Below are 72,089 nucleotides of genomic sequence, written 5' to 3' on the forward strand. Positions count from 1 at the left end.
TTCATTAAAATGGATTTAAGAGGTGCTTACCATTTGGTCAGAATGTGTCAGTGTGATCAGTGAAAGACTCCTTTCAAAAAGAAAGTTGGGCTTTATAAATATCTAGTGAAGCCTGTTGGGCTCAGTAATGCATCTTCTGCGTTTTATTTTTGTTCTTAGAAATTAAGCTTTGTATGAAGTGCTGAGTAGATGTATCATTGTCTATTTATAACATCTTGATTTATTCAGAGATTCTGTCAAAACACATTCTCCAAGTTTGGATAGTCCCATCTCTTCTGAATAAACATAGTTTATTTGACAAAGCTGAAAAATATTCTATCATCAGGATTTATAGAATTTCTTTGATTTATCATTACTGCACGTGACAAACAAATGGATTAAAACATAGAAGTTATTTTGAAGTGGCATTCTCCTAAAATTGTAAAGGAAGCAAAAAAATATATTTGATTTACCAATTTCTAAATTCTGCTTAATTCAGGGGTTTTCTAGTTTTGTACATCCACTAACCTCACACTACTAGAATAAAATGCAATTCTTTTGGAAATCTGAAGCAAAGAATGCTTTTTAAATGTTAAAATGTGTATAACTGCTCAATATTAAGACATCCTGAACTGACTATAGTCTTTTTGTTGAAAGATGTACTTCAGATATAGCAGCAAAACTAATCTGGACATTGTTTTGACAATTCCTGCCAGCTATTCATATTGCACCACAGCCACACTTCGAAGAGGGGTGGGGTACTTGCAGTTATTTATTGCAACTCTTTCAACTGCTACATTATTGCCAAAACTGAGCCTAACAAGGCTATTGTTATTCTTTTCAAGTTGAGAGTCAAGCGTTTTTTTGCTTTTGGTATTTTCATTTATTAACCTGCCATCTTTAAAGGACTTATTACGAGTACAGTGGTTCACAGGACCACCGTACTGGCTGTGGCGGTCTGACCACTGCCAGCACTACAGGTCCACGTGCAGTATTCAGAGTGTGGTACTCTGACTGTCACAGGACCGCCGCGTCTGCAGGGGGTCCAGCATCATCTGGCGGTCGTGCAGCAGAAGGGGGCAGCAATATGCTGGCGGTACCGCTGCGGTGTTGACGTGCATATTAAGGGTTGCCTGTCCACTGCCCCCTACATGGAGGTGAGTATGCCATGATAAATGGTGGCGGGAAACAACAAAGGGGGCCCAACCAGGGCCACCTGCCACTCCTGTGCATGCGGGGGGCATATGTTGTGCCCCCCCTGGAATTGCACCCAAGTTTCTGCATTGTGTGCCATGCATCCTACATCCTGCACGAATGTGCCTCAGGTTCTTTCACGGAGTGTCAGCAGTTAAGGCTCACCTATGAGCCTTATATAGCCGCCACTGTGAGACCACTGCAGCACCGCCCACCCACCATAGATTACAGTTGTAACCAGGTGGGCGGGGGCTCGACGGTCCTCCTGTCGGTGCGCTGATGTCAGGCAGACAGGAGGACCACCAACTCATAATTAGACCCTTAATCTTCTTTTAGCACAGACCTAACCAACCTCATTGTCCCTTATGTACTAAAATCATCCACCTTTATGTTGCTGGGTGACCTTATTCACCTACTTGATGATGGGCTTGACCCCTTAACACATGCTGTAGTCCAAGGCATGGCTACATATGGCCTTCCTTTGCTCTCACTACATCTGACTCATAAAGCCAGACACGTATTAGACCTGAATTTCTCATATATTACCAGTTCTCTTCCTAACAAATAATTTACATTAACCTGGATGGATCACTAGGCGGTGCCTTTTACCTTTTTTTTAATGGGGCCTGCTACTGAACTCCACATGCACCCCATAACAATCAATCAATCAATCAGGGGGCTTGTAAAGCGCGCTACTCACCCGTGAGGGTCTTAAGGTGCTGGGGAGGAGGGGTGCGCCTCCAGGTCAGTCGAATAGCCAGGTCTTGAGGCACTTCCTGAAGGTGTGCAGAGTGGGGGAGCGTCTGATGTTGACTGGGAGCTCGTTCCAGGTCTTTGCTGCGACGTAGGAGAAGGCTCTTCCGCCTGCTCTCGTTCTGCGGATGCGTGGTGTCTCTGCCAGGGCGAGGTCGGCGGAGCAGAGGTTCCTTTTGGGTATGTGGAAGGAGTCTCTTTTTTTGAGGTATTTGGGTCCGATGTGGAGGGATTTGTTGGCGTGGGTGAGTAGATTGAAGGTCACTCTCTTCTCGATGGGGCACCAGTGGAGGTCTTGTAGATGCTGGGTCATGTGCTCATGTTGTGGGGTTCCGAGGACGAATCTGGCTGCAGTGTTCTGTATGGTTTGGAGCTTGTGAAGCAGGGTTTTTTTTTTTATTCTGGCTTAGAGGACATTGCCATAATCCAGTCTGCTGGTTATGAGTGCGTGGGTGGCGGTCTTTCTGTATTCGGGGGAGATCCACTTGAAAGTCTTTTAGAGGATGCAGAGGAAGTTGAAACAGGTGGAGGTGACGGCGTTGATCTGGTGGGTCAAAGTGAAGGCAGAGTCTAGGATGATGGCGAGGTTCTGCTCCTGGTCTGTCGGGTGGGTGGGTGTCCAAGGGCAGGGGGCCCACCAGGAGCTGTCCCACATGGTGGGGGAGGGTCCGAGGAGAAGGACCTCTGTCTTCTCAGAGTTCAGTTTTAAGCAGCGGTTGCTTATCCAGGCTGCAACATCTTTAATTCCTTCTTGGAAGCTGAGTCTGGTGTCTCCTGGGTTTTTCGTGCGAGAGAGGATGAGCTAGGTGTCGTCGGTGTAGGAAACTATGCTTAACCCATGCTGTCTGTCGATGGCGGCGAGGGGAGCCATGTAGATGTTGAAGAGCGTGGGGCTGAGTGAGGATCCTTGGGGTACTCCGCAGTTGATCTCAGTAGGTTCGGAGAGCAAGGGAGGGAGTCTGATCCTTGTGGTTCTGCCAGAGAGAATGGAGCTGATCCAGTCGAGGGCTGTTCTCCACAGAGGTAATTCTCCTTCCCTTCCTCAATAGTTTAACGCCAGGACGCCTTCTTCTGGGCAGTAGTGCACTCTGTCAACTCACATAATAGTAAAGGATATATTGCAATATCTCATTCATTGGAACGGTTGTCGCTGGAGAAACAGTCTTGGGAGCCTGTTTTCTAGATTCACTCCACCACAAGTGATGAAAATGTTTCATTGCAGTTTTTTCCCTCAAAACCAGCCCTGAGACAGGGCTTTGAGGAGGGGGCACTCTCAGGTATTGGAAACTTTATTTTGTGGTCAATACATGAGACCCACAATTAAAATCTTATCCTTAACTGAATCCTTCCAGGTTATATCACAGAGTGGTTCACAAATAAGTTTAAGTGTTGTGGACTTCTGGTAATTCTTAACTGAGGGAAGGACCTGGCACCTTTCGTGTTCTTCTTCTCAGGAACACACAGGACACGGTGGTGATAATCCAAGGTACCTTTATTAGTCATACAAGATCTGCTTACAGCATGCTGCTCCCGCGACCTCCCACCTCGAGGTCCTATCCCAGAATGTCCCCTGGTCCCCTCCCATGACCGGATGTGGTGTCCGGTGTCCCCTGTCCCCCACCCTGTGCCCCAGGTTCCTAGTGCCATTGTCCAAGGCACGACATCTCCCCCCTTGTTGTGAACAAACATTTTCTTTCCATTTTTTTTTTTTTTTGGTCTGTAGCTCGTGACGGTGAGAGAGAGAGAGAGAGAGAGAGAGATAGAGAGAGAGAGAGAGAGAGAGAGAGAGAGAGAGAGAGAGAGAGAGAGAGAAATGTCTACCCTTCTGACATGTAGCTGTCCACAACCTCTATCTCTTTACATCTCCTCAAACAGTCTTCTCGTCTTTTTGCATTCCCTTCTTGGTCGCTGTTCTCTGATGTCAGTTGGTGATTCTGCTTGTGGTGTGTCTTCCTTCAGTTCTTGCTTTGGTATCTCTTCTTCTTTTGTCTTCGATTCCCTGAAATGGGAGCAGTTCCGCGTGATGTGGTATTGGCAGGCTGATGCCGTGACCATTGCCCCTTTGACTTCTGCCACCTTAAATGGATCTTTTGAGAAGGCCCTGTCCAACTTTTTCACTTGTCTCTGTTTCACTAGCACAGTGTCTCCTTCTTTTATTTTTGTGTTTGTTGCATGTCTTCTCTGGTCAGCGTATGCTTTCATCTTCGCTTTCTGTTCCTTGTCTCTTGCCGCAATGTCCTTTTGTTCCGTTTTCTCCACTTCCTTTATTTGTGGCAGTCTCGTTCTGCTTGAGCGCCCTAGTACCAGTTCTGCAGGGCATCTCCTCGTGGAGCTGTGAGGGGTGTTGCGATAGTCTCTTAGTACTTGACATAGGGCCTGCCCAGTTGATATTTGCGTCAGTTTCGCCCTCTGTATCGCCTTCTTGATGGTTCCCATGAACCGTTCTGCCATGCTGTTTGCCTGTGGCCACAGCGGTGTTATTCTTCTGTGATTTACTCCCAGGTATGCCATGAACTTCTTGAATTCCTCGCCTGAGAATGGCGGGCCATTGTCTGTTTTTAGTGTCTAGGGTGAGCCCCATGCTGCGAATACATCATCCAGCACTGGCAGTGTTGCGTTGGCCGATGTTGATACTACTGGTGTCACTATTGGGAACCTTGAGTATTCATCTATGATTTCTAGCAGGCAACTTCCTGTTTCCAGGGGGCCAAAAAAATCTGCTGCCAGCTCTGTCCACACCGCCTTTGGTAGTTGGGACTTTTGCAGCGGTTCTGGCTTTGGTGAGGGCCCTGTTATTTGACAAATGAGAGAGCGCATCATCATTTCTTCCACCATGTTGTCTAGTCCCAGAAACCACACTTTTTTCCGCAACATTTTTTTTGTTGCTACAATTCCTCTGTGTGATTCATGGGCCAGTTCCACTGTTCTTCTTCTCAGTGTCCGAGGCATTACTATCCGAGTGCCTCTCATTATTATCCCATTTCCGCACTCCGATAGTTCCTCACTTATCCTTTTGAATGCTAGCAGTTCTTCTTTTTCTACCCCTCTTTCCATACACGTATGGTGAGGTAAAAGTGATGTGCAGGGTCCGGCACCGTCTTGAAGTTCTTTTTGAACATGCAGTCTAATTTATTATTAGCAGGAATGTATTTACACAGTTGTGAATTACAACAGCATCTTTTGTATATGCCCTCCGATAGTAAGCATTAGAATAATATTTGGTACATTTTCATATGTTCTGTTGATGCACATTCTTGGCTGTAGGTGTGGCCCATGTGATTTAGGGCCTTATTATAACTTCAGCCGTCTGACCGCCAAAGGACCACTTCTGCGACTGCTAGGAGACCGCTGTCCCTGTGGCCTTCCGACCACTGTATTATAAGTTTCCTGAGGGGCCGGCAGTATGGCTGTGGTGGTCTTGGGGCGGTGGGCAATGAATTTCTATAAATATCAATGCCTGTGTGTAGGTAAAATGCCCATTGCAGGAGTCTGACCCACATGTGGGCAGTCCCTGTAATGGCTACATGGTCCAAAGCACTTACCTGTATCTCGCCGAAGATGTGGTCGTATTCCTCAGGGTGAAGATGCTCCTGTCAAGGGGGCACCTGAAGAAAGAGAGCCACATCGAAATCTGCTGGAAAGAACTGAAAAGGGGTAAGTATGCACTCCAAATCCTTTGGTAGCTGTTTTCCTTTCTGCAAGGTTGTGTAGTTTGTTGCCTCTCTCCTTTTGTATCTGAAAGTAGAGCAATAGTATAAATACATACAATATTGTAAAGTTTGTAGTTTGTTACTTACATATAAAATAATGCAACTACTTATATTTTGTATAATTACATGTATGTTCTGTTTGAATGCTTCACACTGTTTTGCAGCTTTTCCGCTGTTGGGGGTGTGTCAATGTCAAACGGGCTTTCTTTTGAGTTGAATTTTAAAAAAAAATGTGTGTTTCATTTTAAATGTTAATTTGTTGATAGTTTGTAGAGTTTGCATCCTTCTGGTAAGAATGTTGTAGGACCATCCCCCTGGCACTCCCAGGTACCTGATGTATGGTGGCTCAGTTGGAAGGGTTTAAGAAATCCCAAGAGTGTGACCGTCAAAGCAAGGACCTTCTACAGACCGGCCGCAGTGCAGGTGACGAGCGTGGTAGTGTTCTTCTATCATTTTTCTTTGCCCAACTCTGGAGTCGCTCTGTTAGTGCCCTTTGCATAGCATTGTGTATTTTCTCCTGCTGATCAGTTAGGGAGGACTATTTGGATTATTATGCTTGTACACGAGGACAAGCAAGGGGCACGAGGGAAGAGAACTGCATCTGTTGGTGTTTGATCTGCTTTGGGCTATTGTACACTAGTTCCTTGGAGGAACGGCTTTGCATGTGTAGCTTGTGCTTAGGTGGGGTAGTGCTGCCTCTGCGGCTCACTCATGGGGATGAGGAAAGCTCACACCGCCAAGGTACCTTCGCCGCCCCCTCCACTGAGAGTCAAAACCATTGAAGAACCCGAACTTTTTCAGTGGTGTCTAAAAACTTGAGCTGCCGGAAAGACGGCTATCACTCTCTAGTGACAGTCTCCCCCATCCTTTATCTGGTTATCCCATGTCCTCAGAGGACCCAAGGAGAGATGAAGGGACTTGTCCCCGAGTGATTGGGGAGCAGAAGGGGAGAGGGTGTTGAAGGGAAGCCATGGGGGGTCCCTGGAAACTAGAACGTGGTCATCGGAGGGGGCTACAGTAGCCCCAGCTCCTGGCTCATTCTCCACATGTCCCATAAGTCCAAGTTATAAACAGAGGAGAAGGGGGTGCATGCAGTATCTGAGAGCTTCGGGACCTTCGAGTCTCCCCATCCAACTCTAATTTATTGTGATCTGCAGAAAAGGCCCCCTCCAGTAAGGAACTAATCTCAGAGCTCAGGCCGTTCTGAAAGCAAAACTTGAACCAATGTCTAGGTAAAGTGACATTGAGAATAGAATGTCTGTTTTGGTTCACATCAATGGTGGGAGGGACTTGCAGGTAAGGTAGCACACTCCCCCAGCCAGTGGTCTCCACAGCTCTTGCCAGGGGGGATAGTACCACCACTCCCAGGGTACGTCTGCAATTACAGTAGGTCTTACCAGGCCACAAAAGGATCATTTGGGCTCCTCCTACATGTCTGTGACTCCTTCTGTCACAACACTCCCACGTCTCAAGTTGCCTCTACAACAGAGAGTACCCATAGAACAACAGCCTCACCCCAGGGACACATTGAATTTACTCCCAAAAGCCACCCCATATGTTGTGGTTCTGCGGAAAATCCCACCTTGATCAAACTATGCACCTGAGCCCCTACAGGAGTTAAAAAATAAAGTGGCGCGTTGGCTGCATCTGCATGCCCACGTAAACGTGGGGATTGAAGACTCAATTCCTATGGTTCGTTGAGTTAGCTGGGTGGTTGCAGATTACAAAAACTAGGCTGCATTACCCCTCCACAGGTTTCCTGACTCACAGGGCATCATATCTCTCCCCCTGGGGTTCTTTTTGTAAACCAAAGAAGGATTATCGTACCAGTCTGCCCCTTGGTTGGTAACACAGAGCTATTATGGTAGCACCAGTCAGTTCATCTAGCATCCGCCATTGCAGAACCTTCCGAATCGATTTGCTCCCTTGAGTAGTCTTGAGATGTGTGACAGACTGGGAGCTACTGTTCTTCCCTTTACACCCTCTGTATGCTACCTCATCAGTAGTCCCCTCCGAGTCCATTAAGCCCCGCTCTCCAACTGCCAAGTCCATCACCTCCACAATAGTCAGCTTAGCCACATTTTCAAGGGGCATAAAAGTTATTGTCCTGGAATATTTCAGGGCTCTAAGACAAGTTTCCCGACCCAAATTGGGTGGAGTTTGATAAAAACTTTTCAGATCATCTGTTTGCAGGAAACTTAGGAAGCGAAGAATGTCTTTTTTATAGAAGGCTGCAAGACTTACTTTACCCCAGCAGTGCCCTCAGCGGCAGGGGGTACACAGACAAAATATCGAGTTTTAAATATCGATATACCAAAATATCGAAGTTTAAATATTGATATACAAAAATATCGAAGGTAAGTAATATCGACAGTCTAAATATCGATATTGGTATGATATCAGTAATATCGAAGTTGTAAATATCGATGTTAACAATATCGAAATTAATAACTTTGATGTTACTAATATCAATTTTTAAATAAATTTAGTGTATATTATATTGTATTTATTATGTTTTATTATTTATTTTTAATGTAATTTAATTAAATATTGTCTTTTACTACTGTAGCGGGTTGTGGGTTTATAGGGGAATAGGGTGGGAAGTAATTTAATTATGTTAAATTAATTATTAATTAGTAGGAATTATTAATTAATTAATTGAGAATTAATTTTTAATTATTTTTAATTAGTTGATTAATTGATAAATATGTTCTGTAGCGGGTTATGGGGGAATAGGGTGGGAAGTAATTTAATAATAATTAATTAATTGATATATGTTTGTACATATTTTAATTAATAATTAATTGGTAATTAATTTCTATTAAATAGTTATTAATTATTATAATTTTCTACATATTTATAATTATTAATTAGTTGGTAATTAATTATTATTAATTATTTTATTACATTAATTATAGTAATTTTTTTATATATTATTTATTGTTATTCTTAATTAATTAATTGGGCAAAATAATATTAATTATTAAATTAAATTAATTACAGCAAATGTGCTAATATATTTACTTTATTGTTATTGTTAATTAATAATTAATTGGTAATTAAATAATATTAATTAATTTTGGGTACAGGGGTATTTTTAGGGTTCAGGGTCAGTTTTCAGTTCATGGGTAGAGGGGTATTTTTAGGGTTCAGGGTCAGTTTTCAGTTCATGGGTAAAATGGTATTTTTAGGGTTCAGGGTCAGTTTTCAGTTTTTGGGTAAAGGGGTATTTTTAGGGTTCAGGGTCAGTTTTCAGTTCATGGGTAAAGGGGTATTTTTAGGGTTCAGGGTCAGTTTTCAGTTTTTGGGTAAAGGGGTATTTTTAGGGTTTAGGGTCAGTTTTCAGTTTTTGGGTAAAGGGGTATTTTTAGGGTTCAGGGTCAGTTTTCAGTTTTTGGGTAAAGGGGTATTTTTAGGGTTTAGGGTCAGTTTGGGGTTTTTGGGGTACAGGGATATTTTTAGGTTTCAGGGTCAGTTTTGGGTTTTTGGGTAAAGGGGTATTTTTAGGGTTCAGGGTCAGTTTTGGGTTTTTGGGGTACAGTCGTACAGGGTAAAAATAAAATAAATTTAAATTAAATCAATTAAATGAAATTAAAAAATATAAAATTACATTAAATTATTAAGTTTTTAATTTATTTTAAATGTATATGTATTAGTTTTAAATTTTTAATTATGTTTTAATATTTTTATTTAATATTTGTAACATTATATGTATTTTATAATTATTTTTACATTATTATTAATACATTTAAAAAAACGATATTTTTAATTTCGATATTTTTGTACTACGATATTATTTTTTCGATATTTTTGTACTTACCTTGTTAGGGATAGGATTCCTATATTTTTGACTTCGATATTTTTGTTCCGATATTTTTGTATTTCGATATTTTTGATTTCGATATTTTGACAGACATTCGCGGCAGGCAGAGCAAGCAGGGTTTGATTACTTTTGTGGCAGTGGAGTTGAGCTGGCATCTTGTGGATCTGATGTGGGATATGAGGACAATGCTTGCGGGGGGCAATGTTAGCTGTTCTGGGCTCCCCCTATCCTGTTGCTGAACTTTTACAATGCCAGAGGTGGGTCTGATGGGGAGTTTCTAGCATACAACACTGAAGCTCAACCCTAAAGTCGAAGGTGAGCCATGGGGTGGGGGTGGAACTGGTGCTGACAAACTTAGCAGGGGGTTTTAACTGCCCCATATGTGATTGCCCTTTAATGATAATAATCAGCCAGTTGATCTTAGCATCAAATAGCACTCCTAAATAGGAAAAGGTTGAGACTTTGTCTGGGATATTGTCGCGAACCATAAAGGTCATGGATCTAGTCCAACATGAACCAACTACCACGACATAGGATTTGGTGAAATTTACACCCAGGTTCAGGCTACACATGAAAGTGGAGCAGGAGAGAGCTGAGCTTGTGAAAACCACTGGGACCACTGTTAGCTTTGCCTGTAAGTTGGGTTTCTAGTCCCTTCAAGTCCTGATTAGACTAATGCAATTCTAGTGGCTAAAAACAAATTCGTACATCCAGGGCCGGCGCTAGGCATGGGCAGTGTGTGCAGCTGCCCCGGGCCTCGCGCTCGGCTGCAAGACAGGGGGCCACCACCGCTTCACTGTGAAAGGCCACACTTTCACAGATTGCCCATCTGCTCCTGCTGGGCCCCCTCCCCGCACAATCACAATACAATACACATACAAGTCTGGAGTCGACCTTGTTGATCACGGCGGGTTGGCATTCCTGGTGGTGCAGGGGTGGGGGGAAGGCAGAGCAGCCAGCCAGCATCACAGTGCCAGGGGCGGAGCAGCACCTCTGTTAAGTACGGCCATTCCCTGTCTGCATTTTGTTCCAGGTGACAGAAGGCCCCTTTTGTTTCCAGGACCAGCCGGACTCAGGTAAGGGAGGTGGGTGAGGGGAGGAGGGAGCAGCCAGATCAACTGGCTTTTGTTAACTTAATGTATGTAAAACTGCCAGTGCTAGGGCAGTGTTTTACGAATTGACTCACAGCTTCAAAGGCCCAGTGAAGGGGGCCCCCTTCCCCTGTGCCTCTATGCACCATAGAAAGCTGCAAGGTACAGGTGTGGGGGCCCCCTTTCTCTGGGCCTCTAAGCACTATAAAAAGCTGCAAGGTCCAGGTGTGGGGGCCCCTTTCCCTGGGCCTTGTAGCCACTTTATTTGTTCTCCAGTGAAATGAATCCAAAAAATAAAAACAGTTGCTGGAAAGGTCATCTTTTTTTCTGACATTTTTCTCTTCCAACCTGCAGCATTGGGATGGAGAGAAATAAAAGGTTCAAAATGTAAGTTTCTCCCAGTGGGGCAGTATGGTGTTCAGTGAGGGAGAGGATGTGGCACTATGGTAAGAGCTGCCAAATTTGGAACTGGGGAACCAGGTTCAGCCTTCATGACCAGTCCACCAGACCACTCTCCTAAGAGAGCACATTTAGTAGGCCCCGAAAGACTTTGGAAAAAGGGTGTCTGAGCACCAGCAGGTGGACCATAGCGGTGGCAAGTGTGGGTTAAACTTGAAGGCCTGTCCATTACAACCCTTATTGAAGCTCAACTTGAGTCTTTTGGGCAGGCCTTCGAAGCAGCACACCCTAGTGACTGTCATTGAGGTCATAGGACCCTTGAGCAGGAAGGCTCTAGGGTGGTTCGACCTATGAGATCGCACTGAGTGCTGACTTCGGGTATTTTGCCGTTTTTCCTTGTTTTGCCCGTAATTTGTGCTTGTCTATTTCTGCCGTCTGCTCGCGTATTTTGCCGTTTTTATTTGTTTTGCCCTAAATTTGTGCCTGTTAATTTCTTTGTATCCCCTGTGCCGTGTCCAGTTTCCTTCCTGATTGGCCGCCTACCTCGCCGCCCTCCGCTCTCGCTTCCCGCCACCGACATTGGCCCCGCCCCTTTTTCTCTTCTGTTCCCTCCCCGCTCCCGCCTCCCAGCTGCTCCGCCCACCCGCGCACTTCGCCTTAAATGGCGACCGTGCGGACGTGCAGCGGTCACGCGCAGCGGGCGCGCCGATTGTGCGCCGAAGGCGCGCCAAAGGTAAGCCCGTCTACGCCCGTCCGCGACCGGATCGCGACCAGCGCCAGGACCCCTGGCCCACGAAGACCCCGACCGACCCGCCTGACGTACTCCGCCGCCACCCTCACCGCTCTCAACACCGGCCGACTCCCAGAATGCCATCAAGCCTCTCCACGACGTACCCACGGACCCTTCAGCTGCCACGCCTGCAAGTTCACCTGCATCCGGACCTGCCTCGCACCAGCACCCACCAAGCCGAACACCAGCAGAACCCACCTCAAGTGCATCCTGCTCAACACCCGCTCCATCCACAGACATGCCATCGAACTCTGGAACCTCCTCGACACCACAGCTCCAGACGTTGCCTTCCTCACGGAGACCTGGATGAACGCCTCTTCAGCTCCCGACATCGCCATCGCCATCCCAGAGGGCTACAAGATCGTCCGGAGGGACCGAAACGCCAACCAGATGGGAGGAGGCATCGCCATCATCCACAGGAGCACCATCCGTCTCACGACCAGCACCGACAACTCCCTGACCACCGCCGAACACCTGCATTTCCAGATCCACACCAACCCGAACACCACCCTCAGAGGCACCCTGATCTACCGACCCCCTGGACCACGCACACAATTCAGCGAGGACATCGCCGACTTCGTCAGCCCACATGCCCTCCCCTCCGCTGACTACATCCTCCTGGGAGACCTCAACTTCCATCTGGAGAACAACAACGACCGCAACACCAGCACCCTGCTCGACAACCTCACCAACCTGGGACTCAAGCAACTGGTGTCCACCCCCACCCACCTCGCCGGACACACACTCGACGCTGTCTTCTCATCCAGCAAGGACATCAACTTCAGCCACACCACAGAGCTTCAATGGACGGACCACAGCTGCGTCCACTTCACCTTCAAGAAAACAACGACCCACCACCACCAGCAACAGACCGCCCGCAGAAGCTGGAACAAGATCACAGCAGACCAGCTCGCCACCTCCCTGAGCCAGCACCCTCCTGCCAGCTCAGCGAACCCCAGCCAGGCCGCCGACAATCTCACGAAGTGGATCAGCAACTGCGCGGACGAACTCGCCCCACTGAGGACCCCGCCCAGCAGACCCGGCAGCAAGAAAGCCCCATGGTTCACCGACGAACTCAAGAGCTCCAAGAAGAACTGCCGAGCCCTCGAGAAAGTCTGGAGAAGGGAACCGACACCGGACAACAGGACCTCCTTCAAACTTGCCACCCGGAAACACCACCAGCTGATCCGCGCCGCCAAGAAAACAGCATTCAAGGACCGGTTGGACAACAACGCACACAACTGCAAGGAACTCTTCAACATCGTCAAAGAGCTTTCCAACCCCAGCGCAGGAAACAACGACATCACCCCATCGCAAGACCTCTGCAACTCCCTGGCTTCATACTTCCACAACAAGATCGCGGACATACACAACAGCTTCAACAACCAACCAACGCACACCATGACCGAACAACCACCCCCCACCACCACCCTCCGCGCCTGGACCCCGATCAGCACCGAAGACACCATCCGCACGATGAACTCCATCCACTCCGGATCACCGACCGACCCCTGCCCTCACCACGTCTTCAACAAAGCCGACGCTGTCATCGCACCCCACCTGCGAGACATCATCAACACATCCCTCGACACCACCATCTTCCCCGAGAGCTGGAAACACGCCGAACTCAGCGCCCTACTCAAGAAACCAACATTGGACCCCACCGACCTCAAGAATTACCGCCCCATCTCGCTCCTCCCGTTTCCAGCCAAAGTCATCGAGAAGACCGTCAACAAGCAGATGGCCGCTTTCCTCGAGACGAACGGATCCCTCGACCCCTCACAGTCCGGCTTCCGAGCCAACCACAGCACCGAGACCGCCCTCATCGCCGCCACCGACGACATCCGAGCCCTGATGGACAATGGAGAAACAGCGGCCCTCATCCTCCTAGACCTCTCCGCGGCATTCGACACGGTCTGCCACCGCACCCTAGTACGGCGCCTCAGCAACGTCGGAATCCAGGACAAGGCGCTGGAGTGGATCACCTCCTTCCTCGACGGGAGAACACAGAGAGTCCGCCTACCACCGTACAAGTCAGAGGCCACCGAAGTCATCTGCGGCGTCCCCCAAGGATCATCTCTGAGCCCCACCCTCTTCAACGTCTACATGAGCCCCCTCGCGGCCATCGTACGCAAACACAACCTCAGCATAATCTCCTACGCCGACGACACCCAGCTGATCCTCTCCCTGACCAACGACCCCGCCGCCGCCAGAGCCAACCTGCACGAAGGGATGAAAGAGGTAGCCGAGTGGATGACGACCAGCCGCCTGAAACTGAACTCGGACAAGACGGAGGTCCTCATCCTGGGCTCCTCTCCCTCCGCCTGGGACGACTCCTGGTGGCCTCCCGCCCTGGGCACCGCACCCAAACCGACAGACCATGCACGCAACCTGGGCTTCATCCTGGACTCCTCCCTCTCCATGACCAGGCAAGTCAACAACGTCTCCTCGGCATGCTTCAACATCCTACGCATGCTACGGAAGATCTTCTGGTGGATCCCCACCGAGACCAGGAAGACCGTCACCCAGGCCCTCGTCACCAGCCGACTGGACTACGGCAACGCCCTCTACGCCGGGACCACCGCCAAGCTCCAGAAGAGACTCCAGCGGATCCAGAACGCCTCAGCCAGACTCATCCTCGACATCCCACGAACCAGCCACATCTCCGGACATCTGCGAGACCTTCACTGGCTCCCCGTCAACAAAAGAATCACCTTCCGCCTCCTCACCCACGCACACAAAGCCCTACACGACCAAGGCCCGAGCTACCTCAACAGCCGAGTCAACTTCTACGCTCCCAAACGCCACCTCCGATCAGCCAACCACGCCCTCGCCGCCGTCCCCCGCATCCGAAGAGCGACTACAGGAGGAAGGTCCTTCTCCCACCTGGCCGCCAAGACCTGGAACTCCCTCCCGACCGACCTGCGCCTGACCCAAGACCACCTCTCCTTCAGGAAGAAGCTGAAGACCTGGCTGTTCGAGCAGTAGCGGCTCCCCCCCCCCCAGCACCTTGAGACCCCACGGGTATGTAGCGCGCTTTATAAGTGTCACTGATTGATTGATTGATTGGGGGAGTCATGTTTGCGAGTATATTATGTTTCTTAAAGCACTTGTTGCCTCCTTCCTGGCCTCCAACAATTATGGCCACAATAAAATTGTCATGAATACTCCGATGATTAATGTTCTTCCTAGAGAGAGATGGAGTTTTGTCAAGTGGAAGTTTTGACTTCTTTAAAAGGTAGCGCAGAGGGTTAATGTGCTGCAAAGAACATGTACCATGCAGATCACTAAATCCACATAATTTAAATAGGCCAATGGGTTACTGCTTTTGTCAAAGAGGTGCTATTGTTACTTGCAGTTTATAAGTCAAAATCCTAACAACGAACAATGAGCTATTAACTGTCATAAGAGTTGCATGCAAACTACAAGGTATAATTTACAGCGTTATGGTTTTTCCCCAGTCTTTGATTATCCCAATGTTGCAAAAAGGGTTAATTTGACATAAATCAATTCTAGTTATTAAATAGAACCCTGAACCATGGTATTACATTCTAAATTCAGAGTTTGTGTTTTTCCAGATCAATCACTAATACACCATACTGCCTACTAGTATGATTGTAATGTGACTCCTAGTCCTTTGTCTTATGTAACATTACCTATTGTGATTTACACACGTAGGATTGATTGTCTCCATGTAATGTGTGATATAAAGTTCCCTGACACCCTACACTGGTATCAGCGGCTCTGTAAATCAAATTAAATGTATCTGATAGAGAGTGTGGTTATGGAGACTTGAGTGGCACTGTTAAAGGGTGGTAGTGAGGGAATCCATGGCAGAGTCATTGAGGGTCACCAACATTGTCGCACAGGGCTCCACTAGCGCTAAAGGCGGCCACTTCTACTGAGAGGATTTATGTTAAAACAAATTAAGAAGTATTAATGTCATCCTAAGGTAGCAAAATAATGGCACAGAAAGATAAGGTAGCCTTTTCAAATTTGCAATTATTTCCATGGTGTGAGAGATTTTCTCTTGTGTCATTTTATATTTTGAATGATCCCTCCCCTCATTACCTCAACAGGATCTCCCCCCTTTATGAGGCAGAACTGGAAATTGAATCTTGCACTCATCTGGAAACAATCAGTTAACGAGGAGTAAATAATATACATTTTTGTGAGAACTGCACCTAGCTTTTCCATCCAATGTGACAAATGTAATCCATTTAATACAGTTTTAAAATATATGGACTTTTTTTATATGTATATTTATCTTTTTGTCCATGTTACTGGTATCCACGTTAGGTCTCTTCGGGATGCCGAATAAGATCAATTGTGCTGAGATGTCAATTTCAGTGATGTCGCTTCTTGTGATGTTACCAAGGGCGGCTCCTCCACTCGGGCGGAGGAGCGTCGCCCTACTGCTTTCTCACAGTGCGAGAAGCAGAAACACAAAATTCTAAAACTCCCATTTTATGTTTCTGCTTGTCGCACTGCAAGAAAGCAGAAGTGTTTGGTTGGGGGTGGGCGGGTCTGCTTTAGGGCAGGGGAGGAGTCCCTTGCCCACTGCTAAGGGCGCAGACTGTTTGAGGGCCGACCAAACCAGTCATGGGCACTGCACCCTACATGGAGAAAAAGGCCTCCCCATAGGCGCCTGGCTGGTCGGCGTATCGACCAATCACAATGCTTCCATTGCAGCCTTGTGATTGGCTTAGGGAAAGGAGGCTGCCTGCTTCCTGTTCCTACCAGAGGCAGGAAAGCAGGAGAGCAGGTCAGGAGCTGAGACGACTACGAGACCTGGGAAGGTAAGTTTATTTATTTTTTTAATTACCGCCCGCGCCGAACCCCTACGAGACCCCCCACCCGTGTATAATGCCGCCCGCGACTGGATGTTACATAGAAATTAGGGGGGCCTCACATCTTCCCTTTCGCCCGGGGCCTCAGAAGTTCTAGGACCGGCCCTGCGTACATCGACATGTCCAGATCCCGCAATGCACTCCCACTGTTTTAGTTCACGCTGAATTCAGAAACAGGTTCCCTGCTGGCACAGTCTCTCTAAGCCCCCTGTTCTGTTGGATGAAAGTCTGGACCAGGAAGGGCCTTAAGCTTAACAGACAGATCCTCTCGGATTGTTTGTCCTTGGATGGCACATGTAAAATCTCTTCGTTAGCACCTCAAGGCAGACATTTCTGCTTTCGGCAGAGCGGATGCATACCTGACCCTGGATCTACTGTGCATAAAAGAATTGTATTTCATCATTCACGGCAACATCATCGGGGCACACTTCTTTAAATCTTTCTTTGTCTGTCTTTAGAAATTATAAATTGCAATAAATGCTACTCAAAGTAATTGCTGTAGTAACTTGAAAAACACAGCATTTTCTGAAGTCTGACCCTGGCTCAGTTCTTCCTATTAATTTTGTGATTTGCTTCCTTGTCATAACTCTCCACACATACCTCCCGTTGCAGCACAAAGACGCGAAACACGGGCTTTGCTGGGGGTGGAAGGCTAAGGCGCCCTCATAGGATTCGAACACGTAACCTGAATATACCACTTCGTTAAAGATGAGAACATTCAGCTCACTGAGCTATCCTTCTGACTACGGACAGCCATGCTCCTAAGTACATGAGAGGTGACGAGGGCAATGTATAAAACTCACAACAAACAAATACCCGCAATCCAATGAATGGTTTAAAACAGAACATTTCTCAATAACTGCTTACCCATCTCTTCTCAACGTGTCCTCAGTTGGTGGCACCCAGGCTCAAAAGCGTGAGCTACAGTCATTCACAGAGACGACACTGTGTTGGCACCCGACCCACTGATGAGTCCCTTTGGCTGTGCCCTCCCCCGCCACACACAGACCCATCACATGTACTCGAAAACCCTCCCACCCCGCCACTGCCCAGCTGCCCCCTCATGTCTAAAGTAGTCACCCTCTCAGTCACTATAAAGGGCCCTGTCCTGTGTGGGTCGGTAATCCTGCTTCCCGTTGAAAACTCCCGTTTTTGGACGGTACTGGACTACAACTGGCCCTGTATTTCTGTACACATGTCTACATGCTTAAAGCATGTGGAAGTATGATCGGAAAACACTCAGAAAACGGCGCAGCGACCCCGATTTCGCCACGTTTCAGATGTGATAGCTCGTAAGGTAAGGCCCAGGGCCTGGTAGAAAGAAGCAAGGTGGTACTGCCCGGTATCGGTAATTCCACGTGAGGTACCACCGTGCATAGAGCCGGGAACCTCTCGCCAGGGAGCCCTTAGTGGAGAGGTATTTAAGGGCTGTGCGCACATGACTTGAACGTGGGGCAGTCGTGGGACCTGTTCGTGGAAGGGACCCGCATGTGCAGGGGCAGCAATCCGCTTCCTGAGCTCAGAGACTGTAGTCTCCGCTCAAGGTCTGGTTAAATGACATTTTTTCCGAGTCTTTAATTAGAAGCTTCTTTTTTCCGGATGCAAATCAAATGGCGAGTCTGGCGCCGGCAGCGCCAAGGAGCTCCTGCGCCCTTGAACCAGGTACGATCGGGCACGGAGATACCGACTCCGCAGCCGACAGCGGCCTGAGAGAGACGCGTCCTGCTCTCTGGCTGAGGCCTCGCAGTGAGAGCAGGGAGGGGTCTCCAAGGTAAGGTGGAGGCGGCCAGCAAGGGCGTCTGGGCAGAGGGACCAGCCCTCGTCTGGAAGCTAATACCCAAGAGGAATTTGCGCGTCTACCACCCGCCCTCTATTTTTGACAAATTCGAATATACTTAATATGTGGGCGTACTTATGACAGAGACGGACACACCATTTATTCTTCATGATGACAGCAGCAAGTGTGGCCACGCACCAGTAATGCCGTGTGCGTGTTGCTTTGGCCTGGCTTCACCTTGAGAGGTGTCGGTGGTGTCTGAGCGAGCCATGGTCGTGACTTGGCATAGCCACATCAGGGCCACCAGATGTCCCCCGCCCCCCAATGCCCAAACCCGCAAAGAATACACAAACACAGAATTAGGTTTGGGAAAAAATTGCTGCAGGTTTATTACATACAACATATGTAATGATGGTGGGTTAACTTACGAGCGATCCAGGGCAGGCCGCATTCTCGCCACCTGCCCGCCTGTTGAGCCAAACAGCACAGTGGCGAACCACCCAACTGCTGCATAATTAAAATAAATATACTGACACGCCCATTGCGGGGTGTGACTAGGCAAACCCCCGGTTGCACAGGCCCACAACCGCCCGAAGGACTACTGGGGCGCCGACACGAATTCCTGCACCTCCCATGAGGTTACAGGTTAGGCTCTGGCACCCCTATGTGCTCGCTGAAGTACATCGTTTGCACCTCTCTTCTTCCGGATCGACCAGTAACTCCGCCACAGCCCGTGCGGTGGTACCCGCTGCCGCACGGGCCCCCCACCACTGCTACTATTCTTTACCTGCAACCTTTATTCGTGAGAACCTCTTTAAATGGAGGAGGAACAGGTCTAAGCCCACAGGCGTGAGGGGAACACCATCCGCCTCAAAATAACCTTTGACCTCATCCTGAAACATTACATACTTGCTACAGCCTAGGTCCCAACGTTGGGGTACCTTTCCTGGCACTATTGATTTTTCTCCTGGACCACACGGATGCCCCACTGGATTCGCCACATCCGAGAACCATCCCCGGTTCGTGAAGTCGTACAGCCATGTAATGACAAAGGAGAGGAGGAGCCCCTACTGCTGAAGGCACTCCTAAGCAAACGAAGGCGTTTCCGCCCATGCCCTGAACTCAGTCCCCTTAACACAAGGCGTCAGCGGGCTACGCCCCGCAAGTTGCCACTACAACTGTAACACCGTTCTCCGCATAACATCGAGAAAGTGTGCTAAGTTGAACGCAGTGCCGGAATACTCAAGAGCACAAGGGCAAGAAGGGATGCATATTTATTATAGTATAACTTGGACGATGTCCTAAAATGCTAACACAGGGTTGACAAGGTGACAACCGCAGACCTCACCGTGCTACCACAAAGGTAGCTTATCTGTGGGGTAGACTTACGACCACCATAAGGGAGTACGACCAAGTGCCCCTTAAACAACCAAACTGCGTCAAGACACACCCGCTGACAACATCGCGAGGGCGTGTGCTTGTCTTGAACGCTGAGATGCGATACTCCAAGAGCACAGGTGCATAGAAGGTAAATACTTAATATACTAACACATGGGCGATGTGTCTTCCTATGCCACGGCAGGGTAGCAGAGGCAAAAACAGCAGGCCACCCCTGCCCTCTCGAGGCAAGTTTGGAAGCGGGAAAGGCCATGCTACCTCTAAGGCAGCTAGTCTGTGGGGTTGACTTACGACCACTAAGGTCCCGACCTGCAACATGCACGCCCGCTGAGATCAAAGTCACCCTGACAACAATAAGCATAAAACCCTCTGGGCACAAATCCCTCTTACAGAAAATGTAGACTATCCCAGGGTCGGGAGGACCTACCCCAGGGAAGGCACAAAGAGTAGCGGGAGCCTCCCCTGCCGATATCACTACTAATCCATCATAGGAGAACCAGCACATGCCACAGAGAGCTACCACACACCTGCACACAATGCATCAGCAGACTACACCCGGTAGTGTACTACTTCTGCCGAAGCTCAATTCTCCAAATACCGCTATACAGTGTGCATTGGGTACGCGTGCGCGCTACCACGCGCAACTTACAGGGGGATGTATCAGGCCGCAACGCTTAAAGAAAACTTGCGTGAAGGACTTGTAGACATACGACCCCTTGCCATGCGGCATATGATAAGCTGAGCCAAGGAGCCCCATAATGGTGATATCCAACCTTTGGCAAGCTACTCACCTTAAACAATTCCTCTTGCGTACTTACTTACTCATCTTACTCACCTATCCACCCTGACAAGCCCCCACGTGCAAAGCCACCACCCATAAAGAGACAACGTGCCACGGGGAATTAAGATGGCACCTAGCCCATTCCCTATTGAGTCTACTAGGGGCCCCCTTCTTAGGGAATATTGGCAGTCCTGGTTCATACTGAGGTAGCGAAGGTTGCTCCACCTGACAAGAAGAGGGATGAACACAGCAGGCGGCAGACCCTACACTCTACGGGGAGGCAGCAGGAGCTCCCGAACTGATGGCGCCGCGTAGGGCTGCCTTCAGTCTCCAGACCCAGGATGAACAGAGAAACATCAGTCTAAAGGAAGGGGCGAAATGACATTGTCATGCGACCTTTCCTACTCATGGGAAATTTAACCCAGCACAGATCCCTGGATTGTAAATCTAACAGGATTAACTACACCTCTTGGTGAGGCCCCAGGGGATGAAATGCGCAGGGGTTTAATATGCCCCTACTAGCTTAGGGCTGGGCGGAAAACTTGCTAATTCTCCTACTTTGGCCCAACCTATCGGTCTGACTTACAGACAGACCTAGCCCTGACAGGTAGTCAGCTCAAACCCAGAAGTGAGGGCCCCTCCCACCAGAACGCCTCAGCAGAAGGCACAGCAGCAAAACTGTAATATGTATGATATAAGGTGCCAATACAAATTTCGCACAGACATTAAAGAGTCATCTGTCGCGGCTCGGGACTCCCAAAGCACACAAGACGTGTAATTCTACGGAGTGCATATTCTACCGTATTAGAACAGACCCCAAGCCGCCACTTACATGAAAAGTGACTGACAATAAACACCTTTTGCACACTGATTCCATACCGAAGAGGTCTTCCTACATACTGTTCAGACCGTCGCAGCACAATCGGTCCTGACAACGCTCCAATGGCCTACTAATTGCAAGAGCAAGAGTCTTTTCACAAACCGTGCACAGAATGCACAAGTGCGCGCCTCTCCTGGACCGAGCAGCCAAATGCCAGACTGCTGTGCACCCACTACCCACTGCTCTGCACCTCACTTGCGGGTGACAGGGCACACATTCCCATGCACGCTGCGCGCCATATCACCTGCCCACCAGCTATGAACTGTGTGTACAAATTGCCCACACTATGCAGTCGCCGTTGCTTGGCTGGTGACACATATGTCCTAGACTGGGTACTCAGGGCCACCAGATGTCCCCCGCCCCCCAATGCCCAAACCCGCAAATAATACACAAACACAGAGTTAGGTTTGGGAAAAAATTGCTGCAGGTTTATTACATACAACATATGTAATGATGGTGGGTTAACTTACGGGCGATCCAGGGCAGGCCGCATTCTCGCCACCTGCCCGCCTGTTGAGCCAAACAGCACAGTGGCGAACCACCCAACTGCTGCATAATTAAAATAAATATACTGACACGCCCATTGCGGGGCATGACTAGGCAAACCCCCGGTTGCACAGGCCCACAACCGCCCGAAGGACTACTGGGGCGCCGACACGAATTCCTGCACCTCCCATGAGGTTACAGGTTAGGCTCTGGCACCCCTATGTGCTCGCTGAAGTACATCGTTTGCACCTCTCTTCTTCCGGATCGCCCAGTAACTCCGCTGCAACGAGAAAGGAACACATTAAATTCCCCCAACAACCCCCTCATCCTGACACTCTGGGTTCGAGGAAGGGTGGGAAAAGAGTGTCCCGATTAGCCCGCGATGGCGTCCGGAGCGGCAAAGAGGCTCTCCAACAGGGTCCAGGAACTTAAGTACCCCTGGAGGGTACTTAACGCTCACCACCAGCTATCGACTGTGTGTACAAATTGCCCACACTATGCAGTCGCCGTTGCTTGGCTGGTGACACATATGTCCTAGACTGGGTACTCGTCACCTGTACGTACCGATCACCACATGCAAGACGGTTTACAGGTAGTCTGAAGACACAGATCTCAAACATGGGCACACAGCTACCCATACACAATAAGTCACCTCCTACCATTCTAGCTTGCACCCTGCCTGATGTAGCGCACTTCTCACACAGGAGAAACCAGACACACTCCACCCGAGCGTCCTTATCCAGAGTACACTAGCAGAAGGCCTGGGGTACCGTGCCCTAACCCTAGTACTCAACCCGTCAGTATACTGAGTCTATCATCTCAACACATATGCAGGCACCAGGATATGTACTTGCCGAGTATATCATGCAGAGACGGCTTGTTGCAAGCCTCACGCGCACTGAAGCACTTCCAATTCCGGTGTACCTCCTATCCAAGCAACCGAGTCGTTAGTCTAATATCGGATTATTAGCCCCGGGGGAACTAGAGAAGCTGATTCCCAGTAAAGTGCTCTGACACCTGTGGGCAACTGCGCAATCGATCCTGCCCCGCATCAAGAAGGAAGTATTAACCATGCATGACTAATGACATGGTTCTACTATGTGGCGCACCGGCACCTAAAGCAATGTTCGCACCCACGCATGGTACGATTGAGTAACCTGCACCCGCCACTCCTAATATACGACAGCTATAAACACAGTGTGGGGGGCAGAAAAGTACTGGAGTTGCTGCAGGTCTTCCCACAATGTAACAATTGCCTCATACAGCACAGAGATGACATACTGCGTTGCTGTGTTATAATGCATCATGCCTGGCGGGGAGTCGGGGGGGGGGAGACCATGGGCAATGTCTCGCTTCCAGCGTCCCCCAGACAACAGACATAGACCGAATCAATGCCAGGCAACACCTGTGCCAGTAGGTCAGGAGTCTCAACTGCGAGGAGTGACAGACGCCAAGAAATGCAAATTCTGGCTGCAAGGAGCCCGCTTTTCGACCTCAAATTGATAAAAGGCTGAGGGACCCGATGAGGTTAGAACTTGTGACCCCGAGGTAGACCACGTGAAACGCCACATCATTAAAGAACCCTGGTCCACTACCCATAAATGTGTAGGGAACTTGCAAAACGGACTCCTATCCTACCACCTGTAATTACGTGGAAGAACTCTATATTACGGAAACCAACGCAACCTAAAATTAATTACGCGTAGAATTTGGACTCGCAATATCTGATTGTCCCTACAGATCTAGGCCGTAAACAAACATCACGTGGGTACACCCCTCCCTTCACATAAGCGCCTATCCATGAAAAATTTAAACCACAAGGATAGCTCCTGACTTGATGCCTCGTGGATCGTGTACCGCAAACCTGCTGATGTAGAAAGGGATCAAACAGCGCCACATAACGCACATAGTACGGATGTACCCCTGGACCTAACGTCGGGCGTAGCTGCCCAACCCAAGCAACACCGCATGCCCCGTGGACCATGGCATAATGGTACTCCGCCCCATATTTAAATAAGGACGCTAATAAGGAAACCAGCACACGTGATCGAAACCAAAATAAGGTTGCGGCCGAACGGCTTATCTCACGCAGGAATATGCGTCGCCGCGTGTTCGATCGAATGTGCCTGGAGGTACTATTGTCGAAGACACTACCTACTTTTGCCATAACGAACCCTTTAAGCATGCTGGCACAGGCAACAACTTCGCGCACGCAAAATACTTACAATCTTGCAGCAACAAACAAAGGCACATGATAAAATCGCACAAGGCACTCAATTGGGCCGAAGATACCCTGGCCCCATGAATACTATACCCCCTAGTAATTAAGAACGCCGTAACCCAATCGCGCGCAGAATAGCCTTACCCGTCGCGCTGAACTGTACTCCCATAGCACATACACTGTAAGCATGGAAGCAATGCTCACGTCTGCCGGATGACCGGTTCTATGTACACGCGCCACCGCACGCCCTGAGGCAGGGGGCGCAGGGGGGGGGGCGTGAACGCATCTGCAAGTATTACAACCCAGAATGCCACTCGGGCCTAAGTAAGGCCTCGTACCTTACGCAAAATCCCTCACACCCCGACTCCATCTTAAGCCTGCCCCCCACGCTTTGCTGATACATACCTCGCGCAACAGTTTGTTGCAGGACACCGCGCAGCCCGAGGAGAGCGAAAAGGGGGGGGGGAGGAGGGATGCGAGTTGGGCCTGCACGGGATGAAACAACACAATTCATATGATGCCACGTGCCAAAGTGCATCAGTCACACGCTTGGGCCTCGAGGTAATATGGCCCAATGATACTACACACACTTCGTAAATACGACCGCCATAAAGTAAACAGTGCACGACATATGCTTACCCATCGCGCTGAAAATACCATGCCACACGTAAATTAGAAAAAGACACACAAATGGGCCTCGAGTTACTATGGCCCAATGATACTATACTCCAATTTTAAATACGGTCACACCCCACACACCCCAAATTTACGCGCGTAATGTGCTGAACCCTCGCGCTCAAATATCTAATGCCCCGTGTAAAACTAAATCGGTCACACGATTGGGTCTCAAGGGATTATGGCCCAATGATACTATACATCCTCGATAACTACGGTCACAATCAACACATTTGTGCACGTACTGTTTATCCATCGCACTGCATTACGCATTTGTACAATTTAAATAGAACAAGACACTCAATTGGGCATCGAGATGCCAGGACACAATGATAATCTACCCCCTTTATAACTATGTGCGCCATAAAAACAATTGCGCCCGGGATAGGCTCATCCCTCCCGATGCACATGTAAATAAATAGAATGGCCATGCCATTAGGCCCGCCCCTATCACTGCCATGGCGGACCGGCCGTGTCCCAGGATGGCGCCGAAGCACCGGAAAAAAGGGGGGGGGGGCGGGCGGTTTGTGCGATGCTGGCGAGCCACCACGTGAATATCCTGGCGAGGCAAGAGTACGTAAACGCATCAATCGCCGCAAAACGGCCTGTGGCATACAACATTGCAACCAACGCACCAAAGCTGAACATAATTGCCGCCGGCCACGTGGAGCTGTCTGCACGACTGACACCACAATGCATCCCCATGGCGGGTCAGGTTCAAAACGGCAGGCCACATAGTCATGAGGCCCCCGCACACGAAGATAGCGCCGCCGACATAGAGCAATTCGAAACGGAATAAGCGTTATACCTAAATTAATCGTGCTCGGAACCTCCGCACTAAGCAAAATCCTAAACGTAATGCCCAATGAAAGACATGTCCGCCCCGTACACAATTACGGCCTACGTAGACTGATTCAAACAATTGAAACATCGGTAGCAAAATACTAATGCACGGTAACCTCCGCACTAGCATGGCCTATACAGATTGCGACATTCCCCACAAGGCGGACCCACACCAAATTCCGGCCCAAATGAAACACATTTTGAACAAAGGGAACGTTAGCCTAACTTACGAGCGCTCGATGAATTATGAATGCTCGGAAACCCCCATTCACTGAAGCATGTCCTACATACACAACTTACCCCAACGCAGGGTCCAGCTCACGTAGCAACGGTAGCCACTCCAGAATTGGCCTGACTTAACCCAAAGCCATGTGCTCAGACGATCCGCTTGGAGTCACGGAATGGACGCCGAAACACGCAAGCCTCTGTAATGATGAAACTGGTAACTCAGCCTGGCTGTAATGGTCCTGCCCGATAAATAAACCATCTGCCGGTTCATGCGCCCGTGTTTGTCTCTCATTGATCCTCTGAAAACATGCTATATACACAGATAACTGCAGGGGGCTTCTAAACGTCCGTCCGTGAAGCTATCTGGCAAGGTATTAGGAAACATAGTACCAAAAATATTGACACTCTACTGGTGGCAGCGTCGCCATACATACGGTGCTCAATCTAACACCATCCTTGGCCTAGCGCCACGCGGCTGCTCAACAGTTTTACTCGGCAGACGTGAAGTAGGCGCTGATGCGAGAATATACCCTGCCGTGCTGCTACTTGAAACCTGGTCCCAGGCCCGTTCTCCGTTTCCGAGACCGCCGCACTAACCAGAATGTCACACTTCCCTGGGACCGCCGAGAGCACAGTGCCCCTAACAAATTGCTCCGCCCCTTCTACCACACACTCTCTATGCTCCCCAGAGTGAGAGAAACCGGACGGGCACCCAAATGCCCCCAATGCCACTGAAGCACAAAACGGCCGACATTCAAACACAAAGGGCTTACAACACCAGCCCCCGCCACTCACCACGTGCACGAGATAAACCAGGGACGCGACGTCCTAATTTCACGGCAACTCCTCGGCACGACCACCGGGGCGACGAGGGGCGACGAGGACAAGGAGTGAAAAAGAGTGTCCCGATTAGCCCGCAATGGCGTCCGGAGCGGCAAAGAGGCCCTCCAACAGGGTCCAGGAACTTAAGTACCCCTGGAGGCCCCTCCCCGCCGCCCCGGACGTGACACACCGCCAGCCGCCTCCTCCACCAGGAGGAGGAGAAAGCTGGACATCGACTGGGGGCGGGACAGGCCTCTGAGACTAGGAGCCCGCCCTCTCTATGGCCACTGCGTGGCCTCGGGCAAGCGCACAGTTCAGGTTCATGCCCGGCGGTGAAGCCCCAGAGCAATAAGTAACTGAAAGAGAAAGCCAGGATATAAAGGAACCTGAGAGAGTCAGATGTAGGGGCAGTGGGTCTATCGTGGTGGATGGAAACACACTGAGGTGGAATTGAGGCTCGACAGCCTTGGTGTTCAGCTGCCCCTGTGCTTGGTATCGCCAGCTGTGCTCTTTAGAGGAAAACGATGTATGGGTCCCCAGCACTTATTCTTCTAAGCACTGAAGGTTTTTCAAATGGCAAAAACAGTAAATAGCATACTGTTGACATCACAGAAAATTACATCATAATACACAGGAAGAGATATCTTGTGACCTAGTGCCAATTACAGAAATTACAGGTTGTAAGACACCTCAAATGTTTAATGTTCCAACTACATAAAAGTGTGACTTTCAATCGCGTTAAACTAAACCTGTACTTACACGTCTCAGAAGGCAGCACTTTGGTAAATAAGGAGCCAGAACTGGAATCAAAACTCATGTTGGGGCTATGCCAAGCCACCCAATGAAGCTAGCTAGATGTTACAAATCCAATGTGCAAAAACAATACAGTTATGGAAATGACACATAACCACTGCGTTAGAATCTAAGTCACCAGTGGCACATTATTCCCTGCAGATCAAAACACTCACAGATGCTGTCTGCTGACACATGGTTCTCATAGGTCATAGTGCCCACACCGTCACCCGCTCCTCCCCACACTTGAAAACATTTTCCCCATGAATGATACACCAGACACTTTGTTTATGGGTAAAGAACTGCTGCAGGTTTATTATACAACCATAGTTTGACATTAGTGGGTCATCTTACGGGCGATCCAGGGCAGGCAGCCCCTCGCTGCCCCACCCGCCTGTAGAGCCAGCCAGCACGGTGGGTCGACGCCCGGACCGTGCTGCACCTTGTAGATCCTTATCTTGGACTCCCGCCCCTTTCAGGGCGGAGCGGAATGGCACACACCGGGTTGGTTCAGGCCCCCCAACCGCCTGAAGGACAAACGGGGCGCCGTCGTGGTTTCCGGAACCTCCTGCGGCTCATGGTCTTAGGCTCAGGCACCCTTACTGTGCCGGGCAGAGGTACCCTTACTGTACCCGTCTGCCGCAGAGGTACCCTTACTGTACCCGTCTGCCTCCAGATCACCCTGTAACTCCGCCACAGCTCTGGAGGAGGCTCCCGTCAATGCCAGGGCCCCCCACACCAGAGTACCTTAGTGACATCCCGCAGCTGCAAGTGCATCTTGTAAATCTAGTAGGAATATATCCATGCCAACCTTGGACAAGTGCACCCATCCTTTTCGTAGTAACCCTCGATTTTCTCTTGGATCAATGCATGCCTAATGAATCCTAGGCCCCTTCGTTCCATGAACCTCTGCAAGGACCTATTGACCCTCCTGCGTGAATGTTCAACTGCCGCTGTGGATCTGGCACCCCGCCATTCCCTGCGTGGCACGATCTCGGACCACACCAGTTCGCACGCTCCCATCCTGTTGCTAATTGCCATGATATCAGACTGCATGTTCTGGAGTAGCACCCTACTCCCCTTGGAGACCAAGTCATTGCCCCCCAAGTGGATTATAAGGACGTGCGGTGGGGGACCTTCACCCAGGTGCTGCTCCAGGCACTTCCTCAGGTCGTTCATTTCATCCCCAGGGAGTCCAACCATACCAACTGCGTCTGAGTGAAACCCCTGCTCCAGTCCCTGAGAGCTGCCCACTGTTCCAACCTTGTCACGTACGAATGTCCCATCACCCACACTCAACGGCCTGCTGGAGAAAGGAGGATGCCAGTTTGTCACGAGTTGTTTTTAATTCTTGGGCACTGCACACGACATTCTTAATAGACCACTCTTAAATTGTTTAAACACTGCACACAATAGTCAATACGTCATATTTACATGATGGTAACTTTTACCAAATGCCTCTTTTGACCTTCCTCGCCTGGGGTACTAAGGGCGTATGTACCGTTGGAAACAGTTGGAATTCCAATGCCCCACCCCTTTGACGCCTTCTGGCCCCATGCCTGCCTTAAATGCAGCCGTGGCTGCTCCGATCCTGAAGGAATGGCTTGCGAACCTCTTCCCTTCCCCTTCTAATCCTGATTTGGACAGGGCTGCCCTCATGATGCGGTCAAGCTGAAATCTGGTCAATGGTGTCTCATCCCCATGGATTAGAAATTGTCCTGCCACCGCTGGCCTTATCCTCAGGAACTCCCTAACTGTTGTAACCCGGCAGTATCTAGGGTCCCCCAACGCCTGCAGCACAATGGTCGTGCCCCGCCCAGCTTTGTCAGTCTTAGACCTCCGAATACGGAGTGCCAAAGCGTCTGTCACACAGACATCCATAATACTCAAAGCTGTCCCCGTTCTATCTGTTTTAGATTTGGCCACCAGCTCACTTACCCTGAAAGCCCCGAAAATGCCAGACAGAACGCTGTGGTGAATAACCGTGCATCTAAAGGGGAGTTGGTGACCCAGGGTAGGGCATCTATGTACGCTGTAGTGAAGAGAAATCTATGGGCGCCCTGGTGTCTGGGATAGCCCCTTCCTCCGAGCCCACCCCCGCAGCGCTGCCCTCACTCTAAAAACACTGGTGGGATCCAGACCCTCGTTGAGCTTGGTGTCATGTCTCAAGGCCGCAAGGTGGCCGCATACCCACAAGTGTGATTTGCCTGTTTCTTTCGCCCAAACCAAAATGTCTCCACCTGTTCCTCAAGACCCAGGGCCCTTGCTTCTGACGCCTCCATGACTGTCCTAAATGTGTGCAACTGGGAGCCATATTTCCTCCGTGTTGCTGGAGCCAGGGATCGCTCGTCCATCCTCTTCAGTCGCTCCCCCACCGAAGCAGTCGCCATAGGGATGCCGGGAATGGTGTCATCGCCGCCCTTGCCTGCGGCCAGGCCTCTCGGAAACTGAGCCACTGACACCAAGAGAGAGCGTCAGCTGCCACATTCTTCACACCAGCAATGTGTCGTGCCCTGAACTCTATGTTTTGTGTAGGCCACTCCTCACTAGCTCTCTGAGTAAGCTCAACACAAGGGGGCAGGTGGCAGATAACCCATTGATTCCCTGCACCACTGCCATGTTGTCTGACCAGAACACTACCTTCCTGTCGCCCAACTTCTCTGGCCATAAATGCAACGCCGCTACAATGGGGAATAGCTCCAGGAGAGTGATGTTGGCAGTGATCTCCTTCTTCCGCCAAACATTGGGCCATCGCATAGCGCACCATTCTTCCCCCAGGATCACTCCAAAGCCCTCTATGCCTGACGCATCTGAAAACAAGCACAGTTCCTGGCTGTACACCCAGGGGGCCCTCCACATGACAGTCCCGTTGAAGTGTTCTAGAAACTCAGCCCACATTGCTAGGACTGCTTTCAGACCAGAACACAGATGGACCAGGTGGTGTTTTTTATTTACACCGGCCGTAGCTCTCGCTAACCTGCGGGAGAAGACTCTGCCAGCCGGTATCACACGAGCTGCGAAGTTCAGCTTTCCCAAGAGGCTCTGGATGGCCCCCAAAGTCGCATTATCCCTGCCCAGCAATGCCAGAATTTCCTGCTGCAAACCACAGACCTTATCCGCAGGGAGCCTGGATTCATCCTTGATGGTGTCCAGCTCGATGCCCAAAAAAGTCAGTATCTACGCAGGACCTTCAGTCTTATTTGGAGCAAGAGGCACCCCGAGGTATCCTGCCATCGTCTCAAAGGCCTGCAAACCTTCAGCACATTCCTGCGTACCTGCCCGGCCAAAGAACAGAGAGTCGTCCAGGTAATGCGTTGCTTGCGTTATGCCGTGCGCGCTAGCCAAGACCCATTCTAGGAAGGAGCTGAACGCCTTGAAGTAGGCACAGGAGACTGCGCAACCTATCGGCATGCAGCGGTCGAAATAAAATTCTCCCTCCCACTTAAATCCTAGCAAATGCTGGCTGGACGGATGCACGGGCAGGAGGCGGAAAGCAGACTCAATGTCTGCCTTCGCCAGCCATGCCCCTATACCTGCCCTCCTAACCATATCTATAGCCATGTCCAACGAACAGTAGGTCGCTGAACATGCCCCTTCTTCCAGCCAGCGCTACTACTGATAAATGCAGCAGTCCAATTCTCTATTGACTTTTCTGGCCAGCGCTGATACCTGGTTTTCTTCTCATCATCCTTGCCCCCCATCGTTCTTGTGTCTGTGCCTGCCATACCATGCATCAACAAAGTTAAAATATCAATGTACTCTCTCCTCCATATACCTTCCTTCGCTGTCTGTGGGACCTGCCAAGCTAGTGAACATCTGCCGGATGTCAACGGGGCCTGAGTGACTAACGGACGTGGGACCCCCGCTGCGCCCGCCTTGCCTGCTTCCCCGATGACAGCAGGGTCTCCACTTGCTGTGGATGGAACCCCATCAGCTGCCCCGCTAGTGCTTGCTGTGTTGTGCACCACTGTGCCACTAGGTTGAGCGGGTAGGACCACAGGGGACGGAACGGCAGGTGCAGGCGCCGCGGTTGCAGGGGCCAACACGACAATAGCAGGTGACCCTTCTACAAGCGTAGCGGCTGTAGGCACCCCCAGCCCCACCTGCCCACTCCGACCTGACCCAGCCTGGCCAGCCCACACTTGCAACACCGACGCCGGTGCAGCTGCTGTGGGGGCGGGTGGCATGTTTTGCGGTGCTGTTGACATGGCATCCAAACGTTTTTGAAATATTGACATCAGCCCCAACATTTGGTCCATTGCCTTACCCATTTGGGCCATGTCCGTTAAGCCTGTGGCAGAGTCATGCACCACTACTGGTGCCCTTGGTGCCTCAGAGGCCTGCGCCGTGGGGGGGGTGATTTCGCTTTCGCCGGCGGTGCCCTGGCCAAAACGTCTTTACTGGTTGTTTTCACCTTCACCGGCGGAGCCGCGGCCGGAAAATCCTTGCACGCACTGGGCAGAGGCAAGAAGCAGAGGTTGCAGCAAGGACGGACCAGGCCCTTTGTACCTGGCACGCCCACCCCAGGGAGTCCCTCCCCCGGCTGGAGTAGAATGCAGGTACCTGGGAGGGGCATGGGGGCTCCCTGGATTCCCTCCCAACCCCAGCGCGCAAGGAGAAGACAGGGGGAGGGGGCTGGACTAGTGGCCACTAAGGGGGCTGCCCTGCCAATTTCCCCCTGCGTGGGACTCGGGCAGCGGCATTCCACACACAGTATTTAATGTTATCTTCATTCTTGTCCACAATTCTCCTGCCTTCGCTCCCTATAAAAGTGGCCTCTTATAACCTTCCACTATCCCTAACTAGACTCCTGCCCAAAATACTTCGCTGGGGTAATATTGAAGGGGCATACAAAGGGCTCCTGCAGTTTCCTTCCATTACCGGGGTGATTGTTTTATTGTAAGCCGCTGCTGGTGGTGTGTAGCTCTAGAGCAGTGTCTAATGTAGAAGCCCCACCACCATGGCCTCTCATTGGCTGTACTGTACACAAGTGTTACTGCAGCTGATTGGCTGCTCCAATCTCTAAGACAGCCTCATTGGCTTTGTTGCTTTTTTGTGGCAATTTTTGATAGGACAATCTTGGCCCATGGGTAAAAGAGCGCTTTATAAAAGACACAGACTACGTTATGCATTTTTTATTTTTTAGGTGCAGGGAGATTAAGTGATTTGCTTAGATTTATAGACAAGACCAGGATTTCACTCTGGCTCCTTAAGTTACAAAATTGGCAGCTCTAGCCACTAGGCCACTCACAATATGTTTTTTTCCCCACTATGCCTAGGCAGGAATTAATGCATTCAACTTGGGGTTTAAAAAAAAAAGCAGAGTAATGGTGGTTCAAAACGAGAGGTGGTAGAACTGCTGCAAAAGAAGTAGCCTACCATGTCAAGCGGCAAGGCTGGCTAGTATGGCATTGTATTGCCATTTTTACAGAACTTACTACCCCCTGATGAAACACCGAAGAGCTGTGCGATGTATAGCACACAAGTCAGTGAAATCACAGTATTAGTGGTTTAGTCAAGTATAATACTTTTTTCGCAAAGACATGCTGTTTCCTTTCAGTGCCATGAAATTTGCAATAGTCTTATAATGAACATTTTGTGCAATTTGTGCAAAATTCCAAGAGTAACTGTTCATTTTCATGAACTCAAGCTAACTGGATGCTACACATACGTTTGGCAATTGTTGAGATGGGATGGCAAGTCCTCTGCATGGTAATGGATGGGCACCCCTGTCCTGAGTGCCCAACTGTACTGATGTCTGAGGCCCTAATTCTGATTTATGTTGTCATAGGCAAACATGGATCATGCTTGGCGGGCACGAGATACGCAAGTCCACAGGCAAACATATATTTTTAGAGGGGCATGGCCCTCAGTTTTGACCAAACATTAAAGCTGTGCGCTCTGGGTGAATTCTTTCCCAAATACTGTTTCTACTACTAAATATTGACTCCCAGAATATTGGAGCAGCAAATATGTTAACTACAGAGTATTTAAAGGTAAGTGCATATATGAAATCATTGATTTACATTTTCTAACTTCACATCTACATACCTTGAGGATATATATCGAATAGGTATATATTAAGGTGTAGAAACGTTATACTTGCCTGTCAATATTTTGAATTCAATATTCTGTGCCATCGGTATTCTGCTTTCCATATTCAGGGTGCACACCGTGTCATTGTATATAAAGGAACATGTATATTTTTTTAAAGTGCATATTAAAATACTCAATCAACTTTCCAAAATCCAACTTTAAATCCTATGATTTAAATGGGATTTAAATACAAGGATGCATAGCTGCAAAAGCAGGCTGACTCGTAACTTTGTGTTTTGTCTAAACTGTTCAAGATTTGTGAAATACAAAACTTATGAAGTACTTTTTTTTAAAAAAAAAAAAGCTGTCGGTCTCACATTTCCTTCCTCAAGTGGTGGACGTTCAGCTTCAACATTCAACATTTGTTTGCTGGAGGATCTCCCACCTGGGACATTATGCATCAGGAAATCATCACACCTTTAAGAACTGAAAGTATTAACATTACCTCACGTAAAGATAGTAAGCTTTGTCTGCTTCATAAAGAGTTTCCTAATTCTGCCCAACTTTGTAACAGAAGTTTTAATTTAACTTGCCACTAACGTACAATAACTTTACAGAGAGCTTGGAGCATACCCATCAAGAACATATTGGGAGATTAGTGGCGAACTGTGTTTTTTAAATATTTTAGGGCTGCAACAATGGTGAAAACTAAATATAATTTAGATGTCATTTTAGAGAGGAAGTTGGGAAGGTCCCAGAATGAATTTCACTAGAAGGTCAATACAAAAGATGGATAGTTCAATTACATTTGATCAAAAGCCCCAGTCGTAAATCTGCATAACCTTATAATAGGCTCCAACACTGGCATACCACTCTCATAGTTACAGGCAGCTTGTGCGAAAGGTGTTGTACAAAAGGAGACCTGAATTAATCATCACCCAGCAAGACAGATGGGCACGGTAAAAGATAGGTGACTGTGAGTCCAGTATGGGGCCACGTAAGGTCAGTGGCTTGGCTGATGACACTACTACTTTCTCTATTCTCTACTCGACTCCTAATGTCCATCCCCACTGCTTCTCTGAACCTTTTTCCGACTGCCCCTTTCTGTTTGCTAATGCACCCCTCTCCCCGTTGCCGTCTTTGCTACTCGCTCTCTTACTTTATATATTTGCTCACCTTTCTTTCTCTCACTCTTTCCTCCTTTCAAGAACCTCTTCTCTGTCTTCTCTTCTATCTACTCTATACTTCTCAATATTTTTTATTCTCTCCCTAACCCTCTTCTCCATAGACCATGTTTGGCAAGGAAACTCTCTCTTGGCTGTGCATGGCCATTAGTAGCACCTGCCACCTTTCTTTCACCATTGTCCTTTTAGCTGTACCCCAGGCCCAGAAGCCTACTATACTGGGTTCCTCCTGGAACTGAAGAAGTCCCCTAAGATCATAGAACAAAGACGTTAGCGCAACGTGGCCTTCATACCCCGGCAGCTCGTTGTCAAGTCTTGTTGGACAAGACATCAGGTTGCATGGATTTGGTGGGTTTTTAGTGCATTAGGGCAGATGACGACCCTTTGACATCCACCACACCACCTTCACTGTCCAGTGGAATTCAACGGGTTATCCACAGTACTGGAAAATAAAATGTTTCTGATAAACACACAACAAACAGTTTCTTTTCCAAAATCAAAGTCAGTATTCAAAGGAAATGCTACCCATGAGTCCCGAGTTAGATTTTATGTTTTGTTGTATTACGCAGCACGCTGTGCGTACTGACATTGCAAAACTAAAGTGGAAGTACACTGAGTTAATAGAATCTGTGAGGATCCATATATATCCTAACCCACAGTGATCCTACACTTCTTCCGATAACAACAGTATTCCACTTGTGTGACTGGGCTATCGCCTGTGAAAGGTAAGGCTCCCTAAGCCCCCTAAGACAGAAGGAAATAATAAGAATTTGCTTAGCAGATTGTCCCATTCTGGTGATGTGGGATGCTGTGGTATTTAGTCCAGGGCTCAGTTGGCAGCCAGGGAAACCTGCCAGGTCCAGACAAGTAACTATGGATAGACCTTTATTTGATACCACATGTAAATAATGTTAGAGTGCCTTCTACACAATGAAAATAATATGTTGCATTCCCCCATATTTTGCATACCAACAGGAACTGCAATCCATCATCACACTTGTGTCTCCCAGCTTGACTATGGCAATATCCTATACATTCGATCATCCGTATTCATCATATGGAAAATACAACTCATCCAAAATACTGCTGCAGGACACCTTCTCTGCCTTCACCCAGGAGAACACATAACTCCAGTCTTGCAATCATTACATTAGCTACCTATAGCAAGAAGAGCAATGTTCAAGAAGGCACTCTGCACTGTCCACAGAGCCTGGAAGGAAAATGACTGTTATACCTACAAACTAAATTCAAGCAATACAAACAAAACAGGACACTCTACTCTAGGCCAGCACGACTTATCATCATACGACATTGCCATAAGAAATCTGTAGGAGGCTCTGCTTTCTCAGTATTAGCCACCAAGCTGTGAAATTCACTACCGGTGAGCATTCAGAGTATCTAAGTGCATATACACTTCAGAAGACAGTTGACAACATGGCTATTTCTAAGACAACCACACATTCTGGCAACAGACCACCGAAAGACAATGTCAAGTCAAGTCAAGTCAGTAAATTTGTATAGCGCGCTACATACCCAGAGGGTCTCAAGGCGCTTGAAGAAGGGAGGGGAATTACTTGTCAAATATCCACGTTTTAAGTTGCTTTCTGAATGCTAGGTGGTTCTGAGTAAGGCGAAGATGAGTGGGAAGTGAGTTCCAGGTTTTAGCTGCCAGGTAGGAGAAGGATCTACCTCCCATGGTGGTTTTGTTGATGCGAGGTACAGTGGCAAGGGCTTGGTTGGAGGATCGTAGCTGGCGGGAGGGGGTGTAGAAGGACAGTCGTGTGTTGAGGCATTCGGGTCCGATTTCGTAGAGTGCTTTGTGTGCGTGGGTTAGGAGCCGGAAAGTAATCCTCTTATTGATGGGGAGCCAGTGGAGGTTTTTCAGGTGACCAGAGATGTGTTCTTTACGCGGTATGTCTAATATGAGCCTGGCTGAAGCGTTCTGGATGCGTTGCAGTTTTTTCTGGATTTTTGCGGTGGTACCGGCGTAGAGGGTGTTTCCGTAGTCCAGTCGGCTCGTGACCAGAGCGTGAGTGACTGTTTTTCTAGTTTCGGTGGGGATCCAGCGAAATGTTTTCTTGAGCATGCGAAGAATGTTGAAGCACGATGAAGAAACGGCGTTGACTTGTTTGTTCATCGAGAGTGAGGAGTCCAGGATGACGCCCAGGTTGCGTGCGTGGTCCGTCGGGATAGGTGCTTTTCCAAGGGCCTCTGGCCACCAAGAGTCATCCCAGGCGGAGGGGGAGGTGCCTAGGATGAGGACTTCTGTTTTGTCTGAGTTCAGTTTTAGACGGCTGTGCTTCATCCATTCGGCTACTTCTTTCATTCCTTCATGCAGGTTGGTTTTGGCCGTGTTCGGGTCTTTGGTGAGTGATAGGATCAGTTGAGTGTCGTCGGCGTAGGAGATTATGTTGAGGTTGTGTTGGCGTGCGATGGCCGCGAGGGGGCTCATGTATATGTTGAAGAGGGTGGGGCTGAGTGAGGACCCTTGGGGTACGCCGCAGATGACTTCAGAGGCCTCTGACTTGAATGGTGGGAGGCGGACTCTCTGGGTTCTTCCGGCGAGGAACGAGGTGATCCATTCCAGTGCTTTTCCATGGATTCCGACGTTTCTGAGGCGTTGTAAAAGGGTGCTATGACAGACCGTGTCGAAGGCTGCGGAGAGGTCGAGGAGGATGAGGGCGACTGTGTCTCCATTATCCAGTAGAGTTCGAATGTCGTCTGTTGCTGCGATGAGGGCGGTTTCCGTGCTGTGCTTGGCTCGGAAGCCGGATTGTGAGGAGTCGAGGGATTTGTTGGTTTCGAGGAATGCGGCGAGCTGGTTGTTGACTGCTTTCTCGATGACTTTGGCCGGGAATGGAAGGAGTGAGATAGGGCGGTAGTTTTTGAGTTCGGTGGGGTCAGCTGTGGGTTTCTTCAGGAGGGCGCTGAGTTCGGCATGTTTCCAGCTTTCCGGGAAGGTTGCGGAGTTGAGGGAGCAGTTGATGGCGTCTCGGAGGTGCGGTGCTATGATGGAGTCTGCTTTATTAAAGATGTGGTGAGGGCATGGGTCTCTGGGGGATCCTGAGTGGATAGAGTTCATCAGACGGATGGTGTCCTCAGTAGAGATTGGCTTCCAGTCATTGAGGATGTTCAGGGGGCGTGGGGGTCCTGCAGGGAGTTGGGTGGGTTGGTTTTCGGGTCGGTTGTCGAAGCTGTTGTGGATGTCTGCAATTTTGTTGTGGAAGAATGAGGCTAGGGAGTCGCAGAGGGCTTGAGAGGGGGAGATGTCGTTGGAGTTGGCCGAGGGGTTGGTAAATTCCTTGATGATGTTGAATAATTCCTTGCTGTTGTGGGCGTTGTTATCTAGTCGGTCCTTGAAAGCGGCTCTCTTGGCAGTACGGATCAGTTGGTGGTGTATGCGGGTGGCGTTTTTGAAGGCGTCTTTGGTGCTGGTGGTTGAGTCTTTTTTCCAGGCCTTCTCAAGGGAGCGGCAGAGTTTCTTGGATTTCTTAAGATCGTCGTTGAACCAGGAGGCCTTCTTGCAGCCTAGTTTGATTTGTCGTTTTTTCAGTGGTGCTAGGATGTCGGCGGTGTTGGATAACCATTGGGTGAGGTTGGTGGCTGCTTGATCTGGGTTTGAGGAGTGGGCTGGGGGGTTTTGAAGAAGCGATGAGGAGATCCGGTCGATGGTGATTTTGTTCCAGTTTCTTTGCAGAGTGGGTTGGGGGTGGTTGTTGGAAGTGGGCTTGTTGTAGGTGAAGTGAACTCAGCTGTGGTCAGTCCAAAGGAGAGCTGTGGTGTGGCTGAAGGAGACATGTTTGCTGGAGGTGAAGATAGGGTCGAGTGTGTGACCTGCGATGTGGGTGGAGGTGGTGACAAGTTGTTTAAGTCTGAGGTTGGCGAGGTTGGCCAAAAGGGTGGTGGTGTTGCGGTCGTTGTTCTTTTCAAGGTGAAAGTTGAGGTCTCCCAACAGGATGTAGTCCTCTGAGGGGAGTGCGTGTGGAGTGATGAAGTCCGTGATGTCTTCACTAAACTGTGCCCGAGGTCCTGGTGGCCTGTAAAGGAGGGTGCCTCTGAGTGTGGTTTTGGGGTCGATGTGGATCTGGAAGTGAAGGTGTTCAGAGTTGGCGAGATTGACGTCCGAGCTGGTAGAGATGCGGATGGATTTCTTGTGGACGATAGCGATACCTCCACCTGTGTGGCCGATACGGTCCTTGCGAATGATCTTATAGTCTTCCGGGATGGCAATGGTGATGTCTGGGGCTGAAGAGGTATTCATCCATGTTTCTGTTAGGAAGGCGACGTCCGGAGAGATGGTGTCTAGTAGATTCCAGAGGTCGATGGCGTGCCTGTGAACCGAGCGGGTGTTGAGCAGGATGCATTTTAGGTGGTTGGGGTCGGATATCTGTTGTGTGATCGTAGATGAGGAGTTGTTCTTGGTGCCGTCGAACTTGCAGGAGTTGCAAGAGAAGGGTCCATGGGTGTGTCCAGGAGCGGCTTGGACGCAGTTGAGGGAACGGCCGGAGTTGAGGGCTAGGAGGGTGGTGGCATCGTAAGAAATGCGGGAGGGGTGGACATTACGAGGACCAGGGGCTCTGGCGCTGGGCGCGGTCCAGGCGCAGACGGGCGTAGACGGGCTTACCTTTGGCGCACCTTCGGCGCAACTGGGGCGCGATCGCTGCGCGTGAACGCTGCACGTTGGGACATCTGGCATACGTGGAGAGTGGAGGGGGGCGGAGCGTGGGAGGGGCATCTGGGAGGCGGTAGCGGGGAGGGTAGGTGGGCCAAGTGGGTCGGAATGGCAAGATGGTGGTCGGGATGGAAAGCGAAAGTGAGGCGATGTAAACAAAGAGCAATGGCGAGTCCACAGAAATCACAGGAGCAAGCTGATACAATGATTCAAAGGCAAAAGGTGCGGCGCTGTGGGGCAATGCGCTATGATCCGATTACAAATGCAGATAACTGAGCAAATGCAGCACGATGACAAATGCAGGGAAATAAACAAAAGCAGCATGATGACAAAAGCAGGGAAATGAGCAAATGCAGCAGGCTACGATACCAGGCGCCGGAACAGGGCAATGCGCTACTGGTGTTCAAAGAGCGGAGAGCAGTAAAGCGCTTCAGGAAAGGCAGTCTGAACGGAGTCAGAAGGCGTGGGGGAGCGACCGTTTAGGCACAAGTCCAGACGGTCACAGGGGAAGGTAGGAGGAGGTGAGCTATATGTTCGTGGGTGGGAGGGGCCGCTGGGAGGCGGTAGCGGGGAGGGTAGGCGGGCCAAGGGGATCGGAATGGCAAGATGGTGGTCGGGATGGAAAGCGAAAGTGAGGCGATGTAAACAAAGAGCAATGGCGAGTCCCCAGAAATCACAGGAGCAAGCTGATACAATGATTCAAAGGCAAAAGGTGCGGCGCTGTGGGGCAATGCGCTATGATCCGATTACAAATGCAGATAACTGAGCAAATGCAGCACGATGACAAATGCAGGGAAATAAACAAAAGCAGCACGATGACAAAAGCAGGGAAATGAGCAAATGCAGCAGGCTACGATACCAGGCGCTGGAACAGGGCAATGCGCTACTGGTGTTCAAAGAGCGGAGAGCAGTAAAGCGCTTCAGGAAAGGCAGTCTGAACGGAGTCAGAAGGCGTGGGGGAGCGACCGTTTAGGCACAAGTCCAGACGGTCACAGGGGAAGGTAGGAGGAGGTGAGCTATATGTTCGTGGGTGGGAGGGGCCGCTGGGAGGCGGTAGTGGGGAGGGTAGGCGGGCCAAGGGGATCGGAATGGCAAGATGGTGGTCGGGATGGAAAGCGAAAGTGAGGCGATGTAAACAAAGAGCAATGGCGAGTCCACAGAAATCAGAGGAGCAAGCTGATACAATGATTCAAAGGCAAAAGGTGCGGCGCTGTGGGGCAATGCGCTATGATCCGATTACAAATGCAGATAACTAAGCAAATGCAGCACGATGACAAATGCAGGGAAATAAACAAAAGCAGCACGATGACAAAAGCAGGGAAATGAGCAAATGCAGCAGGCTACGATACCAGGCGCCGGAACAGGGCAATGCGCTACTGGTGTTCAAAGAGCGGAGAGCAGTAAAGCGCTTCAGGAAAGGCAGTCTGAACGGAGTCAGAAGGCGTAGGGGAGCGACCGTTTAGGCACAAGTCACACCCTAAAGCTCAATCTTCGGTTAACAATCCACCGATTGGACATAACCCACCAGCAAATTACTTTTGATAGGCAGGTAAGTTAAGGAGGGCAGACCTATGATTTCTCAGGGTATTATATAATGTAGATTTTTCTAGTATTCTTGACGGAAAATCTTAATTTTATTAAAGACACGGAGGCGAGTATTATGCTTTCTTATCTTGCTTTATTACACACAGCAGCCAAGATAAGTAAAAAAACTACAGTTCCCAGAGGGCCAGGGGACAAACTGGGCCATGGGACTGAAAAAACGTGAGAATACATTAGCCAATCACAAAGAACCTATGAGATAAAGACCCTAACTGACTGCGCAGCTTCCTCTTTTCGCTGGCGAGCAGATCAAGAATAGTCATTAAACAAAGGGAAAATGAATAAAATTAAGGATATAGCCAAAGTCCAGGAACATAAGTCTTGCATCAGGGGAATCCAAGGGAGAAGACCAAACAGGCGTCCAGGAGGAGGATCCGGGAGCAATGGAATCGGAGCACTTGCAGGAGAAGATCGAAGAAGGTGCAGGGTAGATCTTCTAAGATGAAGCCGGTGGCAAGGCTGGATTCGCTGTAGGGAGGGAGAACAGAAGTTAAGAAATGTTGCGGCGGGATAATACTCGCCTCCGTGTCTTTAATAAAATTAAGATTTTCCGTCAAGAATACTAGAAAAATCTACATTTTATGGCAAGACCGGAGGCTCCTATTATGCTTGTTTAAAGCATATTAACAATATCAGAAGCCACAGTATGAACAGGTTTGCAATAGAACATGCGAAATATGCTGTCATTTGACCAGTCTGCTGATCTCAGAATGTCTTCCAGGCGAGAGCCAGACCAAAAGGCTGTAGAAGCCATGGCTCCCCTGGCCGAATGAGCCCCGAAAACGGAGACGTCAATTCCGGCAAGAGACATGACCCAACGGACCCAGCGGGCCAGAGTGGGAGAAGAGACAGGAAGATGGGGTTTAATAAAAGAAATAAGGAGTTGAGAATGAGAGGGCGTTCTGAGATCAGCAGTTCGGTGTTCGTACACTTTTAAACATTGTCCCACACACAGTTTGGGATGAGCTGGAAAATAAGGATAAAACACTGAATCCAAATTAGTCTTAGTACGTCTGCGTATCTGAAACAGCACACCTGAAGGAGAATATTGGCGAGCAGAAACATCTAGAGCCTTAACATCAGAAACTCTTTTAATGGAAACTAGACACAGTAACATAGTGAGTTTAGCAGATAACATCTTTAGTGAAAGAACAGCATTGTCTGGCCAATCATTAAACAATTTAAATATCACTGTAACATCCCATAAAGAGGTATACTTAGCCAACGGAGGTTTCGCACAACGGACACCCTTGAGTAGACGACAAATCATAGGGTGAGCACCAACTGGTTTACCATCAATTTGGGAATGGTATAGGGAGATGGCAGAGCGATAGAGATTGATGGTGCGGTAAGCCTTACCGGCACTGGCTTGTGAACCAAGGAAGTTAATTATGAAATACAGAGAGGCTGAAACGGGATCGAGGTCCCTTTCCAAACACCAGCTTGTCCAAAGAGACCAGGCGGATCTGTATGCTTTGGAGGTTCCCGGAGCCCAAGCTTGGTTGATAAAGAACGAAGCCTCTTGTGAAATGAGGACGTCAGAAGGGGAAGGCCGGAAACTTTCCAGGCCGAGAGTTGCAGGGAGGAATCGAGAATGAGATTGTGTTGATCGCCCTGAGGATTGAGAAGTAGGTCTCCGAAAGAGGGAAGAAGGACCGGGAAGTCCACTGCCATCTCGAGAAGAGTCGGAAACCAAACCTGGGCTTGCCAGAAGGGGGCAACTAGAACCAGGGATGAGGACTGGCGGCGAGCCTGAGAAAGAACCCTGTTGATCATCAGAAAAGGAGGGAAGGCATAATGAAGATGACGAGACCAATCCTGCAGGAAAGCGTCTGTCGCCAAGGCCAGGGGATCCGGGCGCCAACTGTAAAACCGGGGCAATTGGGAATTGAGACGGGAAGCAAAAAGATCGATAGAGAAAGGGCCCCAAAGATGGGAAAGAGAAAGGAAAACGGATGGACAAAGCTTCCAATCGCTGGAATCTCGAAGAAATCTCGAGTGCCAATCCGCCACGCTGTTGAGATCTCCAGGGAGATACTCGGCGGTCAGAGAGAGATGATGGGCGAGGCAAAATTCCCATAGACTCTTTGCCAAGTCCGCCAGGGGTTTGGACCGTGTTCCGCCAAGATGGTTGATGTAGCGGACCGCAGAAACATTGTCCATGCGGAGGAGAATAGAACAGTGAATCCTGTTTTTGGAAAGGCTTTTGATCGCAAAGGAACCTGCAAGCATCTCTAAACAGTTGATGTGCAACTTTGACTCCTCTGCGGACCATGGACCTCCAGTCGAGATTGGTCCACACCGGGCGCCCCAGCCCGACAGGCTTGCATCTGATTCTAAGACTAGATCTGGGGCCGTGGCGAAGATAGTGCGCCCGTTCCACGCATCTAAATGGTCTATCCACCATTGAAGCTCGGTGCGGGACTCGGGGTCTAGAGCCACGAGATCTGAATATGCAAGGCCTTGACGAAGATGACGGATTTTTAGGCGCTGAAGAGCACGATAATGGAGAGGTCCCGGAAAGATGGCCTGAATGGAAGAAGAGAGAAGGCCGACAATCCGTGCCAGAGATCGGAGGGACAAAAGAGAGGACTGAAGAACAGATAGGATCTCCGCTTTGATCTTGGAAACCTTGGAAAGGGGGAGACGAAGGGACGCTGCAGCAGAGTCCACCAGGAATCCCAAGAACTCCATGTTCTGAGAAGGAGTTAAAGACGATTTGTCTTTGTTGATGAGAAAACCCAGATCTAGGAGAAGGGACTGAGTCAAAAGAAGGTCGGAAAGGAGAGATTGTTTGTCCGAATTCATGAGAAGGATATCGTCCAGGTAAATAATTAGCCTTATGCCAAGAGATCGAAGATAAGCGACCACTGGTTTCAAAAGCTTTGTGAAACACCATGGCGCGGAAGATAGGCCAAAGGGAAGAGAGGTGAAACAATAGTTGATACCTGACCACTGGAATTGAAGAAATTTCCAGTGAGAGTGATGGATGGGGACCGTGAGGTATGCGTCTTGAAGGTCCAGACGGACCATCCAATCGTTGGGACGAAGAGTGTCCCTCAAATGTAAAATGGTCTCCATTTTGAAATGGCGGTAAACCACAAACTGATTGAACCATTTCAGATTGATGACCGTGCGGAGCTTCTTGTTTTTCTTCTGAACAAGAAAAATGGAGCTTAGAAAGCCTGAGGAGTCGAAGGGAAAAACTTGAATTGCTCTTTTGAGGAGAAGAGTCTCGATTTCGTTTGAAATTTGAGATGCCATCAGAGTTGAAAAGACGAGAGGGGGGGGAAGAGAAGTTTGGACGGGAGGAGAAAGGAACTCTATCAGGTAGCCTTGAACCGTGCTTAAGACCCACGGATCTGAACTGAGTGCGCACCATTTTTGAAGAAACAGTTTTAAGCGACCCCCCACAGGAGGGGAAGAAGAAAGGCTTACCTTGTTGGTTGGAGTTTTGACGATAATTTCGTTGGCCTCTGCCTTTGAATCCGCGGCCACGTTGGGGATAGAACTGAGGCTTGTAGTCCTGGTTGTTGTTGGACGAACCTCTGGAGCCTTGGTTGTAGGGACGGCCGGAAGAGCGACCCCTGCCTCTGCCGGCCCGTCCAAAAACCCGAGGGGCGAAGACCTTCTTTACTGTTTGCTGGGCTTTGTCCAAAGAAGCAAACGTAGAAACAAATCTACTAAGGTCACGAACCAGAGAATCTCCAAAGAGGAGACCATTTGCCTTGGGGCCAGGATCCATGGGAGCCAGATTAGAAAGTTTGGGATCCAATTTGATTAGGAGACCTTTACGGCGCTCATGGGTGATAGCGGAATTGGCATTTCCTAGAAGGCAGAAGGCGCGTTGGGCCCACATGGAAACATCATCTGCAGAAAGTTCAGAACCTTCTAAGCGGGCAGCTTCCGCTAGATCAAAGATACGGGCGAGAGGGCCCACAACATCCAATAGTTTGTCCTGGCAAGTGGTCCAAGCTTTATCCACCCCTCTGCGGGGGTCCTTGCCGAACTTGGAGAAGAAAGTGAGGAGAGGTTGGTCGATGGAAGGGACCATCGTAATTTTGTCTGGAAGAGAAGGTTTGGGACATTCGGATTTAAGTCTGGCTCTTACCGGTGCCTCCAAAGGGAGACGCAGCCTGGCAGAGATATATTCTCCCACATGGTGAGAAGGGAACCATTCGGTGGAATTAGGATGACGAATAGTGGAGGGATCAAACATGGGTAAACCCTCAGAGTCAAAAACAGGCTCAAAAGAAAAAGAATCCAATTTGGGGGATTTAGCAGGGGGGGGGGAAGGGTCAGTAGTATCAAACAGGTCAAAATATTGGTCAGCGTCATCGAAATTAGCATCATCATCATCGTCATCAGTGTCCAATATAGTGGAAATTACCAATTTTCTCTTAGGAGACTCTGCATGTTTCTCTTTTTGTTTGCGTTTACCCTCGGAGCCAACAAACCCCTCCTTAGAAGGAGGCCTGGGAGGAACAGAGTCCTCAGTCAAATGCGAGGAAGACTCGCTGATCAAAGACGCTTTTTTGGGGACACGAGATTGAGCAGAGAATTCCACTTTTTTCTTTCTGCTTTCCCCCGCAGACTGGGCCAACATTTTGGACATGATGCTTAACATCGAATTTTCCATGTTTTTGGACATTCTCTTCATAGAGACTTCTACAGCTGATTCCACTGAATTATTAATAAATTTATTTAAATCCCTTTTAAAAGAATGTGATTCCTGGGAAGGGATTTCCTCTGAGGAACTATCACGTTCCATGATGCAGCTGTCAATAGAGCCAAAAATAACACCCAGGAGGTAGGAGAGGGTTAATGGACAGAGCGGGGGCGTGTACAAGCTGTGGGCTGGGCAGAGCGTGAAGCGACGTCTGCACACGGAGCTCTAAAGGCACGGAGGCTGGAGCACAAAGCGGAGCAGCAGGCACACACAGAACGGTGACCGGAGGGAAAGAAGAACCCAGAAAGAGGTCAGAAGGCGCGCGAAGACGCGCGCGCTGAGACGCTACCAACAGCGTCTGAAAACGGGGGGGGGGAGGGGGGAGCGAGCTAGAAGCGCCGGAGCTCCGAGGAGAAACGCGCGAACAGCGCGAAAGAACTAGCGCGAGGTCGCGCTAAACAGTCACAATTAAAAAGTAATACAAGCGGACACAGTAAATGCATACAAAGCATAAAAAGTACTGAGAGCAAAGATAAAGGCACTTATCTGACTGCGAGCAGCAAGAAAAGAGGAAGCTGCGCAGTCAGTTAGGGTCTTTATCTCATAGGTTCTTTGTGATTGGCTAATGTATTCTCACGTTTTTTCAGTCCCATGGCCCAGTTTGTCCCCTGGCCCTCTGGGAACTGTAGTTTTTTTACTTATCTTGGCTGCTGTGTGTAATAAAGCAAGATAAGAAAGCATAATAGGAGCCTCCGGTCTTGCCATAAAATTATGTAATTTCCTATATAACATTTCTGGGCCACACTAGTACTAATATCATGCAGGTATGTGATTAGTACTAGGACTGAAGGTCCTAAATATCTATACACTGTGGCCGCTTCTTTACATCGCCTAATGACACTCAGATATGGGATGATAGTGCATGTACCAGCAGCTCTCTCCACTTCTCTCTCCCTACAACCATTCCAGCTCAAGCCGAGACCTATACAAAAGTTCTGATTGGACACCTCAATGCAGTAACCAGCTAAACAGACTATAATCATAATAACTACAATAAAAGGACCTGCGGAGCTGTTCAAAGCTACCAGCATATTGAAACACCATAAACTGCACGTCTGTGTCTCTCACACCTCATCATCCACCACACTGCTAGGTGAAGCATCCCATAACATGATAATGTTAACCTCACCTCGTGGTCATCATGCACAGCATGGAAACACTTCCCATATAGGAATGCAAAACAAAGACAACACCGTTCCAACTACACACCACCTGAAATGGCATAGCTTACAACCCATGTATAAAAGCGCTTCAGTGCCACACAAAGTGGTAGTAAGAGCTATACAAATGCTGCAAAACAATATAATACAATACAGTATTTACTACTTGTGGATCACCAAGATTTGTTTTGATCCTATTAAAATCTTTTTTTCCATCAGACTTCAGAATTACAAAACAAAGTTTGCTTCATTTGTGTTTTCATAACTGCTGAGGTATGTTGAAATATTTGTACAGTTTATTTACAGCTATTTACATTTTGCTGTGTATTAGAAACACATTGATGTCCTATAGGCTTTCCTTCCATACTCCCTGTACACAGGGCCATTGGAACTATGCAATTCTGTAGCTGTGGCGTTTTCCACATAATTATGAATTTGTCAAATTTGCAACTCAATCCTTCATCTAGTGCGCAATCTGCAGATTTTACCAAAAACAATTCTTTTGAGCTCAAATGGATCACAATTTAGCACATTCACCGGAACACATGCTGCAGCACAGTGGAAGGTTGTCTGGATACCTTTCAGTTACTTTAGCAGTATTTGGGTGTGGAATGAAGTAAACCCTTTGCCCAGAAAGTGCTAACATATAAAAAAATTACAAAATAATGAAGTAATATTAACACAAAATATGTTGCATTAAGATGCACAATTTGCGTTTTCTTGCCGCGTAATTTAATCAACCTTGATGCATAATGTGGGCCTTGCCTTTTGCATTATTCCAGTTGCCCTACCTTTACCTCAGTGAGATTGTCACATAGTTCACTTAAAAAAAATTCTCCAACTTTGCAGTTAAAGGAAGAAAAGTAAACAACATTCCCACTTTAAAGGAATAAGCAGCAACTTGCCAAAAGACATAGCCTGAGATTTAACAGCAAATAGCCTGAGATTTAACAGCAAATGTAACAGGATAAAAAGGCATTTTATTGCTCAATCACATTCTGGACTCAAGCATGTGTGTTTTGGATAAGACTGTATGCATTCAAAGCTGAATGCAGTTTGTTTAGATAACCTAAATTTAAAATGTGTTTTGGATGAGGGGCGTGGCTTGGTCGGCAGCGATGGCGGCTGTGTTTTAGGCTCGCTCCGGCCAGCCCTGTAAATATTCTACTTCATATCCTGCCCTGAGTGCCGCAATTCGTCATCAGGCTGTCGGAGACTTATCACTATCTGTTGGCGCCCCCTGAGATCTGTGGGGGCTACCGGCGTGCTGCGAGATGACTCGAAGTCTGGGTGCGGCCTAGTGCTCCCCCGTGAGGCAGGAGCCGGGGCCTGGATTTCTGTGCCTGGCCGGTGCCGTGGATTTCGGGCTGGCAGTGGGGAGTTGGATTGCTGGCCCGTGTGGCGCCCCCACATATCCTCTGACCGGAGGGAGGCTGTGTTTGCTGGGAGTGTGCGGCTGACGGCTGCGCTCCTTGAAACTACTGCGGAGGCCAGAAGTAGCTGGGCCGGCCGGGAGGCGCCGAGAGAACGGGCGTGAGCAGTTGGCCGGCCTTGGAGGGACAGCGGCCATCTTGAGTGCCCCGGACCGCTGGTGGTGTGTGCAGCGGCTCACCTCTTGGTTCTTGCTGATTGTGGTGAGCGGGGCTGACGGGCCTGCATGGTTTAGCTGTGGGGCCCTCATCTTTGTGGGCCGGGGGCAACGCCCGGAGGGAGCAGATAGTGCTGCCTGTGCGGCCCGGGGGGACGGTGGCCATTTCTGTGCACCCTGGCTGGTTTGCTGTGCCCCTGCAGGCACTGAGAGGCATACAGGGGCAGCCTCGCGAAGATCTTCTGGGCCCGAGTTGGACATATCTTCCCCCCCCCTCCACGGTCAGTGGAGCTGGGTGATTTGGGTCGCTCCTATCCGGTGACCTGGAAGGGCCTGCTGGTGACGTACTATAGCTGGCCTGCGGTGGTGAGTTGGCGGGTGCCGGGTGTGGAGCTGTGGATGCGGGGGTAAGGTTGCCTGCTCCTTCTTCCCCCCATATATCGTTTGGACCTCCAGTGGAGTGGTGGTGGCCCTGACTCTGGTGCACTCGGCGGCCTGATCGAGCCGCAGTGACTTTGGGAGCGGCGACCACCATGGAACTGGTGTGGCTGTGTTGGTGATCTGGTCCAGGAGTGGGCCGAGGGCTGCAATCTGGAGGTCTGTTGAGAGTGCGTCGGTGGTCAGTATGGGCCATGGTGCACGGACTAGAGTGGGGGCCCTTTGCTGGAAGAAGGGACTTGGAGCGTGGCCTGTCCTATTGGCCCGCCTGGTCCCCAGTTCGCCGGTGCTGGCGGATATCTTGGAGCGGGACCCTACCGCCTACTATATCCTCTACGGGCACAAAGACTCGGGATCGCGCCGGTGGCGGTCACTCTAAACAAGGGACCTTGGATAAATTTACGGAGGCGGGCCAGGCAGCAGGTGGTGGGGGGCTGCAAAACTCGGTGCCTGATAATGCGGCGCTGCTGGCGGCCACAACACAGTCAAGGGACATGCTGGACACCAAGATTGGAGCCGTTGGATTCGACGTCATGCTTCTCCGTCAAGATTTGAGGAATGCCGTAGAGAGGATCACAGGCACAGAGACTCGCATTTCCAAGGTAGAAGACGACATGTCAGTACTCAAGAAGAAGTTTGCAGCCATGGAAAAGACTCAAAAGGGTCTTGCCATGAGGGTTGAGGATGCAGAAGGGCACGCACAGCGGACCAACCTGCGCTTTGTGGGATTTCCGGAGGGCTGCGAAGGCGACAACGCGGAGCGCTTTTTGGCCCAGTGGCTGGAGAGTTGGCTCCCCCCGGACGCTCTAATTTCGATTCTTTGTGGTGGAGCGGGCCCTCCGGGCTCTCATGCAGAAGCCCACTGTCGGAGCCCGCCCGCGGCTCATTATCGCTAAATTTCTGAACTATGCTGACCGGGATACCATCCTGCGGCAGGCAAGAGCGAAGGACTCTCTCACATATGATAATACCACTATACTTATCTTCCCAGATTACACACGACTGGTGCAGCAGCAGTGCCAATCTTTCCTCGCTGCCAAGGCCCGTCCCCGGGGCCTCAACATCCAGTAGGTATTGCTATACCCGGCACGGCTGCGTGTCAGCTCTAAGTCCCGCACGCTGTTCTTTGATTCTCCCGAGGAAGTTTTCCAGTGGACAGATGAGACAGTGAAATTCGTGTCACCACGGCCCAAGGGGAGGAATCGGATTCCTTATCGAGTGGAGTGGCCCAAGGGGGCCTCCGGAGTCAGCAGCGCCGCCGCAGGAGATCGCATTCTGGTCGCAGCTCGAGGTTGGGCTCTGCGCTATGCCAAGGTTGTCTGGCACCAGACCAACAGCAACAGGAAGTGTCCTGCAGGTTTGAACTTTCGTTCGGAACGTTGCAGATGGACATTATGGACGCTCATGTGCTCAGGTATTGAGGGCTGGTATCCTGCCCCAGTAGGAGTGGGTTGGGGGGAGTGGGAACCCCTTTGTTATGGGTTGTCACTTGGGGATCCATTGGAGGGGGTGGTCCTGGGTCCCCTGTTGGGGCCCGGGTTGCGGTCCGGCCGCGACAGGTGCTTCCATGTTTGGGAGGTGCAGGGTGGGGGGTGGGAGGGGCGTTGGTTTTTTGGGTTGGGGTTGAGGGGCTTGTTTGCGCTAGTTATGCTGCAATATGTTGGCTATGCATTGTACGTGCTGGGTCGCCAGGACGCTGATAATCTATATAGTACTACAGTTTTATGTCTGCTGGGGGAAGGAAGGGACGGGTAGGTTCTGGCTCCTTGCGAATATTAAGCTGGAATGTGCGAGGGATGTTAGACAAGGTGAAGAGGGGAGCTGTTCTCCAATATGCAAAGAGGTCGGGTGTACTTCCTGTTCCTTCAGGAAACGCATCCGCTCGGCATAAAGGTACTGTGCCTCCAACGGTTTGGGTTCACACAGATATACCACTCTGGCTTCACGAGGGGGTCTAGAGGGGCTGCTATTCTAATACACCGCCGGGTTTCCTACATACATGATCGACTCTGGGCTGACACGCAGGGCAGGTATGTCTTCGTACAGGGCAGGATAGGGGGGACATGGTGACCCTGGGTAGCGTATACGCCCGCCACCTCTGCAGTGGCCCCTGGTGGAAAAGCTTATGTCCCTCTGGGGTGCCATGCCTGATACCCTTTCAATTGTAGGGGGGATTGGAATGACGTTATGGACCTGGGCAGTGATAGGTGGCGCAGTAGGGTGGTTGATGGGGGAGGGGGGGTAGGGGCTTCTACTACCAAACTTCATGCTCTGGCATCAGGCCTAGATTGGACAGATGCATGGAGGTACCGACATGGCTCACGTAAAGATTACACATATTTTTCTGCAGTGCATGACTCATTCTCTAGACTCGATTACATATTCGTTCCAAGGGGATTGGACTATAGAATCCTGTTGGTAGATATTCTGCCGAGAGCCTTGTCTGACCACTCACCAGTATCCCTCACATTTAGTATAGGTCCGGCCAGGCAGCTGTTTCGGTGGCGTATGTCTGGATGGAATTTGATGCAGGAAGACTACAGGGAGCACATGGCTATAGAGTTAGATCAATTTCTGGTGTCCAATGTAGGCTCCGTGGATTCCCCGACTAGCCTATGGGAGGCCTTAAAGACCACTCTGCAGGGTGTGTACATCTCCTGGTGCGCGGCGGCCTGTAGGGAGCGGCGAAAAGAGTTGGTGGAGCGCGAGGCGGCGTTAGAGAACTTAGAGCGCAGAAGTCGGGAAGTGGATGGTTGTCCCGCCAGGCGACAGTTAATCCTTACCCAGCAACAGTATGCCGCAGTGCTGATGGATGAGGCCGACAGGCTTGGCTGGCCACCCGTAGTCTGGTGTACCAGTGGGGGGATAAATCGGGCAAAATGCTACACCTCCTGTGTCAGGGCACACTACACGCCCAACCGCTGCCCCAAATTGTAGACCCTGGGGGAGGGCCCATACTTGAACCCACGGCTATTGCGGATCGCTTCGCTGCATATTATGAGGAGCTCTACGCGCCCCAGGAGTGCTTGCCGGCTGATATGGTCCAGCGCTTCATTGATGACCTTCCCCCGCGTGTGGTATCGGACGAAGTGGGGGATTTGCTGGACAGACCGCTGACCGATGATGAAATTGGTACGGCTTTGGGTGAGCTTAACCCCGGTAAGGCGCAGGGGCCAAATGGCTTCCCCTGCGAATTTTTTCGGCGATTTTACGTGCAGTTGGGTCCATGGCTCCGTCCGGTGATAGAGGAGGCGCCCAAGGGGGGGGTGCTCCCAGCGGATTGGCGACACGCGGAGGTGGTGGTGTTTTTGAAGCCGGGCAAGCCATGCGTCCTACCGCCCGATATCGCTGCTGAATACGGAAGCTAAGGTTCTGGCCAAGGTTTTGGCCAATAGGCTTAAGCCTCACATTGCGGATCTGGTTCATCCGGATCAGGCAGGCTTCATGCCTCAGAGGGCTACTCGCCATAATATTCGGCGCGCTCATGTTGCGATCTCTGCTTGGAGAATTTCTGCTGGGGGAGCAGGCTGCGCTATTTCTGGCGCCTTTGATTCCCTGAGCTGGATATATTTGTTCGCCCTATTGTCACGCCTCAATCTGGGCCCACGTTTTTTGGCGTACGTGCGGCTACTTTATACTGATATTACAGCCTCCGAGCGTGTTGGGGGAGCGATCTCCCGATCCTTTTCGGTTCGACGGGGGACGCGTCAGGGCTGCCCCCTGTCCCCTTACCTGTTTGTACTCGCTATGGAGCCCCTCATGGCGTGGGTACGCATTGATGCCCAACTTAAGGGATTCCGGTGGTCCGCGGGCTTGGCTGATAAAATAGCGCTATACGCTGACGATGTATTGTTTTTTCTTACGGATCTAGACCGCTCGGGACCGCGGCTGTTGCGCATTCTGCACATTTTTGGTGAAACCTCCGGCCTCTACATGAATCCGGAGAAGTCAACGCTGTGGGTACTCAGGGAGCGGGGGCGGATAGGGGAGAGGACCTCGGGCCTCCAGATAGCGTCGGGCGGGGTGCAATATTTGGGGGTACACCTGTCAGAGGAGGCTGCGGTCTCTTGGGAGCGCAACCTTACCCCTATATGGGATCGTATGCGTGAGGGCATGAAGGTGTGGTCCTGTATGCCATTGACTATATATAGCAGATCGGCCATCTTTAAGATGGTAGCGCTCCCCCGCATCGAGTATCAGTTACAAAACTATCCATACCGGATTCCGCCGCGCTGGTTCCAGCAAGTCAACTCGGCGCTGGGTGGGTTTTTGTGGGAGGCGGGAATACACACGTGGCATTGCGGACCTGCTTCCGCTCTACATATACCGGGGGATTGTCCACGTCTGACGTGCTCGCTAATTATCAGGCTGCACATCTGCTGGTCTTGAATGACTGGTGGTACAGAGACAGGGGTGACCCTGCATATGCAGTTGAACGATTCCTCATGGGCTCAGCAACAGTCCATACACTGCTGTACTCGGCGGCGCTTCGGCAATGCCTTCCCTCGGCCACGCAAGTGGTGTTTTATGTCTGGAAGCAAGCGCTGCGTAGAATGGGATGGTGGGACGTGTTTACCCAGGAAACCCCTCTTTGGCACAATGGTCGCCTGCCCCACCTGGCCGCGCTCTTGGGCTTCCGGGGATGGGACGCGATAGGTATTTCCTCGCTGGGGATGTGATGACAGGATGTTCCCTGAAGTTGTTTCAGAACTTGCATGACGAGTTTGAGATGCGCCGCTCCCAGTTTTTTAAATATCTTCAATTTCGTCATGCTCTAACGCCTTACCTGACTGCCCTAGAGCAGCTCACCGAATTCAGTCCACTAGAGGCCAAACTGTTCATGGGTGAGTTGCGAAACAAGAAAATCTCACGTATCTATCAGACACTGGTCCACCATTGCTCATCCGACTTACTTAAACTTAGGACTGCATGGGAGGAGGATGTTGGGGAATTAGAAGAGGAGGACTGGAATGAAGCTCTGGCAGGTCCGCGGACTGCTGCAATTTCCACTCGCCTGCGCCTGATCCAATTTAAGTATCTACATCGCACATACTTCACACGGCAGCGCCTATGGCGGGCGGGTATGGTGGGCTCCCCGGAGTGTCTTAGGTGCGGCTTGGAGGTGGGCACGCTCCTGAATACTACTGTAGTGTAGTTCCTATATTCCCAATAGGCTCTGCGCATTGGAATAATATATTCAGCAGTGTAGACGTAGGACTGAGGTTGACTAGTTCTCTACTGACTATATTAGACTTAAGGTTTGCCAGCTAGCTCAGAGGTCACTAGAAACTTTCTCGAATAAACGAGGAGGAATTAACCTCCCTGGATAGACAAGAAGGGATTAGCTTCCGACAACCATATAACATGACAACTTTGCTCCCTCAGAATAAGAGTGTATCTCTAGAGTCGTGTGAAAACAATAGACAGCTATTTCACTCAGTCAAATGTGCGTACTTAGTTTCACCAGAGTGCAGAGAAAAGAGAGACGGGCGTTTTCAATAAAAAGGTGTAATTTATTGAGCAGTCTTCTTTCTCATGCAAGAGAAATGAATTGCCATGATTCCAATACTTAATGTAAAGTAAAGTGCGTACAGTAAAAAGAGTATTATGAAATAATACTGTAAAAGCATTGATATGGTTTCTTAGCCATAAGATACTTTAAAATGGATAAAATATATATACACATACATATATACATTGACTAACGTACTCAACTGGTGCTTCTAAAATACGCCTACCCCGGTGTACCTGACCTAAGCCTAATACGTGGGAAGGAGTAAGTAAGTAGCAGTTTAAGTTAAGTTGGTTTTGCCAAGAATCTGACTCAGGAATTCTCTTTAAGGATTTAGTCAGCTCCGTACCTGGGTAATAGAATGCAGGAGGTCTGGTATCTCTCTTTCAGGACTCGATATCCCAGCAGCCCGCGAAGGCGGCTGAGAACACCGGAGCTGGATTTCTCGGCAGGAGAAAAGACAGCGTCTCTCTCAGTGCATCAAAGAGGAGGGGCAGCGTCCGTGGGCTCTCACATCAGCTGGGCTCTCGGGCAAGTAGATAGCTGCTCGGCTCCAAAACCACCAGCATGTGTTTGCTTAAGGCAACGTTGGTATATTTATACCTGAAAAGTGCCGAGTTTGATGTAAGGTTTGGACATAAGACGTGTTAGAAATGGGATCCCTGGCTGGCCAGGGCTTGCGCCAAAGTCAGTCAGAGACCACCACTCCTAAGTCAGGGCAAGGGAGTTACACGCCAAGATAACCCCAGCTCACCCTCTAGGTAACGTGGCGCGAGCAGCAAGGCTAAACTTGGAGGCGATATGAGTTAAGTATTTGCGCACGCACCCCAGCAACAACACCCAAGGCCCACCACAAAGGAAACTCCACACAAGGTTATGTAAAAATAGCCTTTGTATTACACCAAAACACATTAAATAAAAACACACACTTTACAATGTTCCAGGGGCACGGGCAGAATTTACAGGGGATATTTACAAGACAGGGCCACCTGGACCACTGTCAGGAATCAGAAGTAACACTTTCAGAAATAGCACTTAGAATGTAAAATTACATTAGCACAAAATAGCACACAACCAGTAATCACTGGTAACTAGGACCTCACTAGCACCACCTGTACTAGGGAGAAAACAACCACCTAAGTATTACAATACCTGTAGGGGTGTAAGAACATAACACATGATGCAATGCATAACATTCATTCAGAGGTGTAAGGAGGAAAACACATGATGCATCACAATACATTCAGAGGTGTAAGCAAAAACACAGTTGCGCAAAACTTAGATAAGTCACCACCTGTGACAGTCCCTGTGTCCCAATGTCAGGGCCTAAACGTGGCAGTTGCCCACAAAGTGCTGGGCAACTGGTGCAGGGAAGTTAGGGCAACGTTGGAGCCTCGTGGGCTCAAGAACCACCACTGTGGCACTGCGGAGCCTCTCTGGGCTCCTGGACAAGAAATGGCGCCCTGAGCCTCTCTCAGGCTCTTCAACACGAAATGGGCACTCGAGCCTCTCTGGGCTCACAAAGCAAGGAAATGTCACCCTCAGAGCCTCTCTGGGCTCGAAGGAACGGACCCTGCCTCACTAGGCAGGGAGGGTCCCTCACGGGGGACCCAGGCACCACTGCAGAGCCTCTCGGGGCTCAAAGGACAATGGGCGGGCGCAAGAGCCTCTCAGGGCTCACGAACAACAAGGTGCGGCTTTCTGGGCCGGCGGGGGCCCTCACGGGGGACCCTAGAACACGTGGGGCCTTCGTTTGGAGTCCCCCCCCTCTGGGGGACTCTAGATGCTGGGAATGCCCCCTTGAAGCCCTCGTGGCTTCGTTCTGAAAACTAGCGCGAGTTTGCGCTACCGGGAAGGGGGGGGGGGCGGACACCGACAATGTGTCCCGGCGCCCCTCCCTTTCTGTCACTCACCGGCTGTCTGGGGCTGTGGCCGCTCCTCTTCTCTCGTCAGCGCGAGGCTCCTCTCTCCACTCGGGGAGCCTCGGGGACACGGCCGGCTGCTCCACTTCTTGCTGCTCGGCTGCGGGGGCGGTACTTCTGGGTCACCCTCCCTCGGGCCGCGCAGCGATTGGCTGGCCGTCCAACCACTTCCGGGTCGCCGCGGGCAGCGCGGCGGCTCGCTTCAGACAGGCAGGCGGGGTCCCAGTATCCGAGGAGTGGGCTCCCTCGTGATCAATTAAAATCCCAGGACAGGGGCAATGCCGGGTGGGCACCGGCCTCCAAAAGGGCAATAATCCGAGGTGGGCACTCGGACATCAAACGATGGGCACCACCAAAGCAGCAGATGCCGGGTGGGCACCGGCTGGGCTCTCAAAGCGCTAACAGCGCTAACAATGAAGGCAAGGCGCTCCCAAGCGCCACAGGACAAAGTAAAGCGCTCACAGCGCTAGGAGCCAAATAAAGCGCTCTCAAGCGCTCGGCAGATGAATACAGCGCTCCCAGCGCTATAAATCAGAAAAGGGTCCAGAGAAAGCACTCCCCAGCGCTAGTTGACCCTTAGAGTCCAGCAAAAGGTCCCTACAGGCAGGCAGGGGGGCAAGGCTGGGCCCAGAGCCAGCACACTGGGTCTCCAGGCAGGGAGACACTCCAAGTGGCGGTCCTCTGGCCCAGCAGCAGCAGCAGCCCCCTCGGGATCCTGGAACAAGAACAATTTCAGTGGGGACACAGCCCCATTTTTATACACCAAATCCTTTGTCTAAGGGTGCAGGGTGGGGGAGAAACCAGTCGCAGCTGGTTTGGGAGTACCCTTGATGGCCCAACCACCCCTTTCTTTCACTGGCAGGGCTAGGGTCATCAGTCACACCGCAGGGGGGCGGAGCCAGCATTGTGTGGGGAAAACCCAGCCATCCAGGACACAGGTACACTCCTCCCACACATCACTCATGCTAATCTCCCACTCACCACCGGGCAGACCCACCCAGCCTTCCTGGAGCCAGGCTCATCAGCCTGCTCCAGCCAATCACACGCCAGGCATATTTTACACTAATATGCCAACTCCTGGAAATGGCATTTCTACATATGACACACTCATGCAACACACACCATTGCGAAGCATTCACTCTCACGAGTTCGCACATATCAGATTCGAACCTGTACCCCCCACGCATCAGGAACTACCAGGGACACATACATTCCCCATGCATTCCTATGGGAGAGCAGGCCAATCTCACACACGCACTCAGGGAGCACCCGCACTTTACACTGCGCCACAGTGTCAAAGTGCGCAAAGACCAGAAGTCACTAGGCAAAAAGTTCTGGGGTGAACCTGCCAGAAGGGCCAAGTCCAACACAACCCCCTTCCAGCCAAAACGCAGGGGAGACCAATCACCACCGTGATGGACTTCCCTGCTTGGGGCGATAGAACACAGACGCGGGCCCGCACTGCAGGGACACCCTCCGGTTCTACGCCACGTTGATCCATAAGACAAGCACATACTTAAAAAAAACAGGCCCAACTAGGCTACCCCACTGGTACTCCTTAGTTGTCCACGGCTAGGACCAGGCCCTAGGCCACCCAGATACCACAGGTCCCTACCAATCCACAGAGTGGGGGGTGGTAACCCCTGGCCTACATAGCCATCCTCCACTCCCTTTCTCAGTGTAGTTCCAAACTACCACTGATCCTTCAACCTAGGGTCCGCACCCTTAGGCTGTACCAATAGGTCATTTGAGGAAGATCTCCCAGAGTATTTGAAGAATGTAGAACATCAGTGAACATGATTTCGTGGGTGGGCCTGAAACTCATGGGAGTTTCCCCTGCCCCTGTGCCATTGTGTTAATTGTTGGGGAGTGACCCTAAGGAAGGTTCTGGTCTTCCAGCCCAGTGTGGTGGAAGTGGCTCAGAGGAGCACAAGCCTGGTCTTCGTAGTCTGGGTGTTTTTTTTCTTAGGAACACCAGGTGAGGGAGCCTAGCATGTCCGTATGGAGCGTCCTTCTAGGGAGATCTCCCAGTGTGGCGAGAACGTGGAGCACCTGTAAGCAGGGCTCTAGTAGTTCTGTTATCTGGCAGTGCCGCTCCAGTTGGGAGGGTGCAGAAGTCCAGATGGAGGGGTGCAAGGGGGATAGGTTCCCCAGTGGAGTAACCAGTGGGTCAGGGGCCAACCAGAAGGGTTGTGTCGCCAAGGAGTGACCAGAGTGATGCCACTTCTGTCCTGAGTGTCAGGCAGACTTGTACATGACACATTAGTTATGTGTCACCCTCAAGGAAGTCCTGGTGCGCCAGGCATCTGACCAAAGGGGTACGTCCCTCGGTTGGGGAGCCAGTAGCCGGTGTGTCTGGATCTGGACGTAAGGGCAACTGTACGTAGTGTCCTGAAGGAACTCCTGCCTGAAGAGAAGGAACCGGGTAAGCTGTATGGGGGATTGACCTGCAGTGGTTGCCTTGCTGCGGAAGGAGGAGAGAATTCGAATCCCAGGTGGTAGACCAGTTAAGGGAGCTGTGACTCTGTCATGACCAGCCTGGTGTCCTGTAGGCACCGCACTGAGCAACGTCCCCCTCGAGCAACGCCAGAAGGGCCAAGTCCAACAAGACGTCAATAGAGATGTCACTAAGAACTGACTGTTCCTTTAGTGTTCGCAGGAGTTTAATGACAAATCAAAACAAAAGCAAATGGGGATTTCCCAGGTTGCTGGAGGTTTGGTGTGTCGAAAGAACTTGTTGTGCTTTCTAGGAATCCAAGGAAGTAGCTTCTGCCGTGCTTTGGACTGCAAGGGCTATTTACTTAAATATGGATCTGATTCTTATGCCATTATAGGGATATTATTGATTATAGCCGTACAAGGGCATAAAATAGCAATATTGATTCAGGTTCCTAGATAAAAACACAATACTACCTGGGGTTGTTCAGCACTGCAGAGGTTCTGGGGAGGGGGGGTGGGGGTGGGGGTGGGGGGGGGATTAGTGCCTATCGGAAGTGTTGGCCTGGGTGCTTCCTCAGGACCCCAAAGTAGCGTTGTTGCATGTTATGGAGGGCATTGGGGGTAACAGGTATAAATAAGCGCCATTTGTTGCGTCTGGGCCTTACGTTAGCCAAACAAGATATTGCCAAAGCCTGGAAGGCGCCCCAAGCCCCACCTCTGGCCGCCTTGAGAAACGGCATGGACTTTTGCATGGGGCTGGAGCAACCTATATTTCTGGCCAGGGGATGCCCTGGCAAGCACTATAAAATTTGGAAGAGTTGGGCCCACTAACGAGGGCTGGACTTGGACCCTCCACCTGACAGAGCTGCCCTCCCATCGTCTTGACACCCAGACATTTGGTAATATTGTGAAGTGTCTTGTTTTGACTCAGTATGTCTTCTGTACAAATGTGTCTTCTTTCTTTTAGCAGCAGCGCAATTGGGGGGGAGGTGTGGGAGGGGGGATGGTGTTTCCTGTGAACGTCTGCTTATGATATTTTTGCTATACTAATGGTTGCAGCAGTCTCCGGTATTCGGAGCTATGCATCATATGTGCGTTCAGACAAATAAAATCTGTTTAAAAAAAATGGGTTTTGGATAAATACTGTGCCACCTGCCTCAGTCATTTGGGGATGGGGGGTGGCAAAGATTAAACTGAGCTGGTCTAGCCCTCAAATTCCCTCCCGTAGCATGGTTACAGTACTGGACATAGACCTGTCTCACAGATGGCACTCTTGTACAAGGAGGGGCACCCACAGCGCTACCCTCATAGTGGTGAGAGGTTACTGCCTTCACCAGATGTTAAGCAGTACAAGCTCGGTGGTGGCAGCATACCATGTAGTGATTAGTAGGAGGGAATAGGTCCTTTTTATCCTGTGTCACTAGAGTGAGGCCTGCAGACTCACTCATTTTTAAAGTTCTGCAACTGTGTGCTTAACTTACCCTTGGCCTACATGGGTTTGGTATGCAGTGCTGCACAGCACATGAGTAGTGTATCAGCACTGGGTGTATGTGCATCTGTGAATGGTACAATACATGGATATTGCAGTACTGTGCAGTATGTGCATGGTGGATGCATATGCTGGGTATATGAGTGTCTGTGAAAGGCATAATGCATGAAGGATGTATAGTATGTGCAGGTTAAATGCATGTGATAGCTGTATGTGTAGCTGTGAGTGGTAGAATACATAAAGGGTGCCATTCGTGGATGTTAAATGCTTGTGCTGAGTGTACGTGGGTCTATGAGTGTTACTGTACAAGAAGAATAGAGTGCTGATCAGCGAGTGCATATTAAATGCATTTGCGGGATGTATATGTGCCTCTGAAGGGCGGCTTGCTGAAATTCACAGAGGGAGACAGATGATTTTAACTTTTCACAGCAGTGACCCCTGAAGAAGGGCATTTGGCCCAAAATGCATTGGGTTTTTATTGAATAAACGCTGCCTCAGATGAACTTGTGCTTCAGCCGTGTTCTTTCAAGAGGTCCGGATGGGCACAGGGGGAACATTAGAAAACTCGAAAATGGCATTTGACACTCCACGTGTGGACTCAGAAAATGGTTGAAAGAGTTGAAGAACAAGTTGAGAAAAAAGTGGGAAATTAAAACGATGAAAATATGGAATATATATGGACTAATTAAGGAATATTATCGCCAATGCGGCGTAATGTAGCTGTGCAACTGGTTGGGGTACAATGGTGCCCCATCCTTGGAAGTTATATTCACACCGTGCCATTTGGGCATGGCACATACCAGTGTGCACGCATTCAATGATTAAAATGCGACTAAATTGTTAATAGCACGATTACTGGTGTGCATCCCATCCCCTTTTCTGAAGGGTACAGCATATGGAGGATACATTACTGTGCAGTGTGTGAATGCTGTAGGCATGTTCTGGATGCATGTGTGCCTGTGGATGGTACCATACATGAAGTGCCCTGGATTCCATTTTTGGGGACTCAGGCCTGAATCATGGAATACATAGAGGAGGTAGAGAAATCCCCCAGACAGATTTATCTATTGCTAAATTCCAGTATGTTGGGTGGGACATACACTGGAGAGGGGAGAGGCAGGCTTACCCTGTACACTTCAAAGGGTGCTCTTTGATACAGCGAGAGGTCATGAGTATCTCCTGCTGTCTATCACAAAAAGAGCCCACGGGTTCAGGGCGTCAGTCTGAGGGGCATGTGAGATGTGACAAGCACGCTGAGGGAGGGGGTTCCCTTTTAACCCCTTCGCTGCTCATGACGAGCTCAGATCGTCATGAGGCACACTTGAGCTGTGCTTATGACAAGCTGAGCTCGTCATGATCCATGGAATATAGCAACTTCCAGCACAGGAGGGGAAAAGCCATAGTAGCCAATGTGTTAAGGACGGTTCCCCTCACACACCAGAGGTGTCATGCTTCATCATAGGGGTGCCTCCTCATGTCAAGAGCCTAGTCTTGATGCAGGCTACAACCCCCTCACTGCGAGGGAGAAGCTCAGGGATATTTTATGGAAGAGCAGGTTACTCTAAAACCCTATGTGAGCGTTGTGTATAGTGGAAGAGGTGCAGTGCTGGAGGGAATTTTGGGCGGCAGTGGGTATGGCTAATCCCCAGTGAACTGCATGAAAACATGCTCCTCCATGCCTAATCCCGTTGAGCGTGGCATGGAGGGGCGTGTTTTCATGCAGATCTGGAGTTAATTTGCTCGGATTTGGCTGCGGACACCGGATCTCGGCATCGGAACGAGTCATGAGTGTGAGGCCACAACAAGATCAGCTGTCTTCAATGTCTGGGGTCCCAATTCTCTAACAAGAGTTATGGCTCTTACCTGACGCGAGGAACATAAAATGGCTGCGGCTGGGTAACGGACTAGTAAACAGAAAACAAGGCGGTGAGATACCGGACAGTGAACAAGGTGCAGTGTCAACTCCAAATTCACCTGACACCTATTCGTATTCCCGAAGGTGAGTAGACAAGCAATACGCAGTGCAGGAGGTCAAAACTGCTCTGTCTCGTCCTCACAGCGATAATACGCACTCTGCCTGGCCCAGTAATGGCGATTACTATCATCTCGAACCGAGTGTGCTGATCTTCACACAATTGCGTCTCCACGCCCATTCAGTCGGGCGGTTTCCCCATAGCCTAAACGGACTGTGTCAAGTGCTACATCATTAATTAAAATATGTGCAAACATCGGGTGTTTACCAACACAGTGCCTGACTTTAAAATGGCAACCAATTAATCAAATCGGCCCACATCGGCCCACATTGTTGAACCTGCAGAGTCTGGAAGTAATGGCCATACATGGCGATACAGGATCACCACTGGATAGATGCTTTTATACCTAAGAAAATGCTGTAATGCTTTCATTCCATGCTGGGCTACAAAAGCGACCTACATTGTTACAGCCCAATGTCAGACCAATGCCAGTAAAGCACATGCCCTTGCCAATGGTCGGTCTCCAAGGGTAATGGGGAACTTACCTACCTCAATCCTCATAGCCTAGTACACAGTCTGCAGGAGGCCCGTTACCTGTTGTACGGTACCTGCATGTTACCAGCATAAATGTAAATGTAAATGTACAGGAATTTATATAGCGCAAATCACCGAGCGGTTTCTAAGCGCTTGCTTAGGGAACCCGTCCTGGTATGCCCCTGTGAGATAACCCCGGCAGGGTATCCGCAAGGTGAAAGCCAGGCATCCTGCCGCGAGGGGCCATTGTGGAGATTAAGCAAGCTATTGCCCAGAGTCGCAGAGTGTGAACCCGTGAATCGAGTAGGGACCGGAGCGAGAATTGTCGAGTCCATGGACATTTTAGGACTCAAGACCCAGCCGAGCCAGGAATTGAACCCTGGTCCCGGGCTGACCTCTGCTTCCAGGTCTGCCTCCTCTAACCAGTGAGCCACACTTCTCCCATAAGCATAAGACCAGCACGGTACCAGAGCTCTGTTGATCCCTGTTGTCCGAAGCAGCTGATTATGCTGGGGTTCTACTGAATGATCCCGTTGCTGCCTGCTTCTTGAGAGGAGCCTCTTGGATTTCCTCTGTTATATTCAGATACACAACATCCTCAATAACCTCAACTGTTTAGCCGAAACTGCATAATCAAGCGTGTTCGGAGCTACCCAGGGCTACCCTGCATATTCCTCAATCTACGTGTCCACTACATCTAGTCTTACTCACCTACCTGAAGGAGAGACCGATCCCGACATCTTCCATCCATATACAGAACCCAGTCCTAAACTTTAAATGGCTGACAACGAATCCAGAGGCCTGAGCAAAAAATCAAACACTGACCCGTCGATCTCAGACTTGCCGGTCAAAGGTAAAGCAGATATACATAGCACAATGGACATGATCCTCAGGAAGCTAGCTGATGTCCATGACCTGGCAAAGTCCACTAAGCAAACACTGACTCTATGCAGCTGGAGCTCACCCCCATTAGAGCAGACATGCACACGATTAACTCTAAACTCACAGATGCAGAGCAGAGAATAAGCGACGTGGAGAATATCACCGCCCAGGCCAGTAAAGAAATACAAGACCTCAGAGCCACTACCAGCGAGATTCAAAGGCACCCAGCCAAATTGGAAGACTGCAATAGATGGGAGAATATACGCATTTTTGGTATCCCAGAAGGCTCTGAGGATACGGAAGATTCATGCCGAGCATTTTTAGAATTCTGGATACCCATGATCACAGGCATCAAATTCCCTCAAACTTTGGAAATGGACAGGGCTCACAGAATCCCGACATTCAACTCCTCGTACAGGAAAATGATCAGGCCAATAATATGCAAACCTTTACGCTTTCAACATACAGAGGTAATCCTTAACTTCGCAAGGAAGAACCACAAAGTTACCTGGGAAGGACACCAGATAAATTTCTCATAAGACTACTGAAAGCAAACAGTTGACACTCGGAAGGGGTTCCTTCAACTGAGTGACAAATTGAGAGACAAAAACATCCAATTCTCCTTTGCTGACCCGGCAAAGTTTTGAATTTTCGAGAATGGCAAGCCACAACTCTTTACGAATCCCAGGGAGCTAGTAAGACATCTGGAGGCGCCCCTGGTACAAGATATGGAAACTGCTGCTGGCCATTCAAACAAACGGAAATCATGACACTCAGATATATGTGTCCCTTTGTTCTATGTTTGCTGTCTCAGTGAGATCACAATGCTGATCGAAGTTGCTCTATTTTGCCAGTGCCATAAGCACACATAAAGGATAATCACACTGGGCTCTTGGCATTTCTAAGTCACGGCTTGTTTATGCTATGTTATGTTGATACCATTGTAATACCATTGTAATCGTCACAATTTTAGGGCGTTTGTGGGGGTCCCGCACTCTAAACAATGCTCAGCCCTAATTGACCACGGGACACAACTACTGGTTACGGGTAGTGAGTAAAGTCACAGGGAGATATAAGTTGCATTACTCATTAGTGCTAAAATGGTTTGATTACAAGTTAGGAATGTTAGCTTTAATGTTAGCTTTAACTAAGGAAACCAAACAGTAAACATTGTCCGTTAGGATGGTTTTATCACATTTCCAAAAAGATAACTAGTAATAGCCAGTCAAATTCTAGTTAGGGCTCATCCAAATTGGTTACCTAGTTTATATCCTCCGAGCTGCACGTTGAGGGACCTGCTGTCGCAGCTCCTACTCTTGAGTTTTCCGGGTGGGAAGGGGAGGGAAGGGGGTGGGGGAGAGGATGTGGGAGGAGATGGGGGTGGGGGACAGGACTAAGGGGGCTAAATGTGGTAAATGTGGTTGTCTTCTTTGTAATTTTGGTATTTGATGTATTTCTTGTATTTTTTTCTTTATCCTTACTTTTTAAACACGTTGCAATGACAAATGGGTGCTACTTTCAAAACGAAATCAAGGTCAAGACCCATATGGCCCACAAAAATAGTATTCATCAACGACTATCCACCCATACTACTAATAGGCTTGGTGCATTAATGTGGGTTCTGCAAAGGTTGATGTACGACAGCCTCAAGGATATGTTTATCCATATGCTTATCCAAGCAGCCATCAATAGATAAGAAGATGGCTCAAAACAAAAATTTAATTGAGGACATCAAGATAGTATCCCAAAATGTAAAGGGGCTCCATCACCCTATCAAGCGTAGGAAAATCGTCGACTATATAGCCAAAACAAAAGGAGACATTATCCTTCTCCAGGAAACGAAACTCTCAAAGGAGGACGTCAGTTTTATTAAATACAATTGGATCTCCCATATTCTCTGTTCACCAGCTGACCATAAGAAGAAAGGGGTCATCACTCTTAAAGCCAGAAAATCCACTATTTGCAATATTTCGCACACACTTGACAATGAAGGGAGACTTCTAATCACACACTTAAAACAAGAGGAGGATAACATACATGTGATCAATATCTATGGCCCCACACAATTCCTATACTAGGATCGATTATATTTTAATACCAGGCTCCTTTACCCACCTCATTGACCAAACAGACATTGCTCCCATACTTGTCTCAGACCATTCCTGTATCAGTACGAAACTAGCTGGTACGCACCCTACGCTCCCACCCAAGCGCTGGCGCTTTAATGAGGCAGTACTCTCCGATCCAACCGATAAAAAACACATAGAGTCCGCGATCCATGACACAATGATTTTCCAGAAACAGATCCCTTTACACTGTGGGACGCCATTAAGGCAACCATCAGGGGAGTACTCATTGAAATTAAGGCAAGAATTAATTTCAAATTAAACTCAGAGCTCAACACTTTAGAAAAAGAGATTACAACCCTGGAGTCAGCACATGCCAATGCGACAGACAATAAAGACATATTTGATCAACTTGTAAAGAAAAAATATCTGTACAATAAAATCGTAAGCAAAATAGCGGTGGTGTGGATCAACAAATTTAAGGCGCTAAAATTATGTGATGGAAATAGAGAAGGAAAACTGCTAGCCTCATATCTTAAACACAAGCAGATACATCTCACCATCTCCTCGATAAAAGACTCCTCCAACACCACCCACATTAGGCAAAAAGAGATTCCGAGCGCATTCAAATCCTTTTATGAGGATCTTTTTAAAAATAAACAAGCAGTAAACTCTGACGAGTGCAACAAATACCTAGAATACATAAATCTTCTGCGCAAATCAAAGGCGGATGGCGAGGCTCTGGGCAAACCCTTCTCAGAATCAGAATTAGCCAAGTCCATTAGATCCCTGTGAAGCAATACTACTATTTGGTATTCACAGAATGCACTTACTACTTTTGGGATTCACAGAGTGAACTTACTACTTTCGGGATTCACAGAATGAACTTACTACTTTCGGTATTCACAGAATAGATTTAAGACTACTAACTTTATGTCCGCACTCGAGCCGGAAATTCCGGCCCGGAGGTGGAGTTTCCGGCCCAGAGGCGGAGCTTCAGACTTGGGGGCGGAGCTTGCAGCCTGGAGGCGGAGCTTGCGGCTTGAAGGCGGAGCTTCCGGCTCGGAGGGGGGAATTTAGCCATGGCTGAAATCTCCACCTCTGGGCTGCAAGCTCCGCCTCCGGGCCGCAGGCTCCGCCCCCACGCCGGTAGCTCCGCATCCAGTCTGGAAACTCCGCCTCCAGGCAGGAATTTCCGGCCTGAGTGCGACCGTAAAGTTAGTAGTCTTAAATTTATTCTGTGAATACCGAAAGTAGTAAGTTCATTCTGTGAATCCCGAAAGTAGTAAGTTCACTCTGTGAATCCCAAAAGTAGTAAGTGCATTCAGTGAATACCAAATAGTAGTAAGTTTAGGATTTAGTCTTAAGCTCATTCTGTGAATCAGGCTCCTAGTACTTGTGCCTAGGTGCACTAGTGAAGTGAAGCTGTGTAGGACGGGGGTTAGGGGTGCACAGGTCAAGGGTGAGTGCTCACAGACTATTTACAGCCTGACTCTTAACACTGTTCAGACCCGCCCCGCCCCCGACCCAGTGCGACACCCATTTTCGTACCTGGGAGAGCCACACTCCTCCGTCAGTGTGGCAGGGCGGCTCGTGGAAACGTTGGCCTCCTGGCTTCTCCTCTCCGACTCTTCTTTCAGCTTCGCGTCCTTCTTCCTCTGGTCTTCGGCTCAGTACCTCCACTCTCGCTCTGTTCTCGGTGACGTCACACGCCGAGACTAGGACTTCCTCGCTTTTCATCAATCCGCCGCCTGCTACGTCATTCCAGGGAAGCCCCTCTATCTTTGTACACGCCCCCTTAAAGGAACACTCCTCCTCATCGACGTCCAGTCGTCCCAATAGCGGTTCACCAACGTTGCTCCGGTCGTTCTGAGAGGTATGGAAAGAGGGGAGAGGGGAGGGGTCAGCGATCCACCATTCTGCAACTGGAGCATTATCTGTGGGTAGCGAGGGCTCCCGTTTACACCACTCTTGCCAGCTTTGTGCCCCTGAACGCTGGTTTATGAGGACTTGCGTATGACCTTTCATTAATGCCCTATATGACATCAATATTTTTAAATGGTTACTGTGAGACGGGAATTGCAGGAAGCACCAGCGCTTTTGATTTAGATCTTTTGCAGTTGCTACTTTCGAAGGTTTATGCAACCGTCCCGATTTCTGAATTTATAAACCGGTTCGTAAATAGAACGCAGAGCCCCTTGCGAGTTATGTTATGTTATGTTATGTTAAAATTATTTGTACCGCGCTCGGTCACCGGACGGTTTCATGGCGCTCATAACAAATGCGGAGGGCAAGAACGGGGGTTACTCGAACGCTGACTGAAAGAGGAAGGTTTTCAACATCCTACGAAAGCAATCATAGGTAGGGCAGTGTCGGAAAGCAGTCAGGAGGGAATTCCAGATTTTGGGGGCCAGAAAAGAAAAACAGAGACCACTGTGCTTTTTGCGTTTGATTTTAGGAATGACTAGGAGATTGTGTGAAGTGGAGCGGAGATCTCTCAGGGGCACATATCGCTTCAGACTAGAAGAGATAAAAGCAGGAGCTTGATCAGACAGAGCTTTGAAAATCGTACAACCAAGTTTAAAGGTGCAACGCTTAGCCACCGGGAGCCAGTGCAGGCTCTGCAACAGCGGCGAAACGTGTTGGTGTTTAGGCTGATGGTGAACTAGGCGTGCTGCCTGATTTTGCACCAGCTGCAACCTGTGGAGATGGTAAGCAGGGATTCCCACATACAGAGTGTTGGCATAGTCAATTCTGGACGTAACAAGAGCCATGATGACAAGTATAAGTGCATCTCTGGTGAGGGACCTACTGATCTTACGTATCCTACGCAGATGGAAAAAGCAGGATGATGTGACAGCATTTATCTGAGGCCTCATGGATAAATCACCAGAAATGACTACGCCAAGGCTCTTCACTGAGTTGACAGGGCAAGGTGGAGACACTAGTGAGGGAGGCCAAAAGCTGGCATTCCATGGGTTGGTTGACCCGCCTACCAACACAAGCTCGGTCTTAGTAGGATTTAATTTAAGCTGACTGTGATACATCCATTCTGATATATCAAGCATGGTAGTTTGGAAGCTAGTGCAAGAGTATAGGGAAGTGTCAATAGGAAAAATTACCTGCAGATCATCCGCATAATTAAAGATTGTAGCCAAGGATTTGCGGTGAGAGGCTATTAGGGGCTGCATGTAAAGATTAAATAGCAAAGGGGATAGGGCGGAGCCCTGTGGGACTCCGCAAGATAGGGGGGAGTAAGGAGCGGAGAAGGTAGACAGGTGCACTGCCTGGGATCGCTTATCCAAAAAAGATCTGACCCAATCGAGAGCTACGCCCTGGATGCCGGCATTGTTGACACGGTCGATCAATAATGCATGATCGACCGTGTCAAAGGCCTCCGACAAATCCAATAGGACAAGTGCCTGGGAGATGTCATTGTCGGCGCCCTTTCTCAAGGCATCCATCACAGCCACAATGACCGCCTCGGTAGAATGGAGCGGCCGTAAACCGGCTTGCTGGGCATCTAAAAAAGACGAGCTCTCAATAAAAGCACTCAGGCAGCGAGTGACATACGTCTCCAGAATTTTACCTAAATAGGGAAGAAGGGAGATGGGCCTGTAGTTGCTCAAGACCGTGGGGTCAGCGTTGGTCTTTTTTAGTATCTGTATCACTAATGCCTGTTTAAAGGAGTCTGGGACCACCCCAGTAGCCAACGAGTTGTTAAGTAGTGCCAGTGGAGGGTCAGGGCAGGCCAGAAAGATTTCCTTAAGGATTTGGGGAGGGCAGCAATCATTGGGGGAGCCGGAGCTCACTTTGTGTAGTAGCGAATAAAACTCCGTGAGGGAAATGAGAGGAAAAATGTCCAGACAACTGGGATTTTTGGGAGGTAACGGAAGAGGAGAAGAGGATGAGGGCGAGGGGATATTGTTCTTAATGGTAATGATTTTGTCCAAGAAATAGAAATTGAGGGAATCGCACAGAGCTTGTGTTGGTAGGGGTTGGGGAGTAACACGGTCTGGCAGAAAGAGCTCATTTACTATGGAGAAGATATCCTTTGCCTTAGAGGCAGACTCCATAATTTTTAGGGAAAAGTAGGTTGTCTTAGCCAGCAAGATAGATTTTTTATAGGCTTTCAGGCAATCCACAAACTCAATTTTGAGTTGTGGATCATAATTACGCCTCCAGCGGCGCTCAGCCTTGCGTAAAGCTAGTTTATCCAGCTTTAGTTGATCCGTAAACCACCACTGGGCGTCATGGGGGCGCATGGTTTTTATAGTTTTCAGTGGGGCGACAATATTGCAGGCAGACAGCAGCCATTGTTCAAGGAGAGAAGCCAGGGCAGGTCACCAAGGCAGAGGTCGGAGGGACTGTGGAAGCTAGTATAGATTGAAGTTCCACCAGATTGGCTCTCTTCCAGTTCCGGGCTGAGAAATTGGTAGTAGGGATGGGGCGACTGGGAATAGTCAGGTTTAGGGAAAAAGAAATAAAACAATGATCTGACCAGGAGCAAGGGGACACTATAGGGGACGAAATTTCAAGATTGACCGTCCACACTTGGTCTAAAATGTGACCCTTGCAGTGTGTGGGTGTTTTGACATATTGACAGCAATTCAAACCTGATAAAAGATCAGAGAATTCCTCCGAGAGGCGAGTTTGACCAGGCATGCTTCGTTCAGGGTTGGATTGGGATTAAAAATCAGCCCGGGCACGCATAAAACATCGGCCCACATTTGCATAATACCTTCCCTCAAATCACTGCTTTCAGCGTCATTTTACATTAAAAAAAGCGGTTGGGGGCGGTAAAAAAAAATGCTTGCATCAGTTTACACTGGTGAAACACACCTTAATACAAGTGAGGCCACTTCTGCTCAGGCCCCCTGCCCCGCTCTGTATGCCTACATTAATGGGAGGCCCAGCGAAAGAAAAGAGGTGACACCTCTACCTGTTGCTGCTATATGGGAGATAATGAGTGCCCATCTCCCTCCAGAAAGGCCACTCAGACACCCTCTGGGCCGCTGGCGGGATAGTCGAACAACAGAGACACCGCCCAAATCGGCCCCCAGGCTGCTCAAAAGCAGCCCTCAGGCGGAACTCGTACCCCGACCCCTCGAGCCTTGCCCGAAGGCCCCCGTTACCAATCCGATGCTGGCTTCGTTTATAGGGAGGCGTTTCAACTTGCTGGTCCGATTTTTCTACAATGCTGTACAATAAACACAAGAATACAAAGGGAGGACTAATGGGTTTGCAGCAGGAAGACCGGAACTTTCCCGGATTACATGACCCCGCCAGAATAAACCCTGATCCATCAGTGCAATCTCGTGCCCCCACCACCTCCCCACCCTACGACCTCTCCTCCACCCCAATGAGGCTACAGGTATCAATCAGAACGCGATTAAGGGCGAGCTAGCTTCTTACAATGGCGTGTGATATTTCTAAATATCTAGGACTACAAAATCCACAATGCACTTCGCCTGACTAGGTACAGGCAGCCTTAATAAAAGCTTTTATTTAGCACTCCTGTAAAAAATAAAAAAACAGTGTCTATTTTCTTAATGTCAACATTACTTACCATTTTTAAACCGAGAAGTTGAAGGCCTCGAGCAATGCTACTATTCTAACTCCAGGTATGATTACCCAGACCCCGGGCGGTTATTGTGGTTTTGTCCATGGCACTCGGTATGACATTGTGAACAGTGGATGGTCTTGCTTATTAGAGGACTGCGGCCAGCCACAGTCGTAGTATAGAGCTCAAATGTACTTAATTCAGAAGAAAAGACCCTTCCAAAGAGCATCCAATTACCATAAAATAGTACACCAGAGACCACAAGCAGCCCGAAGCAGCCGAGGGGAAACTGCCTAGAGGCAATCAGTCAGTATGAGGCTGTGTAACTGTTTTGTTGCGAGAAACATAGGAAGTCAATGAATCTACACTACAGAGTCTTAAATAAGAATCATCGTGCAACATCTGAGTTGGAGGAGGCGAGCAAGCAAGTCAAGTTTGGTTAGAGTGGAGCGTGTTTAACATAACTATCACAACCACCAGTTCTCTAAAATACATAATAAACTGAATTCACTTGGCACTTTAATCATTTGGTTTATTAGTGACCAACTCGTTGTCATTCGTTTAATCGCCCTCACACGGATGAACGGCTGAGACGGTCATTTTTGGACCCGACTAGACAGATCTCAACAGCAGCAGATGCCTGAATCCACTTGGTGGGTTCCTGGCAGCGGTATCTGTGATGTACACGTACAGCCATTGTGAGCTGCCAGTGGGAGATAATGAACTGCATTGCTAAACATTTATAAGGTCCCAAAGGCGAGACCTATTGGCTATGCCAATGCTTGTTATATTAGAAAAGAGTCAAAGC

The 72,089-nt window shown here is 49.5% G+C and overlaps 1 protein-coding gene across 1 annotated transcript; it reads right to left on the bottom strand.

Moving 5' to 3' along the window:
• Positions 1–3,783: 3,783 nt before the first annotated feature.
• Positions 3,784–45,757, bottom strand: LOC147702164 (uncharacterized). The gene is made up of 2 exons (XM_086929404.1): positions 44,425–45,757; positions 3,784–4,457 (listed from the first exon to the last, which is right to left on the bottom strand). Exons 1-2 carry the CDS (start codon positions 45,755–45,757, stop codon positions 3,784–3,786), a joined length of 2,007 nt encoding a protein of 668 aa, XP_086785530.1.
• Positions 45,758–72,089: the final 26,332 nt, after the last annotated feature.

Source organism: Lissotriton vulgaris, chromosome 7 (genome assembly GCF_964263255.1).
Source record: "Lissotriton vulgaris chromosome 7, aLisVul1.2, whole genome shotgun sequence".
Taxonomy (NCBI): Eukaryota; Metazoa; Chordata; class Amphibia; order Caudata; family Salamandridae; genus Lissotriton; species Lissotriton vulgaris.

Coding starts and splice junctions, on each gene's coding strand:
- LOC147702164 (XM_086929404.1), bottom strand. CDS start 45,757: ATGGAACGTGATAGTTCCTCAGAGGAAATCCCTTCCCAGGAATCACAT. Junction 4,458..44,424: donor TCAAAACTCCAACCAACAAG/GTAAGCCTTTCT, acceptor CGCCATTCTCAG/GCGAGGAATTCAAGAAGTTC.